The sequence below is a fragment of the Venturia canescens genome, chromosome 2 (genome assembly GCF_019457755.1).
Source record: "Venturia canescens isolate UGA chromosome 2, ASM1945775v1, whole genome shotgun sequence".
Taxonomy (NCBI): domain Eukaryota; kingdom Metazoa; phylum Arthropoda; class Insecta; order Hymenoptera; family Ichneumonidae; genus Venturia; species Venturia canescens.
In genome coordinates, this window is record NC_057422.1 from 34,211,657 (window position 1) to 34,283,745 (window position 72,089).

At 34.7% G+C, this 72,089-nt stretch overlaps 1 protein-coding gene and 2 pseudogenes across 1 annotated transcript; 2 read left to right on the forward strand and 1 right to left on the reverse strand.

The window, feature by feature from the left end:
- Positions 1 to 10,052: 10,052 nt before the first annotated feature.
- On the reverse strand, positions 10,053 to 13,849 carry LOC122406188 (kinesin-associated protein 3-like; annotated as a pseudogene).
- Positions 13,850 to 21,843: 7,994 nt separating this feature from the next.
- LOC122406355 (kinesin-associated protein 3-like) lies at positions 21,844 to 46,527 on the forward strand (annotated as a pseudogene).
- A 1,889-nt stretch (positions 46,528 to 48,416) lies between these two features.
- Positions 48,417 to 49,655, forward strand: LOC122406501 (probable ubiquitin carboxyl-terminal hydrolase FAF-X). Its single transcript, XM_043411977.1, has 3 exons — positions 48,417 to 48,520; positions 48,605 to 48,875; positions 49,338 to 49,655. The coding sequence occupies exons 2-3, from the start codon at positions 48,741 to 48,743 to the stop codon at positions 49,548 to 49,550; spliced, it is 348 nt and encodes a 115-aa protein (XP_043267912.1). The 5' UTR covers positions 48,417 to 48,520; positions 48,605 to 48,740; the 3' UTR covers positions 49,551 to 49,655.
- The last annotated feature ends 22,434 nt before the right edge of the window (positions 49,656 to 72,089 follow it).

Below are 72,089 nucleotides of genomic sequence, written 5' to 3' on the forward strand. Positions count from 1 at the left end.
TGCATTGCGCATTTTTTTATATTTTTTAGCACACACAGATCATAGTCTACATTTACGCGGCCGCTTTTATACCGGTTTAGTATACCACAAGTTTTAACAAAATAAATATTAACCACTTTTCACTAACCATTTTCATTTATTAATTAGAGTCCGCACACAACAGCACTTTGGGGATTATAACCTCACCTGTCAAAATGACGTTCAGTATGAAAACAAGTTTCAGGTGGTTTCGGATGTGCGTATCGATGTATTGATATCATATAACCTATTTACAAATGATATAAATGATAAACTTATTTTCAGTCAAACGAATTAATGAAATCTTAAAAAGTTTCGTCGACATGCATTTCATTTTTATTTTATTCTTTTTCACACACAGATCACAGACTACATTTACGCGACTGCTTTTATACCGGTTTAGTTTAGCATTCCACAGGTTTTAATACTATGCACTTCGTTAGATGACGAAAGTTTTTTTTATTTATCCCACACGCATTCCATAGTGTCAAAACTCTGTTTATACGATGATCGAAAACTGACACATGGTTTATATATATACATATAATATAATATTCACGGAGTCTGAGCGCGGTCGGGGTAAGACTCAATAGTTAGAAGGCCTAAAATGGCGAATAGGCATTCTGTATAACGCATATATAGATATACAGAATGCCTGTTCGCTATTTTAGGCCTTCTAACACTTGAGCCTTACCCACGGTCGGCCTAGCAGCTGGAGGAGCCGACATCGTTGAGCCAATCAGAATGCGTAGAGGCAACAACTCTACTACTACTAACTACGTCAAAACGCGTATACGTATACGTCGAACTCGTGATGTGTCAGTAACTTTTGCATAATCTTGAGCCCGTGCAAAGTTTTTTCTCAGCAATTACGCCACCGATCGTGATGATTTTGGGCGCAATCTAAAGAGAATTTCTTAATTAGCTGAAAGTTCAATTTTCAAAGCCTTAGATGACTCATAACTTCGGTAATTCAAAAAAATCACTTGCCAATTTTACCCCCACCACGGCGAATCGTTTTATTCAGAGAAAGTATACTCGGCGTGAGCCTCGGGCCAGCAGACGACAGGGCTGTCAATGTACTTGTCCCGAGACTCTACCGAGTCTCTTGAAACCTAGTCCTCCAAAACCCATGATCTATCGCCCTAGACATCCTCGAAAAATCCCGCGGCGTCGACCAGAATTTTATATTTTTTTATTTTTATTATTTATTATTTAATGTTATTCGTATTATTCAATTTTTTTGTTTTCTTATATTATTATCATTTTATATTATATATTGTATAATATAATATATATATTATATTATATATTAATTATAATAAAATATTTATTATAATAATATTTTATTATTAATTAATATTAATAAATAAAATATATATTATATAATTATATACATATTTTATGCGCAAACCAGGAGCTGGTATTGCCCCCGCTGTGCGCCCATTCTCTGTCTCTCTCGCTCGGCGACGCAGAAGGAGAGGGGGTAGCCGCGTTCAGCGCAGTGCGTGACGTAGAGTGTGACAAAAGTAAGAAATCGTGCAAAGGACGTAAGTCCAAATGTAAACAAGCGTAACTTACGCCCCTCTGTCTCTAAGAAAATGAAAATCCCGAAATGATGGATTTTAAATCACTAACGTTACATATCTCAGGATCTACTGGACGGATTTACTTGCAACAAAGACCAATGGAAAGAGAAAAATCGAAAAAAAATCGTCACAAATTTTCAAGTTCTTTTATGAAATGGTTTATTTTTGAGAACCATTTGAAAATTCTGTGACGTCATAAAACCGGCATATTCGCGTATATAAGAGTAGCGGCAGGGCTCGCGCTGGCTTTTCTTTTGCGCTGCAGTTTTTCCTTTTAATACTTGGCGTCGAGCCGCTACCGCGTCTCTTGATTTACGCCCTTATGGCCACCGACCGCGGACGCGTGTTTCTCGGCAATAATCTCGAGGCGCTCTTGCTCCGTCGGGAAACGAATCAGCTGTTGACAGATGGTGAGAGCGATCATTTGATCCTTCAGAATTTGTATTAAGAGGTTTTTAATTTCGGCCCAATTTAGACCTCCGATTGAATTTGTCTTAGCGATACTAATTGAGGTGATATTTTCCTCACGAATAACATCTCTTAACGACTCGAACGTGTCCCCTAGATCGTCCAAGGAAATATTCTCTCTCAGATGAAAAACAACTGGTAGTGCTATCATTGCACATCCCTTTTCCCTGGCAACTTTGGCCCTAAAAATATTAACCATCCATAAAAAAAACTTGAACCAAATTTTCTTTAAAAATTGTCAAAAAAATTATTTTATAAAAAAAAATACAGTACAATTCGAAAAAAATTTCACAAATCTAGAAAAAACATTATGTTTAAAAAAAAAATATTCTGTATCTATTTTTTAAAGTTCAAAAAAATCAAATAACAAGTAAAATATAAAAAACCGAAAAATCGCGTTTGAAATCATTATGCAAACCGATGCCTCATCCTTCTTATTTGATTCGAACAGCTAAATCAATTGAAAAAAATTCCATCTAATTTACGTGCAGCATTAAAATTTATTATATCAATTCGAGGCCAAGTATTTTCTAATGAATTGAAAAAAGTTACCACTTGAGTTACGTACAGCACTAAAATTTATGATATCAATCAGTGGACAAGTATTTTATTAGTAACTCCAAATTTTGACATTATTAAAATGTTCTAAGAAGCTTTTAAATCCAAAAAAAATCACATGAAAGCTAGTTATTCGTTACTCTATGGTGGCAAAGACTTATAAGAAAATCGATTTTTCTCAGACTTTCAGGATCCTTTGGTATTATTCACAAAATTCAACGTCGATTGGATCGATACAAATTATGTTTAAATATGTGTTAAAAGTACTTGTCCGGCCCATCACTTTCCGTTTAAATTGTTTATCCAAATAAAAATCAGGGCTTGTCTAGAACTGATGGTTCACAAGTCACAAGTATTCATGCAGAGGGAATTGAGAGAATTATCTTCACGTAATTTTTACTTAGTTGCACTAATTTAATAAAAAACGGAAACAAATTATTCCGCAATATACAAGGGATTTTATTATGCATCGATAAATGAAACAAATTGTACATAATATATATGTTCAAGCTTCCAAAATAACTCTCCAGTTTATATTCAATGATGTCAATTTTTACTTCCTACTTATTCTTCCAGCGAACGAATTCCATACGGACTAAGAACTAACCTCTACTATTATTAAAAGCATTAAACTAATAATGAATCGCATTTCAACAAATTTTTAACCAGATTCTGCCGTACAATTTCATTTTTTTATGATTGATTTTTTATTGAATGAATAGTGATGGGCCGGACAAGTACTTTTAACACATATTTAAACATAATTTGTATCGATCCAATCGACGTTGAATTTTGTGAATAATACCAAAGGATCCTGAAAGTCTGAGAAAAATCGATTTTCTTATAAGTCTTTGCCACCATAGAGTAACGAATAACTAGCTTTCATGTGATTTTTTTTGGATTTAAAAGCTTCTTAGAACATTTTAATAATGTCAAAATTTGGAGTTACTAATAAAATACTTGTCCACTGATTGATATCATAAATTTTAGTGCTGTACGTAACTCAAGTGGTAACTTTTTTCAATTCATTAGAAAATACTTGGCCTCGAATTGATATAATAAATTTTAATGCTGCACGTAAATTAGATGGAATTTTTTTCAATTGATTTAGCTGTTCGAATCAAATAAGAAGGATGAGGCATCGGTTTGCATAATGATTTCAAACGCGATTTTTCGGTTTTTTATATTTTACTTGTTATTTGATTTTTTTGAACTTTAAAAAATAGATACAGAATATTTTTTTTTTAAACATAATGTTTTTTCTAGATTTGTGAAATTTTTTTCGAATTGTACTGTATTTTTTTTTATAAAATAATTTTTTTGACAATTTTTAAAGAAAATTTGGTTCAAGTTTTTTTTATGGATGGAATTATCAGCAAACGAGGGACCATCAATGTACTTGTCCCAACCTTTTTTTTCCTAGGAGAAGTTTATGGTTTGATATCACGTATTTTTTCTCTAAAGTTCCTTATTTATGTTCAGTTGACTATAGGATTTTAGTTTAAATTTCTACTAATTATTTATGATTTTCGGCTATATACTAATAACGTTGGTTTTCACGAAAAAAGACCTATTTTTCGTCAAAATAGTACTGAAAATATTTCGTCACAGGTCTGTCCTTGGACTTTGAGGATTTTTTTCCATGTACTCTAATGTGTTTTATCAATTAGGAATCAAAGAGCACGGTCGAAAGCGGGTTGGAGGCTGCGATATGATTTTCGGCTTATATCGTTAGTTTCCACAAAAAAAAGACCTATTTTTCGTCAAAAATGTACTGCAAATATTTCGTCACAGGTCTGTTCTTGGACTTTGGCAATTTTTTTCCTTTAACTCTAATATGTTTTGTCAATTAGGAACCCAAGAGCACGGTGGAAAGCAGGTTGGAGGCCGAGATATGTTTTTCGGCTTGTAACTTTGGTTTCCACGAAAATAGACCTATTTTTCGTAAAAATTGTATTGGAACTATTTCGATAGAGGTTTGTTCTTGGACTTTGGTGATTTTTCTCCTTGTCTTCTAATATGTTTCGTCCATTGGGAACTCAAGAGCATGGAGCAATGCGTGTTGCGGCCCGAGATGTGATTTTCAGCTTCTAACGTTAGAAAAAAGAAAGGAAAAGAGGAAAGATAGATCAAACTCAAGACTCAACAAATCCAACAGAATTCGCCATTTTTAAATGTCGCTTTTGCATTCTGCATCTAGACATTTTCGTGTCTTCCAAAACGTACCCCCGACGAAATATATTTCCAAAGTTTGCAAGTGGCCGCTGCGATCCAATTATCTACAGTTTGATAGTTGCCGAAAAAAGGCACCTGGAAACATTTATTATGTTAGAACTCAAAGAAGCAAAAAAAACTGAGCGTACTTAATTCAACAGAGCAACGGAATTCAAAGACGTTTAAGGTACCTGCATTGGTTGTGGAGGTAAAAAATTTAATTTCAGGATAATTTAGAAATAAATTTAGAAATTCAGAAATTCAGCATAGAATTTAGAAAAAGGAAAATTAAGTTAATTAGTAAAGCTGAAGACTTTTGGGATGAATTTTTGAGATTATATGTTACGGTTGGAGTAAAAAATTTAAATGATGGGCACACATGCTGTGACACAAACATATGAAAGTTTGCAGGTATTCGCTCCATACCACAGTAATACATTTTCAATACTATTTGAAAAGAAACACCTTAAAACTTGCTGAACCAAGTTCCATTACATATTACCATAATCAAAGATAAGGGGTGATCCGTAGCATATATATCTATCCACAGAAATTTCAGAGTTCGCAGGTATCTGCTGCGGTTCAATGTATCTGCGCAATGAGCTTCGAAGACAGCAATTTCAAATCTATCCATAAATGAGCAACTGAAGACTTTTATAATCAATTTTTTACTTCATATATATGTTACGGTTAGAGTCAAAATGTAAAATGAATGGCACAGTATATAAATTGTATAGTTTGCAGATTTTCGCTGTATTTCAATGATCCGAATCTACAGCATTATAGTGAAAAGTTGTCAAAAGTCATGATATCCCATTAAAATGACATAGCGTACATTGCATTCAGAAATTCTGTAAGTTTCTGGGGATGTTGGTAGGCATTATATTTGATCACATCCAAAACTGAGCAACTGTAGACTTATCGGAATGAATTTTTTTTATAATAATTCCATATTTGTAGTTAGTTTCCAAATTTATCACTCGACAGACCTAATGGGAAAAGAATAACTACCCAGTATACCAAGACCAGAAATTTTTTTGAAAATCTGATTTACAAAATGTGCAATTCAAGATTATGGTTAGAAACCTCTCGAATCATGTTACCACAATCATCATGAAGAAGGAGTAGAAAATCATAGGACACATATTAGGGAACGAATTAATAATATGTACCGATCCTCTGCAAACTGATGGGGTGAAAACAAGGATCGGAGAGGGCAGAGCCAAACTGAATATCAAGCAAAATATGGGAATGTTTATATATAATGTTGACACAAGAAATAAATTAGAAAACATTTATTCAAGTAAAGTTTCTAATATCATTCTAACAGTTCCGTGTTTTTGTTCTATTTATTCGTATGTATAACCTATTTACACATGATATATAACCACGCCAGTGACGATATATTCGCACTGAACAATATTTTGTAATCTGGTTTAATTGAAGGATTATTTCAGTCAACACTTATTTCCAATCGAACGAAATAATGAAATCTTGAAAAGTTTCGTTGACATATGCATCGCGCATTTTTTATATTCTTTTTCACACACACATCACAGACTACATTTACGCGGCCGCTTTGATACCGGTTTAATATATCACAAATTTTAACAAAATAAATAGTTATATGCACTTCTTTAGATGACGAAAATTATTTTTTTATTTATCCCGCACGCACTTCGTATTGTCGAAACTCTGTTCATGCCATCAAAAACTGACACACGGTTTGTATATATATATGTATATCGATCGAATTTATGACTGCTGTTACCAGCTGTGCTGCGTCGTGTGCTACGTTATGAAGTTGACGTCAGATTTCCAATCATCAACAACTAATTTCAACAACCAATCACAACGTCTAAAAATGGATGTCGTCAGATCCAACCAATCAGAAACTCGATAGCATCAAAGTGCCTTTGATGGTGTTATACTATAATATACAGACAAATAAATTTTTGAATGTGTTGGTAACTTTTGCATAATCTTGAGCCCGTGCAAAGTTTTTTCTCAGCAATTACGCCACCAATAATGCTGATTTTGGGCTCATTCGATAGAGAATTTCTCAATTAGCTAAAAGTTCAATTTACAAAGTCGTACATAACTCATAGGCTTCGCAATTAAAGAAAATCACATGCCAATTTTACCCCCACCACCGCGAATCGTTTTATTCAGAGAAAGTATAGTCTCGGCGAGAGCCTCGGGCCAGCAGACGACAGGGCTGTCAATGTACTTGTCCCGAGACTCTACCGAGTCTCTTGATATTCTCATATTGAGGCATCTTTTTGAGAGAATCTAGTTCCTTGGCTCCGTCATCGAGGGGAAGCCCTTGTCTCGTAATAAAAATAATTTTCACTCCCTTTTGCATTGACAAATTATCGCGAACTTCTCGTATCGATAAAGCACCTTCGATTGAATAAGCTGGATCGTTTGAGGGCCCTCTACCGCGTTCCCCAGGGTCCAACAAAAGATCCGTTTCCTCTTCAGACTCGTTTTCGTCCGACAATGTAGTTTCCTCCAACAAATTATTTTCTTCCATATTCGCCTCGTAGCCCTCAAAGAAATCGTCGAATTCGAGGGGCGGGTTATCATTTAAGATATCGATTGGCAGATCTGGCTCAACGCTGATGTCTTCGGGTCTTTCACCGTATATGTTGACATCAACGCGATTACCAGGAGCATTAATTTCGACCCGTGATCCCTGTGGTTCAACTAAATTTTCACAAAATAATCGTCCGTCACTCGGAACGTTTAATTCGCCGGGGTGCCCAGGGTCGAAGGGCAAGCTTCCCAACATCGACTCGTCGATAGGGTCGTCTTGTGATCCTTCTTCACCTGGAGAAATTCCGGTCTTTCTTTTCCTTTTACGAGTTTGTGTTTCCTCGTTTATATTATTTGAGCCTTTTTGCTCTATATTTTTCATTTTAAAGTGGGCTGGCGGACTAAAAATATTTTCTGTGGAGTCGGATTCTGTCCGTGAATCGGGTGTATTTGGTACCGTCACTGGAACAGGAGCTGGAGTAGGATTAGGATTTTCGGTGCGTCTCCTGTATTGGCTAGGAGGACTAAAAATTCATTCGTTAGGCGTTGTATCGGATGATGGTTCTTCATCAGATTCGTCGGGATGATCGTCGTTGGATTGGCCAGGTAAGTTCAATTTTCTTTTCTTTTTTGGATTATGCGTTAGTATAGGGATGTTTTTACTTTCAGGTGGATTTCGCGAGAGAGCGTCAGCGTTATTGTTCGCGCTCCCAGGTTTATACTGGATTTTATATTTATAATTAGATAGACTCAAACGCCAGTGTACCAGACGAGTGGCGGGGTCTTTTACGGAATTCAGCCACACTAATGGCTGATGATCGGTAAGGAGATTGAACTTCCTGCCATAGATAAAGGGTCTGAAATGGTTCACGCAATAAATTATGGCGAGGCATTCTTTCTCTATGACGGAATAGTTTAACTCGTGTTTATTTAGTGTTCTAGATGCATACGCGATTGGCTTATCTTTGCCTATGTCGCCTTGAGAAAGAACGCCCCCAATCGCATAATTTGATGCGTCGGTTGTGATGTTAAACGGTTGTGTAAAGTCGGGATATTGTAGAACAGGTTCTTTACACAGGGCCTCCCTCAATATATCGAACGCTTGCTGTTGAGAGTCGGTCCATTTGAATGGGATGCCCTTTTTCAGCAAATTCGTGAGGGGTTTTGATATGCCCGAAAAATTTTCTATAAAACGCCGATAATACCCGGCTAACCCGAGAAACTGCTTGATTATTTTCTGATTTGTAGGAGCAGGGTAGTTCTGTAGGGCCTCGATCTTCTTCGGGTCTGGTTTTACTCCCTGGTCACTAATTACGTGTCCTAAATAACCTACTTCGCGGCGAAGGAACTCGCACTTCTCTGGTTGTAGGTGCATATTGGCTCTTCGTAACCGAGAAGCCAATTTGTCGAACTTAATTTTGTGCTCGTGTAAAGATTTGGCGTAAATCACGATATCGTCTAAGTAGACGAAGAGCTCGACCCCTTGAAGTCCCACTAGTACTCGGTCCATAAGCCTTTGGAAAGTAGCGGGTGCGTTTTTCAACCCGAAGGGCATGCGATTAAACTCATAATGACCGAAAGGGGTGGAAAACGCGGTTTTATGTTTATCCTTCGGATCTACTTTGATTTGGTGAAACCCGCTGGCAAGGTCGAATACGGAGAAATATTTCGCGCTTCCAAGCTGGTCCAAAATTTCGTTAATCTGGGGGAGAGGATAAGCATCTCCGATAGTCTTCTCGTTGAGATTGCGATAGTCGATAACCATTCTCCAACGTTTATTGCCCTGGGAGTCCGCTTTCTTCGGCACAATCCACAGGGGTGAGCTATACGGGGAGAGGGAAGGCGAGATGGTAGGGTCTAAATTGCCCGAAAATGGCGTCTTCGCGATTTCCGGTCGGCCGAAAGTCACTAGCCGAAAAAACTGCAGTCGGATAGTTCCAGATGTAAGTATAGATGTCACAGTATGTGTTTTCATCGATGATTCGAAAATTGCAGTCTCGGCGACAGGGGTTCTCATATGAATCCATAATACGCATATCCGAGACGATTTGTTTTCGTTCGTAGCTGCTGCATGTCATGTTTGACGTTTGAGGTAATAATGGTAAGTTAAAAGTGGGAGGACAACAACAACACAACAACAACAACAACAACAACAACAACAACAACAACAACAACAACAACAACAACAATAATAATAATAATAATAATTTTTTAATGAAAACAGAAGGATTCTTCGTCATTACTGGGCGGCAGCAAAAAGCGATGGCGAACCTGAGAGAAATGATGAGGAAGAGTGGCAATTGAAAGATGTTGTCCTTATCGAGGACGTCAAGACCGTTTCGATCGGTTGATGACTAGCAAATTCATTGGAAAAGGACACGAAACTTGAACAAAAAAATAAACAAACGTTTGGTAGTGTAAGATTTAAAGCAAGAATTTTGAAAAAATATTTATTTTTTATTCCTTTCTCATGTCAAATAATTGTGATAACAGGTTTTTTTTTTTATCATTTCAAGCAAATACACTATTTCTATGACAAATGATCTCACGGAAGTCGGAGATCAACGAAACATTCGTGTAAATAGGAGGCCTCACAATTAATTCTTCTGGATGAGAAAATCGAGGCGTCTTTTTTAAGCCTCGAGAAATGAAAAATACGCGCCTCGATGAAGCCTAGTACCTTATGAAACGAAAGCGTAACACTTTTGCTAATATCGATACAATTTAAGTATGTGTACGTGTTTTTGTCTTGTTGTTTTTTTGCTGTTCAAGCCATTCGTAATAGTGTGGACAACATTACTAATATGTGACTCGGTGAGTTCATATCAGTACGTGGGATGCTTCAGATTCGGTGAACTTGACTTTTGAGCTGTGATAAAGATCCTCTATGCCAGAACCCATGGACATTCCAAGTCACGACTGTATCTGTGGAACAAAAGTTCAAGTCATTTCCACGTAATCTTAGCAGTATTGCCATTCAAATTTGGTCTCATTGATCACTTACCGACTGACCGGGCGACAGGGATTTTCTGAAGAATCCGATGAATTCTTCACGTTCAACTCACCGTCGTCGGTGTTGAAAACTGTCGAATTACCTGTTTTTTTGAATTTTTATAATCAAATAATTGGAAAATTAGAGTGATAAATGTAATTTTGAATATGATGATTTCTAGACGTTTCTGAAGTCTATAGAAGCTTCGATATTATTGCAATTTTCCATTCAATTATTGTATTACAAAACAAAAACTATAGTCGAAAAAAGAAAGATTAACATCGTGATTTTGTTTTTGTTTCGAATCGTAAATCCGGATTTTACCTGAGGGAAAAAGCATCGTATGCCTTAGCTATTCGCCGCTTATAAAAGGTGGCAAACTGTCATCCTCGTCTACCACCAAAATGACTGACATTATCAACTGTAATCGATTCGACCATTTCAAGCCATTGTTGATTGTAGGAACGAAACTTTTCGACTTTGATACGAGCAGCCCAGTCTTTATCGCACATCTGAAAAAAACATTCAATTACTTTTTGTCGTTTTGTACACACAAATTATGGGCTTTCGAATAAACTTACGGCGATCACATCCAAACAAGCATCACAAACTTTACGTATCGCTGGATTCTTATCGTGCATCAGATCTATAAGATATCCTGGGGCTTCTGCAAAAGAATCTGAAATTTCGATTGAAACGAATTTATTCTTGAAGACAAATTTTCCCGAAAAATTCTATCGCAAAATAATAAATATGATCGAAGCATAAACCCTCTAATTACCATTACCAGTCTCGCGAATCAAATAATCCCTCGTCGAGTCGTGCTTCGATATCTGCTAGAATACGTAAATTATTTGCAAAACAATTTCGTCGTCCTCCTGTTTCGCTGTAACAATAACGATCCAGAACGTCATTAATTGTAAAAAAAAGAGAATGGAAAGATCAACGAAATAGTTGAAAATCTCGTCTACTTCATATTTTTATCAAAAGGTCAGAAGAAGTTAAATCCTTTACTTTTTTCATGTTGAAAATCAAGAATAAATAATAATCTTCAAACCTTTCAATAACTCTATGAGTGAGAGTTAAATATCCGCCTTGCACAATAATCGGGCGCAATCTTCATCACAAGTTGCAGTGCCAAGTAGAACAACGACTTCAAGAACAAGGTCATCCTGTACTTTTCCTACAAAAGAAAAAATAATGATACTTCGGTTCTTTATTTTGAAAGCGAGAAGTAAAAACGAACTTGGAATGAGGGCAAGGTCACGTCACTTTTAATTACCAGGAACAAAATTGTTTCTTATCCAGGGTATGAGATTGCAACGCTGCAATATTTAAAAATAATCCAAATCCGGCAAAGCCAAGTTTCCGAGGACGCCAACTATTTCCAAAACAAAATCTTGACTGATTCAATGCCATGGCAAAGTCACCCACGAATTCCTTATAAACAAATGAACAATGGTTAATAGAAGACAACTACAAAAGTTCAAGGGACAATGGTAAATCTCAAATCTTATTCACGAGGACATTGCGTAAACGTACCACGAAGTGTTCTTTCGTTGAATCGTATTGGGATATATTTCTTTTCATTTTCATGATCAAGGCATCTTAATTTCTGAACGCTTTGTGAATCAATCCTTGCAAACGATTATTATCGATCATCAGCTGAGCATTTCTGTTGTTTACAGCAAGATCCTCGATCTCAAGAATCATATCTGTTACCATCGACATGCAATCCGTATTTCCAAACATCGATTGCACTTTGTCGTCCATGCTCAAGTGGTACAAGAGTCCAAGGATCGTCGTTTTGTTCTTGATTTCACCTGTATAAAGTTAATTGGTAAAAGATGAGAAGTAAACAAACAATTTTTTGTTTTAACAATCAGTATGGAGATAAAATTCTGTTCTAACGTTAAAAAAGAATTTTTTGGATAATAATCCTATATTTTTTCCATTCAAGTCAGCTATAAACTTACTCTGGCCGAGCAGCTTCACCAATTCCGGGAATAAGCCAACTCTTATCATTCTTCCTTGAAGTTTCGCTTCGTAGTCAGGGGGCCTTCTGAATTCCAAATGTCGTCTGTCAGTTTAATTTTTCTTTCTGTGCTGTTGTCGCTGTTTGTTGAAGGAAACAGAACTAAACCAGTCGTTGTTTCAAACTGTCGTTGACGTTTTTCCATATCATCCTTCCATTCGTCGTAACGTTGCAACTCACACTCAATTATTTCCATGCAAAGAGATCCAATCTAAATAGAATAAAATTCCGTCAGAACATTCGAAGTTGTAATACGGATTATTACTTTAATTGAATGCTTGACTCACTCTATATTCCACTACAATATTGTGGAATTGACTGTACGTTGAAAAACAGAAAAAAATATAAATAATGTTTGTAGAAAGTTCAATGCTTCGTTTCCAGTCTTCTCTCAAGGCTCTTGCTAGAGCGCTCAACAAAGATTCTAAAGAAACAAAAGAAAATTGTTTAATATGTTAATGGTTTTCATTCATCGTTATGAGCTTGTTTCCATTTTATGAGCGTTGAATCTTTTGGGAATTTTGAAGTATTTTTAAAAATTTACCATTTTTTCTTAGTTCCAGAAGATTGTCAGGAACTCTTGCAAGTCTCAGAATCAATGCTGATCCTTTGATCTTTTGCGGTAAGACTCGTACAACAATTCTATGTAACTTTCAACATTGCTAATTACTGCTCGTTCCATAATCACTGTTGTCCGAATTCACAGTGTTGGACGATGTCGGACGTTCCGGTTGTGCATTGCCATCCACCGAGTTCCCTGAAGAATATTCAGATTATTGTTTACAACTCATTTTTGTGTGTTTATCTCTGTAGTCAAATATAATTTCCTCGAATCAGTTAGACGTCCTTAAGGGCTTGAAGATATGGTTAAGCCTCGGTTGATCAGGTACACCAATAAATTTGAGAAGACAATTTGAGACGAAAGGTTATATTAAATAATCAAGCACAAACCATCGGTGGTCGATTTACGTTTCTGAAGATAATAAATCAATTGTTCGACCCCGTTAAGTTTTGATTCGTGGATGAGAAAACATTTTTCCATGACTTCTTTGGCCAACAGAGACACGTTTGTGTCTGCATTGAGACTATTAAATCTGATGATTTTTTGACATTTCTAACAATGTTTGAGAGAAGGAACATGAGAAATGTTTGATAAAAATTTCGGAAAACTGTATTTCACGAAACTGTGTAAACTTACTTTTCTGTCACCCAGCATTCGGTGACCGAGTTCACCAAGGATAAACGCTTCTACGTCATAATTGACAACAACCGCTTTTTCCGTGGGATGCACGTCGAGATTTCCCGACCACACTTTCCTGGTTTGCAGGAAAATAAATAAATTTCAAAATTTTTTGCGGTGTACACAGAAAACTATTGAAACGTCAGATCGAACATCAGTTGGTGAACTCACCTTTTAAGAAACTTGGCCTCGTCCATATATTTGTGAAAAAAACGTTTATCGCAATCCGTGAAAAACTCGGGAGAGTATATTTTTACTTCAGTGTCGATGATAATTTTGACAATTTTTCTATTTCTGTTTATAAATTAATTAGTTGTAAAAACGTACGAGATCATTGCTGCTGTTCCTCCTCCGTATAACTATAACAACTAAACTTTTTTTAAAGTTTTTTCTTCTTTCAATTTTATGATCAATCAATTCATCACTAATGAGATGTACGCTTATCAACAACACATCATAAATTCGATATAAAAATAGTGATTGGCTGTAGTTTGAGAGTTACTTGTAATTTTGCGACAAAAAGTAGTGTGCCTCCCGCGCAGTAGCAGAAGACCGGCTTAAATTGATTCAACTTTTGTGAAGCATTTATTCATTCTCCTTTATTGATTTAACAAGTAGTATATCTGTGTATTGCTGCTTCTTAATTACAGGTTTTGGAAAAACTTTTAACTGCGAAAACAAATAAGGACTTGCTATCATTGGAACAACATTTTAGATGGGTCTGAAAGTATATAATTGGGGGGAAAAAAATTGAAATGGATGAGTTAATCAAACATATGATATACATGATGCATCGTGAATTATTTATTGTTTAAAGGGGGATAATATGGTATAAAATTCATTATTGAAAAAAGAAAATAAATGATAGTGTGAGTAGGCGTAATTGAACGGAAAATTTAGGAAATATTTCAATCAATTTTTCATTCAAAATCGTATACATTCCGATTTAATTCTAACTCGAGCCAAAAATTTGGTTAAACGTGGAAAAAAAATTTAAGTTGTCACGTCCGGAGGGGCGTGCAGGAAAGGTTCGGGTATTTGAACGTCGAGCGGCAAACGTTATGTCCCATAGACTTTTCCATTCAGCATGTATACGCAGAACGTTATTATATAGATATACTCGTTATGAGTGTCGTGGGCGCACGCCGATAGACCTCGAGAAGTCTTGCTTTATCTTGGTTACAACTGAGGAAAGGGAATTAAAGGTTGTGAATAAAGAGATCTAGGATTCCTTATACACTCTTTAATGAAAACAAAGGGTTAGTAGAATTACAAAAGTGGAATAAGATAGAGAGATTTAGGGTTCTCCATATATTCCGATATTAAAATGAAATGTTAGTAAAATACAATTGAAGGATACAAACTTGATGAGATATATTGTTAAGTGCTTTACCGGAGAGGTGTCTTTGATTACTTCGATTCGTTGTAGCTTACTTGACAATGTTGAGTTACACGGGTAAGCGGAAATTATTATAAGTCCGAGAAGCGGACGTGCAAAATTATTCTAAGTCCGAGAAGCGGACGTTCGAATTTATTCTAAGTCCCAATCTAAAAAATGGACTTTAACTTTTAGTAGAAAGACTCGACTCGCTCTCTTCTACAGAAGACCCGGAGTTCGGTCAGAGTTTAAGTGTAAGACGGCTAACCGAATGACAACCGAACTACTGCTAACAGTATAATTGTGACTCTAGGTACGGAACGGACTGCCCTGAAGATGAGAAATCTCGCCCTTTTATAGGAGCCAAAATCGGAAATTAGTGGGGGAAACGGAAGTGTTTTAAGCCTTTTGGATTCTCAGATCTAGTTTAGGGGAACTGGATGTGTCATCTTCGCAGTGTTGTTCGTGTAGTGTCGGGTGGGGCTTTAAGTTTATGGCCTAAGCGTCTTGGGTCCTAGGGTCGCTCGGTGGTTTGTTGTGTATACAGGGTTTCGAGTCTCGATACATGAGTGTGGTCGTCGTGTGTCGCGTACGGATGAATGACCTGACTATATATGGCAATGTGTAAGGCTCGAGTGGGAGTGCTTATAAGTTCGGTAGTTGATTAATCTGATATTAATTATAATTTAACAAAAATTTACGTCGGTTGTGACAAGTAAAAATAGCTCAAGGCTGATGGAACAATCATTGGGAAAAAATCGTTGTGACCCCTCTCAGCTTACAACGAAATGTGCGATAAAATATATTATTTTTATCTTTGGAATGTTTTCTTTACGAAAGTCGAGAACAGACCCATCAGTTCAGTACAGAAAAGAAAGTAGTGCTTTGATATTCATTCCGTTTTGAGGCTTGCGATGTACAGAGTTTGAGTTATACTCGATTTAACTCTAATGATAAAGAATTGATTTATTTGTACTTTGGAATCAGGTCATTATTAAATCCTCTATGCTGTACTGCTGCACCGTGTTGCACCGTGTTCATAGCGGATTACTGGGCGGTAACTGACTGAAAACCCCCACAGTTCTCTTATGAAACTTCGACGAACACCAGGAACATTTCGATTAAACAAAAAGCTGTAATGAAAAATAGAAAAAATTATTTCTGCAGTAGTTCGTAATTTGTCTTCAATTTATTTTCTTTCTGGGAATCCTTACTCCTTCTCTTTCCTGCTCATTTCTTTCAAGAAAACCCTACTGAGAAGAAGTGGACGGTTGAGGATCGAGGACTTCTTGAGTTGTTCCGTCTTGTAATTCTGTCATGAGAGGATTTATTAAGGAGCATGCAGGAAATGCATTTACTTTGGGAAACAAGGTTTCTGTTTAAATTTAAATAAATCCAAAAAAAAATGATCACACAAGGGAGTCGAACCCGGGATCTTCCATTTACCATGACCGAGCATTACTCACTACGCCATCATCAACCACTGATTCGATAGGAACAAAGGGTGTATATAGAGTGTGCATAAATTGTGGTGAACGAAAGGTATAAATTGTGATTAAATCTTTTTCTTCTATTAATTTACAGATAATTGGGAATAAATAAACAGCACTTAGTTTAATGTAGGATAAAAATTCCATCACAATTCTTCTTGGAATAATACACTCATTTCCGATTAAAATTTGTTTTTTTCTTCTCATTATCTCTACAACATTGTTGCAATTTTCCTTTTCAAAACAGATTTACTAAAAAATCGTCATCGTGCTGGTGGTGGTGTTCTCTGTTTTCTTGCTTTTTATATCGCGCTAATAATTTTTCTTTTTTTTTCAATTTATTTGTTGTTCAGTAACTTAAAAATTTCAAGAATGAAAGCAGTTGATGGCAATAATGTTTCTGACAACAAATTATTGAAACGTCCATACAAGACCCTCAGGACCATTTTTGATGGCTATACTTATCAAAAGAATAAATGTTATGTTACAGGTGATGGGCGTATAATAAGGTAATTTTCAGTTGAATTTTATTATTAAAAAAAATATGGTAAGCATATATAATTAATGATTTTTATATTTTTTTTTTCAAATAAGCTATCTTCGCTGCAAAAATCATGGGAAGGGTTGTCCGGGGAAAGGAACTCTGGATGAGAGTGAAAACAAATTTACTCTAACTTGTAATCACCAGAGAGATGTCTGCAATGATTTGTTTTGTTCGGAGAAGGCAACATTCCGCCAGGATTTATACAATAAATCAACCGGAGCGCCAGGAACTTTGAAGGAATTGTATGACCAGGGAGCTAAGGAGTAAGACTTTTTATGAAAACTTTCAATTTATTGACAAAAAATATCCAACATAAAAAAATAATTAATAACAATTTCCTGTATCGATAATATTCATGTTGAATTGATCAATTAACCCCATTAAATGGAGTAGCCGCTTCTCAGCGTCAGAGAAGAATAGTTCCATATCCTCATCTGTGAGATCAACCGCTTCTAGCTTTTGATGTTTTGCCACCGCCTTGGCTTTCCAGTCATTAACAGTCTGCAACAAAAAAAACAATGTAAAATATGTTATAACTACAAAGGAGTAAATTCACAATATTGATAACAAAATGTACTTACTTTTTTCCATTCGGCCCTGCTGCCTTCCGCATATCTGTTGAGCACATCGTCTAATTGCCCCCAGGAATTTTCCAACCGGAATACATTTACTGTCGCATCTTCTATTGAATCTTTGAGCATATCCGGGTTTTGCTCAATTGCAGCTACGACCAAATCCCAGATGTTGGTTATTTGTTTCTGGGCGTCTAACTGCACGGTTATCGCCCCATCCTGTTCATTATCGTTGACTGGAGCTGAAATTGAAAAAAGATATAAAAATGAAATTAATTTTTTTAATTGCTACTAGGGGATTGTTTAACAAACAATGAGTCTGGTCAATTTTTCATCTTACCTTGGACCCCATCGACTAAGTCGTACTTGTCGATAGAGATCTTTGTAAAGGCTTGTAAACAAGCGTGCTCCGAAACCCAGGAAAGAGCCACTGGCATCATGCAGCGAATGCACTGATACATTTTCTGAAAAATGGGAGAAAGATTTATTAAAAGAAATGTTTAATTACAGTAATTACATAAAAGAGTGATTATATACATGAATAATAACCTTCCTAAGTTTTACTTACTCCGATGATGATGATCCACCACGAGTCGTGTAAATGCAATTTTCTTCAATTTTGAGGTTAGGGTCGTCCAAATCTGAATGTTTGCTGTTGTGTGGTGTTGTCGTCGTCGTCGTCGTGGTTCAAGTAGATAAAGGCGCATGCGCTGCAAAATAATTCAAAAAATAAATTGAGCCGCATGCATGAATGAATAATATTGTTTTTTGTGGTTTCAGCGATTATTATTGTATTTTTGAAATTGAGAAAAAAGGAGAATTGTAGAAATGTAGGGAATATTATTTCCTTGAAGGAATAAATATTGGGATATTGTTTCAGTAACCAAATTGCGGCTCAGTTTTTGGATTTTCCAAAAATGAAATCGGTCATGAGTCAATGGCGAAAAGAAAAAAGTGAGACGGTTGTACCGAAGAAGATTTCTGAAATCGGTGAAACTCTAGAGAATGACGTATGGCAAACAGAGCTATCATATGAAATAACCGAGATAGATCCTGAATCTCATGCTGTTAATCAAACGAAGCACAATTTTCAGCCATACGAGATAAGAATCGTTAGCACGGAGAAATCTACTGTAGAAACACACGTAGTATTTGGGTGGCCAACGTTTGCGACGGCGTTTAAAGACAGTAACGTGGCCTTCATTGATGGGACCTTTAGCGTTGTTCCGAATGTTTCTGGGGTCACCCAACTACTTAACGTTATGGTAGAGTATAGAAATCAGGTAAACATTATATCTTTATTGTTGCTGTTTTGCACTGTTATATATATATAAGCCGATATACACGAAAATTGAAACTTTTCTTTCAGCACTTCCCCATTGCATTGGCACTGATGAGCAGAAAAACGGAGGAATCTTACGTGGCGGTGCTCCGATGCATAAAACAGTGTCTTGTTCCTTCATTCAATCCGAAAACGGTGATAACAGATTTCGAAACAGCGTTACAGAATGCAGTAATGACTGTATTTCCGGAGGTGAAGCAATTGGGTCGCCGTTTTCACTACAGCCAAGTAAGTCCTTAATCTTTATTTTCTTAGTCGAACTCCCTTATTACTCCGTTTTATTATATATTGCGTTTCATAATACGTTTCTACTCCGTTTCACTTCCACCGAACGATTCAGTCTCTATTGAATAATTATTGTAGCAAATGTTGAGATAAGTTGATGGATGTACACATCTAAATGATTTCAGGCGCTCATGAAACGATTTCACTCGCGATCCGTCATCTCTCGGGTTAAGCATGAATGCCCGCACCTCATCGAGGAGGCTTACGCTTTTGAGAGGGATCTTATGAATTTGTGTCTCCTTCCTGCACAATTTATTCCCGAAGGGTTTCGCGTAATAAGCGATGACTTATGCCGGGAATATCCAGAACTCGCGCTAATATTCACGGACGTCCGTGAATATTATGTGCGTTTCTGGATAAAAGGAAAAGGCCCAGGGTTGTTTTCCCAATTCAAAAATTCCATAAGAACAAATAATCCCTTGGAACGGTGGCACAAAAAATTTAAATGCGTGGCTGCGACCAGGCCGCAATTCGATAAATTCATGAGTAAAAATTCATTTACTTTTAATTGTTTATTACTATGAAAGTAAAAAAAAAGAGATAGCCCAAAACTTGAACTTTATCAGCCATTACTCGAGTTGAACAATTTTAGAAGCCACGAAGAACCTCATGCAGTCGGCCCACCTCGACTACTTGACGGTGCTACAAGGTATGCGTCCTCACCGCAAGAGAAGTCGCACGACGGAGTGCGCGGAGAATCATCTGAATCGAGCGTGGGAAGAAATAGGAAATTTATCGGAGTACGATGTTGAAGAACGGAAGTGGAGAATTCGATTGTTTTTAAGAACCGTCTCTCTTTCTGCTTTGGAAGCCGCCGAATTAGGTGAGCTTCATTGATTAATAGAAAATTTACACGTCATTTCAAAATAATTTTTCGCTGTACAAGTACGAAAGGACGAAAATGTTACTACAGTTCTTTGAAGAGAGCTAAAATCACCTTGTTTCCCAAAGTAAAAGCATTTCCTGCATGCTCCTTAATAAACCCGGGTTCGATTCCCTTGTGTGATCATTTTTTTTTTGGATTTATTTAAATTTAAACAGAAACCTTGTTTCCCAAAGTAAATGCATTTCCTGCATGCTCCTTAATAAATCCTCTCATGACAGAATTACAAGACGGAACAACTCAAAAAGTCCTCGATCCTCAACCGTCCACTTCTTCTCAGTAGGGTTTTCTTGAAAGAAATGAGCAGGAAAGAGAAGGAGTAAGGATTCCCAGAAAGAAAATAAATTGAAGACAAATTACGAACTACTGCAGAAATAATTTTTTCTATTTTTCATTACAGCTTTTTGTTTAATCGAAATGTTCCTGGTGTTCGTCGAAGTTTCATAAGAGAACTGTGGAGGTTTTCAGTCAGTTACCGCCCAGTAATCCGCTATGAACACGGTGCAACATGGTGCAGCAGTACAGCATAGAGGATTTAATAATGACCTGATTCCAAAGTACAAATAAATCAATTCTTTATCATTAGAGTTAAATCGAGTATAACTCAAACTCTGTACATCGCAAGCCTCAAAACGGAATGAATATCAAAGCACTACTTTCTTTTCTGTACTGAACTGATGGGTCTGTTCTCGACTTTCGTAAAGAAAACATTCCAAAGATAAAAATAATATATTTTATCGCACATTTCGTTGTAAGCTGAGAGGGGTCACAACGATTTTTTCCCAATGATTGTTCCATCAGCCTTGAGCTATTTTTACTTAAATTTTTTTTCCACGTTTAACCAAATTTTTGGCTCGAGTTAGAATTAAATCGGAATGTATACGATTTTGAATGAAAAATTGATTGAAATATTTCCTTAATTTTCCGTTCAATTACGCCTACACACACTATCATTTATTTTCTTTTTTCAATAATGAATTTTATACCATGTTATCCCCCTTTAAACAATAAATAATTCACGATGCATCATGTATATCATATGTTTGATTAACTCATCCATTTCAATTTTTTCCCCCCAATTATATACTTTCAGACCCATCTAAAATGTTGTTCCAACGATAGCAAGTCCTTATTTGTTTTCGCAGTTAAAAGTTTTTCCAAAACCTGTAATTAAGAAGCAGCAATACACAGATATACTACTTGTTAAATCAATAAAGGAGAATGAATAAATGCTTCACCAAAGTTGAATCAATTTAAACCGGTCTTCTGCTACTGCGCGGGAGGCACACTACTTTTTGTCGCAAAATTACAAGTAACTCTCAAACTACAGCCAATCACTATTTTTATATCGAATTTATGATGTGTTGTTGATAAGCGTACATCTCATTAGTGATGAATTGATTGATCATAAAATTGAAAGAAGAAAAAACTTTTAAAAAAGTTTAGTTGTTCGATACTACTTCGATCACCGTGGCATTAGACAATTGATGTCAAAGTGAAACTAGAAAATATACTGAGTTCACGGATGTCTCATGATATACGGAGGAGGAACAGCAGCAATGATCTCGTACGTTTTTACAACTAATTAATTTATAAACAGAAATAGAAAAATTGTCAAAATTATCATCGACACTGAAGAAAAAATATACTCTCCCGAGTTTTTCACGGATTGCGATAAACGTTTTTTTCACAAATATATGGACGAGGCCAAGTTTCTTAAAAGGTGAGTTCACCAACTGATGTTCGATCTGACGTTTCAATAGTTTTCTGTGTACACCGCAAAAAATTTTGAAATTTATTTATTTTCCTGCAAACCAGGAAAGTGTGGTCGGGAAATCTCGACGTGCATCCTACGGAAAAAGCGGTTGTTGTCAATTATGACGTAGAAGCGTTTATCCTTGGTGAACTCGGTCACCGAATGCTGGGTGACAGAAAAGTAAGTTTACACAATTTCGTGAAATACAGTTTTCCGAAATTTTTATCAAACATTTCTCATGTTCCTTCTCTCAAATATTGTTAGAAATGTCAAAAAATCATCAGATTTAAAAGTCTCAATGCAGACACAAACGTGTCTCTGTTGGCCAAAGAAGTCATGGAAAAATGTTTTCTCATCCACGAATCAAAACTTAACGGGGTCGAACAATTGATTTATTATCTTCAGAAACGTAAATCGACCACCGATGGTTTGTGCTTGATTATTTAATATAACCTTTCGTCTCAAATTGTCTTCTCAAATTTATTGGTGTACCTGATCAACCGAGGCTTAACCATATCTTCAAGCCCTTAAGGACGTCTAACTGATTCGAGGAAATTCTATTTGACTACAGAGATAAACACACAAAAATGAGTTGTAAACAATAAACTGAATATTCTTCAGGGAACTCGGTGGATGGCAATGCACAACCGGAACGTCCGACATCGTCCAACACTGTGAATTCGGACAACAGTGATTATGGAACGAGCAGTAATTAGCAATGTTGAAAGTTACATAGAATTGTTGTACGAGTCTATACCGCAAAAGATCAAAGGATCAGCATTGATTCTGAGACTTGCAAGAGTTCCTGACAATCTTCTGGAACTAAGAAAAAATGGTAAATTTTTAAAAATACTTCAAAATTCCCAAAAGATTCAACGCTCATAAAATGGAAACAAGCTCATAACATTTGAATGAAAACCATTAACATATTAAACAATTTTCTTTTGTTTCTTATAGAATCTTTGTTGAGCGCTCTAGCAAGAGCCTTGAGAGAAGACTGGAAACGAAGCATTGAACTTTCTACAAACATTATTTATATTTTTTTCTGTTTTTCAACGTACAGTCAGTTCCACAATATTGTAGTGGAATATAGAGTGAGTCAAGCATTCAATTAAAGTAATAATCCGTATTACAACTTCGAATGTTCTGACGGAATTTTATTCTATTTAGATTGGATCTCTTTGCATGGAAATAATTGAGTGTGAGTTGCAACGTTACGACGAATGGAAGGATGATATGGAAAAACGTCAACGACAGTTTGAAACAACGACTGGTTTAGTTCTGTTTCCTTCAACAAACAGCGACAACAGCACAGAAAGAAAAATTAAACTGACAGACGACATTTGGAATTCAGAAGGCCCCCTGACTACGAAGCGAAACTTCAAGGAAGAATGATAAGAGTTGGCTTATTCCCGGAATTGGTGAAGCTGCTCGGCCAGAGTAAGTTTATAGCTGACTTGAATGGAAAAAATATAGGATTATTATCCAAAAAATTCTTTTTTAACGTTAGAACAGAATTTTATCTCCATACTGATTGTTGAAACAAAAAATTGTTTGTTTACTTCTCATCTTTTACCAATTAACTTTATACAGGTGAAATCAAGAACAAAACGACGATCCTTGGACTCTTGTACCACTTGAGCATGGACGACAAAGTGCAATCGATGTTTGGAAATACGGATTGCATGCCGATGGTAACAGATATGATTCTTGAGATCGAGGATCTTGCTGTAAACAACAGAAATGCTCAGCTGATGATCGATAATAATCGTTTGCAAGGATTGATTCACAAAGCGTTCAGAAATTAAGATGCCTTGATCATGAAAATGAAAAGAAATATATCCCAATACGATTCAACGAAAGAACACTTCGTGGTACGTTTACGCAATGTCCTCGTGAATAAGATTTGAGATTTACCATTGTCCCTTGAACTTTTGTAGTTGTCTTCTATTAACCATTGTTCATTTGTTTATAAGGAATTCGTGGGTGACTTTGCCATGGCATTGAATCAGTCAAGATTTTGTTTTGGAAATAGTTGGCGTCCTCGGAAACTTGGCTTTGCCGGATTTGGATTATTTTTAAATATTGCAGCGTTGCAATCTCATACCCTGGATAAGAAACAATTTTGTTCCTGGTAATTAAAAGTGACGTGACCTTGCCCTCATTCCAAGTCCGTTTTTACTTCTCGCTTTCAAAATAAAGAACCGAAGTATCATTATTTTTTCTTTTGTAGGAAAAGTACAGGATGACCTTGTTCTTGAAGTCGTTGTTCTACTTGGCACTGCAACTTGTGATGAAGATTGCGCCCGATTATTGTGCAAGGCGGATATTTAACTCTCACTCATAGAGTTATTGAAAGGTTCGAAGATTATTATTTATTCTTGATTTTCAACATGAAAAAAGTAAAGGAATTTTTGATAATAAGTTATTTTTTTTGTAATTCTTTTCTAATAGAGAGTATCGTGGAAAACATTAAATTCCAAAGTGGGCAAATCTGTTGGATTTTTCGTGTTTTGAATTTGATCTATCTTTCATTTGAATTTTGAAGAAAAGCGATAAATAAAATCTTTTCTATTAAGGAAATCTTTACATCAGTTATTTCTTGGTATGAAGACTTGGGAAAAATCGCCAAAGGCCAAGGACAGACAGGTGACGAAATACTTTCAGTACAATTTTGACGAAAAATAGATCTTTTGTCGCGGAAACCAACATTATAAGCCGACAATCATATTACAGCCCACGAGACGCATTTCTTCACTCTCTCGGGTCCCTCTTACAAAAAACATATTAGAAGATAAGGGGGAAAATCACCAACGTGGAAGAACAAATCAATGCCGAAATATTTCCAGTACAATGTTGACGAGAAATTTGTTGTTTTTCGTGGAAGCCAACGTTATAAGCCGAAAATCATATCTCGGCCCCCAACCCGCTTTCTACCATTCTCTTGGGTTCCCAATAAGCATAGCAAATTAGAGTAGAAGAAAAAAAATAGCCCAACTCCATGGACAGACCTGTGACGGAATATTCTCTGTACAATGTTGACGAGAAATTTGTTGTTATTCGTGGAAACCAACGTTATAGGCCGAAAATAATATCTCGTCCCGCAACACACTTTTCTCCATGCTCTTGGGTTCTAAATAGATGAAACATATTAGACTACAAGGAAAAAAATCGCCAAAGTCCAAAGACAGACCTGTGACGAAATATTTCCAGTATAATTTTAACGAAAAATAGATCAAGAGACTCGGTAGAGTCTCGGGACAAGTACATTGACAGCCCTGTCGTCTGCTGGCCCGAGGCTCTCGCCGAGTCTATACTTTCTCTGAATAAAACGATTCGCGGTGGTGGGGGTAAAATTGGCATGTGATTTTATTGAATTACGAAGCTCAGGAGCCATTTAGCAACTTGAAAATTGAAGTTTAAGCCAATTGAGTAATTCTCTTTCGATTCCGCCCTAAATCAGCATGATCGGTGTTGTAATTGCTGAGAAAAAACTTTGCACGGGCTCAAGATTATGCAAAAGTTACCAACACATTCAAGAATTTATGCGTCTGTATTTATAAACACCATCAAAGGCACTTTGATGCTCTCGAGTTTCTGATTCGTTGGATCTGACGACATCCATTTTTAGACGTTGTGATTGGTTGTTGAAATTAGTTGTTGATGATTGGAAATCTGACGTCAACTTCAGAACGTAGCACACGGCGCAGCACAGCTGGTAACAGCAGTCATAAATTCGACCGATATACATATATATATATATTTACGTTTTTTGCAGTTTTCCTCGTTGTTGCTGATAAGAAGTTACGGACTTGTGGCTTGGTTCATCGTGTTTTTCAGAAACGAGTTTGCTTAATGTATTTTGGTAAAAAATATGGTCCATTTTGAAATTTGCTCTGACTCGATAATTCAGGAGTCAATGGGGTTGGAGAAGAAATTTATGAGGGCGTTGATGGAATTCTTGATAATTTAGAAAATGGCGCTGAATTTGTAACCGCATAACAGACTATTCGAAAGTATTGATGATTTTTAATCGAACAAAGTAAAATTTAAGTTGGAAATAAAATATGCGCGCGCATGTTTGTTTGGCTGTATAGTACTTAAAACAACTTTAATGTATAATAAAATGATTTTTCAAAAAAACTAATTCTGCGTAAGTTGGATTTTCAATATCGCGTTATCTGGAATTTTTATTAGCCGTAATTTGATATATTTTTCTCTTTCAATGAGGCAGGGAATTTTTTAAAAAATTTCCAAGGTAGGGAAACTAAAAATCTATTTTATTAATTAAAAATTTTTCCGAATACACTGATATGTAATAATTATAATGCAGGAAATTCTATATTCACTTGTGGACAGACTTATGTCGGTCTTTCTCGTGTTACTACCTTAGACGGACTACATTTAATCAATTTCGATCCCCATTCTGTAAAAGCAGATGAGTTAGCTATAAGAGAATACAATCGTCTCAAACAGAAGTTTCGTACAGATCTTGTCCTCATAAAGTTTGCCAAATAATGGGCTCCCAAAATTCCAGATTTTGTTTGGGCTATATCCAAAAATGTTATGGAGTGTCAATCAGCGGCAAGTGAATGGAAAAATATGAGCTCCTGGTCTATTAACGGATTAACCAATACGGATGGTGTTTCGTGTTATGCTAATTCTATTATACAATGTATTTTCAATTGCAAACCTCTTAGGGAAGAATTTTTCAAAACTTCGGAGGAGAAAGAAAATCCTATACCTCTTTTACTTCGGTCTTATGTGGAAAGAAATAAATCAGTGAGTTCATGCGTTGTAAGAGAATATGTAGGAGAATCGTTTATTCAAAAAAAAACAGCACGACGTTTCTGAATTTTTCATGGGAATCTGCAAAAAATCTGATTTACTTCGAAATGCTGTAGAACATAAATTGATTATTAAAGTTCGATATGTAAAGCTTGTCAATATACGACCACAGATGAACAAGCAAATAATATACTAGTTTTGAGCTTTCCGCGTGTTAAAAAAGCTTTTACTTTACAGGAATTAATCGAACATAGTTTGTCTCAGTGGAATCCGATTGAAGGACATCAGTGCAATGCTTGTGGCGGAATGGGAACACTCTTAACAAAAACTTCGCTATCAACTGTTCAAGGCGTTTTGATTCTTCAACTTTTAATATTATTTATAGATGAAAAAACTATGAAACTTTCAAAGATTGATTTTAGTATTAAAGGTATTCCATCCGCTGTAGTTACTGTTTGCGGCGAAAAATATAAAGTCAATAGTGCTGTTTTCCATCATGATCGAACAGTATTTGAAGGGCATTATACGAACATGTTAAGATCTGGTACGTCATGGGTTTTTGCTGATGATGCTAAGGTCGAAAAAAGAAGTTGGCCGAGAAACGCCAAGAATAGTTATGTGTATTTCTTGGAACGAACAAAAAAATGAATTAACGATAATAGTTGTGTCGTAACATGTCCTGTGAATTTTTTTCAAGTTCACAGTGCACAAAAAGTAGTCAAATCAAACCGTGAAAACAGCATGAGTGCTGTAAAAAAATTGGAGACAAGTACATTTATGTTTTATGTAACCTCGACTGAGTGAAACCCGACGTGTTACTCGTGTAGTCCAAAAAATAAATGCACGATGATTTACAAAAAGTTGTTCGATCTATTCTCTGGAAACTTGCTTCAATAATGAGCAATTAATTACTAAAGGTTATAAAAAAAAACTATTTCAAACGTAATGAATAAAAAAAATGAATCTGTTAAATCTCGGTAATGTATGAAAAACATTAGGTTCAAAGGAACAAAAGGTTGTCAAATAAATGCAAAAGGGACGAGTACATCGGATGACGAATAAACAAAATTTTTAACATAATGGTATGTAAAAAAAATTACGAAACCAACTGTGTTTGAATAAAACAATTAAGAAAAGCTTTCACAAATCATGAAAAAACATTATATTAAAAAAAATAAAAATCTGGAATTATTTTGTAAAGGAAAAAAAAATTCAAATAGAACGTGAAAAATTCATTCTTACGGGAAGTATCCGGAACTTGAGAAAGTTCTAAAACTTGCTTCAAATGAGCAATTCATTACTAAAGGTTATAAAAAAACCATTTCAAACGTAATAAATAAAAAAAATGAATCTGCTAAATCCTGGTAATGTATGAAAAACGTTTGGTGTTCAAATGAACAAAACGTTGTCAAATAAATGCAAGTGACGAGTACATCGGATGACGAATGAAAAAAATTAAAAACATAATGGTATGTAAAAAAAATTATGAAACCAACTGTAAATAATTTCAACAACACAATTAAGAAAAGCTTTTACAAATCGTGAAAAAAACATTATATTTAGAAGAAATACAAATCCGTAATTATATTGTGAAGGAAAAAAAAATTCAAATAGAACGTGAGAAATTCATTCCTACGGGAAGCATCCGGAACTTGAAAAAGTTCTAGTGAATCAAAAAGTTACCAAAAAATCGCATCAAAGGTAAAAGTCATTTGTTACTCTATGGTGACAGATACTTAGAAGAAAATCGATTCTTCTCAGACTTTCAGGATCCCTTGGTATTCACAATATTCGATGTCGATTTCGTGTCGGTACAAATTATGTTTAAATATGTGCTAAAAGTACTTGTCCGGCCATCACTTTTCATTCAAATTGCTCATTCAAATAAAAATCAAACTAGACCTTAATTAATGTATTATTTTTATGGAACTAGTATTAACGCTGCCGTTACACGCCCACTTGAATTCGAATATCATCTCATATATGCTCGGCGGCAACTATTTCTTCGCAACAATTCACTCATGTTTTTATGTTGATTTTAACAAAGTGCAATTGTGTATGTGATAATAAAAAAAAAACGAGATTATACAGACGAATCCTCTCGAAAATTTCAATATAAACTGGAGAGTTAATTTGGAAGCTTGACAATTTTTATCGTCCGAAGGGTATTTTTTCATCAATACACAATAATATCTCTTGTATATTACAGAAAAATTGAATGCAATTAAGTATATGATCCATCAGATCTAAAAGAGCCCTGATTTTTATTTGAATGAGCAATTTGAATGAAAAGTGATGGGCCGGACAAGTACTTTTAGCACATATTTAAACATAATTTATTCATAGAGTAACAAATGACTTTTACCTTTGATGCGATTTTTTGGTAACTTTTTGATTCACTAGAACTTTTTCAAGTTCCGGATGCTTCCCGTAGGAATGAATTTCTCACGTTTTATTTGAATTTTTTTTTCCTTCACAATATAATTACGGATTTGTATTTCTTCTAAATATAATGTTTTTTTCACGATTTGTAAAAGCTTTTCTTAATTGTGTTGTTGAAATTATTTACAGTTGGTTTCATAATTTTTTTTACATACCATTATGTTTTTAATTTTTTTCATTCGTCATCCGATGTACTCGTCACTTGCATTTATTTGACAACGTTTTGTTCATTTGAACACCAAACGTTTTTCATACATTACCAGGATTTAGCAGATTCATTTTTTTTATTCATTACGTTTGAAATGGTTTTTTTATAACCTTTAGTAATGAATTGCTCATTTGAAGCAAGTTTTAGAACTTTCTCAAGTTCCGGATACTTCCCGTAAGAATGAATTTTTCACGTTCTATTTGAATTTTTTTTTCCTTTACAAAATAATTCCAGATTTTTATTTTTTTTAATATAATGTTTTTTCATGATTTGTGAAAGCTTTTCTTAATTGTTTTATTCAAACACAGTTGGTTTCGTAATTTTTTTTACATACCATTATGTTAAAAATTTTGTTTATTCGTCATCCGATGTACTCGTCCCTTTTGCATTTATTTGACAACCTTTTGTTCCTTTGAACCAAATGTTTTTCATACATTACCGAGATTTAACAGATTCATTTTTTTTATTCATTACGTTTGAAATAGTTTTTTTTTATAACCTTTAGTAATTAATTGCTCATTATTGAAGCAAGTTTCCAGAGAATAGATCGAACAACTTTTTGTAAATCATCGTGCATTTATTTTTTGGACTACACGAGTAACACGTCGGGTTTCACTCAGTCGAGGTTACATAAAACATAAATGTACTTGTCTCCAATTTTTTTACAGCACTCATGCTGTTTTCACGGTTTGATTTGACTACTTTTTGTGCACTGTGAACTTGAAAAAAATTCACAGGACATGTTACGACACAACTATTATCGTTAATTCATTTTTTTGTTCGTTCCAAGAAATACACATAACTATTCTTGGCGTTTCTCGGCCAACTTCTTTTTTCGACCTTAGCATCATCAGCAAAAACCCATGACGTACCAGATCTTAACATGTTCGTATAATGCCCTTCAAATACTGTTCGATCATGATGGAAAACAGCACTATTGACTTTATATTTTTCGCCGCAAACAGTAACTACAGCGGATGGAATACCTTTAATACTAAAATCAATCTTTGAAAGTTTCATAGTTTTTTCATCTATAAATAATATTAAAAGTTGAAGAATCAAAACGCCTTGAACAGTTGATAGCGAAGTTTTTGTTAAGAGTGTTCCCATTCCGCCACAAGCATTGCACTGATGTCCTTCAATCGGATTCCACTGAGACAAACTATGTTCGATTAATTCCTGTAAAGTAAAAGCTTTTTTAACACGCGGAAAGCTCAAAACTAGTATATTATTTGCTTGTTCATCTGTGGTCGTATATTGACAAGCTTTACATATCGAACTTTAATAATCAATTTATGTTCTACAGCATTTCGAAGTAAATCAGATTTTTTGCAGATTCCCATGAAAAATTCAGAAACGTCGTGCTGTTTTTTTTTGAATAAACGATTCTCCTACATATTCTCTTACAACGCATGAACTCACTGATTTATTTCTTTCCACATAAGACCGAAGTAAAAGAGGTATAGGATTTTCTTTCTCCTCCGAAGTTTTGAAAAATTCTTCCCTAAGAGGTTTGCAATTGAAAATACATTGTATAATAGAATTAGCATAACACGAAACACCATCCGTATTGGTTAATCCGTTAATAGACCAGGAGCTCATATTTTTCCATTCACTTGCCGCTGATTGACACTCCATAACATTTTTGGATATAGCCCAAACAAAATCTGGAATTTTGGGAGCCCATTATTTGGCAAACTTTATGAGGACAAGATCTGTACGAAACTTCTGTTTGAGACGATTGTATTCTCTTATAGCTAACTCATCTGCTTTTACAGAATGGGGATCGAAATTGATTAAATGTAGTCCGTCTAAGGTAGTAACACGAGAAAGACCGACATAAGTCTGTCCACAAGTGAATATAGAATTTCCTGCATTATAATTATTACATATCAGTGTATTCGGAAAAATTTTTAATTAATAAAATAGATTTTTAGTTTCCCTACCTTGGAAATTTTTTAAAAAATTCCCTGCCTCATTGAAAGAGAAAAATATATCAAATTACGGCTAATAAAAATTCCAGATAACGCGATATTGAAAATCCAACTTACGCAGAATTAGTTTTTTTGAAAAATCATTTTATTATACATTAAAGTTGTTTTAAGTACTATACAGCCAAACAAACATGCGCGCGCATATTTTATTTCCAACTTAAATTTTACTTTGTTCGATTAAAAATCATCAATACTTTCGAATAGTCTGTTATGCGGTTACAAATTCAGCGCCATTTTCTAAATTATCAAGAATTCCATCAACGCCCTCATAAATTTCTTCTCCAACCCCATTGACTCCTGAATTATCGAGTCAGAGCAAATTTCAAAATGGACCATATTTTTTACCAAAATACATTAAGCAAACTCGTTTCTGAAAAACACGATGAACCAAGCCACAAGTCCGTAACTTCTTATCAGCAACAACGAGGAAAACTGCAAAAAACGTAAATATATATATATGTATATCGGTCGAATTTATGACTGCTGTTACCAGCTGTGCTGCGCCGTGTGCTACGTTCTGAAGTTGACGTCAGATTTCCAATCATCAACAACTAATTTCAACAACCAATCACAACGTCTAAAAATGGATGTCGTCAGATCCAACGAATCAGAAACTCGAGAGCATCAAAGTGCCTTTGATGGTGTTTATAAATACAGACGCATAAATTCTTGAATGTGTTGGTAACTTTTGCATAATCTTGAGCCCGTGCAAAGTTTTTTCTCAGCAATTACAACACCGATCATGCTGATTTAGGGCGGAATCGAAAGAGAATTACTCAATTGGCTTAAACTTCAATTTTCAAGTTGCTAAATGGCTCCTGAGCTTCGTAATTCAATAAAATCACATGCCAATTTTACCCCCACCACCGCGAATCGTTTTATTCAGAGAAAGTATAGACTCGGCGAGAGCCTCGGGCCAGCAGACGACAGGGCTGTCAATGTACTTGTCCCGAGACTCTACCGAGTCTCTTGATCTATTTTTCGTTAAAATTATACTGGAAATATTTCGTCACAGGTCTGTCTTTGGACTTTGGCGATTTTTTTCCTTGTAGTCTAATATGTTTCATCTATTTAGAACCCAAGAGCATGGAGAAAAGTGTGTTGCGGGCCGAGATATTATTTTCGGCCTATAACGTTGGTTTCCACGAATAACAACAAATTTCTCGTCAACATTGTACAGAGAATATTCCGTCACAGGTCTGTCCATGGAGTTGGGCTATTTTTTTTCTTCTACTCTAATTTGCTATGCTTATTGGGAACCCAAGAGAATGGTAGAAAGCGGGTTGGGGGCCGAGATATGATTTTCGGCTTATAACGTTGGCTTCCACGAAAAACAACAAATTTCTCGTCAACATTGTACTGGAAATATTTCGGCATTGATTTGTTCTTCCACGTTGGTGATTTTCCCCCTTATCTTCTAATATGTTTTTTGTAAGAGGGACCCGAGAGAGTGAAGAAATGCGTCTCGTGGGCTGTAATATGATTGTCGGCTTATAATGTTGGTTTCCGCGACAAAAGATCTATTTTTCGTCAAAATTGTACTGAAAGTATTTCGTCACCTGTCTGTCCTTGGCCTTTGGCGATTTTTCCCAAGTCTTCATACCAAGAAATAACTGATGTAAAGATTTCCTTAATAGAAAAGATTTTATTTATCGCTTTTCTTCAAAATTCAAATGAAAGATAGATCAAATTCAAAACACGAAAAATCCAACAGATTTGCCCACTTTAAATGTCGCTTTTGCATTCTGAATCTAGAGATTTCATTTCATCCAAAACGTGCCCTCAATGAAATATATTTCCAAAGTTTGCAAGTGGCCGCAGAGGTATAATTATCCACAGTTTGATAGTTGCTGAAAAAAGTACCCGAAAACTTTTAACATTTATTATGCCAGAACTCAAAGCAGCAAAAAAACTAAGCGAACTTAATTCAACAAAGCAACAGAATTCAAAGACGTTTAAGGTACCTGCATTGGTTTTGGAGGAAAACCATTTCAGGACAATTCAGAAATTAATTTAGAAATTCGAAAACTCACAATGAGATAGAAAAAGGAAAATTGAAGTATCTAGAAAAGCGAAAGACTTTTGTGATGAATTTTCTAGATTACATGATACGGTTGGAGGAAATGATTTGAATGATTGGCACACATGCTGCAACACAGAAATATCAAAGTTTGGAAGTATTCGCTGTATATCAGTCATACAAACTTCAATACTATTTGAAAAGGAACACTTAAATACTTGCCGAACCAAGTTCCATTACATATTACCATAATCAAAGATAAGGGGTGATCCGTCGCATATATATTTATCCACAGAAATTTCAGAGTTCGCAGGTATCTGCTGCGGTTCAATGTATCTGCGCAATGAGCTTCGAAGACAGCAATTTCAAATCTATCCATAAATGAGCGACTGAAGACTTTTATAATCAATTTTTTACTTCATATAGATGTTAAATTCCATCAATAAAAAAAACTTTAAAAAAATTTTCTTTTTAAATTGTCAAAAAAATTATTTTATAAAAAAAAATACAGAACAATTCGAAAAAATTTTCACAAATCTTGAAAAATCATTATCTGTAAAAAAAAATTAATCTGTATCTATTTTTTAAAGTGTCAAAAGAATCAAATAACAAGTAAAAAATAAAAAACCGAAAAATCGCGCTTGAAATCATTTTGGAAACCAATGCCTCATTCTTCTTATTTGATTCGAACAGCTAAATCAATTGAAAAAAATTCCATCTAATTTACGTGCAGCATTAAAATTTATTATATCAATTCGAGGCCAAGTATTTTCTAATTAATTGAAAAAAGTTACCACTTGAGTTACGTGCAGCACTAAAATTTATGATATCAATCGAAGGACAAGTAATTTATGAGTAACTCCAAATTTCAACATTATGGAATTGTTCTAAGAAGCTTTTAAATCCAAAAAAATCACATGCAAGCTAGTCATTTCTTACTCTATGGTGGCAAAGACTTATAAGAAAATCGATTCTTTTCAGACTTTCAGGAGCTTCTGATATTATTCACAATATTCGACGTCGATTGGATCGATACAAATTATGTTTAAATATGAGTTAAAAGTACTTGTCCGGCCCATCACTATTCATTCAAATAAAAATCAATCATAAAAAAACGAAATTGTACGGCAGAATCCGGTTAAAAATTTATTGACATGCGATTTATTATTAGTTTAATGTTCTTAATAAAAGTATAGGTTAGTTATTATACCGAATGAAATTCGTTCGCTGGAAAAAGTGAGAAGTAAAAATTGCCGTCATTCCAATACCAACTGGGGAGTTACTTTTGGAAGCTTGAACATATTTAATGTGCAAAATGTTTTTTATTTATCGATGCACAATAACATCCCTTGTATAGTACAGGACAATTCGTTTCCATTCTTATTCAATTAGTGCAATTAAGGGAATATTACTTGCAGATAACTCTCTAAATTCGCTCTGCATAAATATTTGTGCTCGATGAGTTCTAGAGAAGCCCTGATTTTTATTTGAATAAACAATTTTAATGGAAAGTGACGGGCCGGACAAGTACTTTTAACTCATAATTAAACATAATTTGTATCGATCCAATCGACGTCGAATATTGTGAATAATATCAGAAGCTCCTGAAAGTCTGAAAAGAATCGATTTTCTTATAAGTCTTTGCCACCATAGAGTAAGAAATGACTAGCTTGCATGTAATTTTTTTGGATTTAAAAGCTTCTTAGAACAATTCCATAATGTTGAAATTTGGAGTTACTCATAAATTACTTGTCCTTCGATTGATATCATAAATTTTAGTGCTGCACGTAACTCAAGTGGTAACTTTTTTCAATTAATTAGAAAATACTTGGCCTCGAATTGATATAATAAATTTTAATGCTGCACGTAAATTAGATGGAATTTTTTTCAATTGATTTAGCTGTTCGAATCAAATAAGAAGAATGAGGCATTGGTTTCCAAAATGATTTCAAGCGCGATTTTTCGGTTTTTTATTTTTTACTTGTTATTTGATTCTTTTGACACTTAAAAAAATAGATACAGATTAATTTTTTTTTACAGATAATGATTTTTCAAGATTTGTGAAAATTTTTTCGAATTGTTCTGTATTTTTTTTTATAAAATAATTTTTTTGACAATTTAAAAAGAAAATTTTTTTAAAGTTTTTTTTATTGATGGAATTATCAGCAAACGAGGGACCATCAATGTACTTGTCCCAACCTTTTTTTTCCTAGGGGAAGTTTATGGTTTGATATCACGTCTTTTTTCTCAAAAGTTCCTTATTTATGTTCAGTTGACTATAGGATTTTAGTTTTAATTTCTATGAATTATTCATGATTTTCGTCGTATAATGTTGGTTTTCACGAAAAAAGACCTATTTTTCGTCCAAATTGTACTGGACATATTTCGTCACAGGTCTGTCCTCGGACTTTGGCGATTTTTTTCCTTGTACTCTAATATATTTTGTTAATGGGGAACCAAAGAGCACGGTCGAAAGCGGGTTGGAGGCCGGGATATGATTTTCAGCTTATAACGTTGGTTTCCACGAAAAAAGACCTATTTTTCGTAAAAATTGTACTGGAAATTTTTCGTCACAGGTCTATTCTTGAACTTTGGCGATTTTTTCTCTTGTACGCTAGTTTATTTTGTCAATGGGGAACACAAGAGCACGGTCGAAAGCGGGTTGGAGGCCGGGATACGGTTTTCGGCTTATAACGTTGGGTTCCACTAAAAAAGACTTATTTGTCGTAAAAATTGGACTGGAAATATTTCGTCACAGGTTTGTTCTTGGCCTTTGGGGATTTTTTTCCTTGTACCCTAATATGTTTTGTCAATTAGGAACCAAAGAGCACGATGGAAAGCGGGTTGGAGGTCGAGATATAATTTTCGGCTTATAACGTTGGTTTCTATGAAAAAAGACCTATTTTTCATCCAAATTGTACTGAAAATATTTCGTCACAGGTCTCTCCTTGGACTTTGGCGATTTTTTTCCTTGTACACTAATATGTTTTGTCAATTAGGAACCAAAGAGCACGGTGAAAAGCAGGTTATAGGTCGTGATATGATTTTCGGCTTATAACGTTGGTTTCTACGAAATAAGACCTAAATTTCGTCAAAATTGTACTGGAAATATTTCGATAGAGGTTTGTTCTTGGACTTTGGTGATTTTTCTCCTTGTCTTCTAATATGTTTTGTCCATTGGAAACTCAAGAGCATGCAGCAATGCTTGTTGCGGGCTGAGATATGATTTTCGGCTTATAACGTTAGTGAAAAGAAAGGAAAAGAGGAAAGATAGATCAAATTCAAGACACAACGAATCCAACAGAATTGGCCATTTTTAAATGTCGTTTTTGCATTCTGAATCTAGACATTTTCGTGTCATCCAAAACATGCCCTCGATGAAATATATTTCCAAAGTTTGCAAGTGGCCGCGGAGATCCAATTATCTACAGTTTGATAGTTGCAGAAAAAAGGCACCCGGAAACATTTAAAACGCTATAGCTCCGGTAAAGAGTCTCTGGCAGCAACTCGTCATGTCATGTTGTTATAAATGTACTTGTCTCAGAGTCGCTGCCGCGACTCTAGATATGTCAGAATTCAAAGAAGTAAAAAAAACTGAGCGTACTTAGACGATTAAGGTACCTGCATTGGTTGTGGAGGAAAACATTTCATTTCAGGATAATTTAGAAATAAATTTAGAAATTAAGAAATTTAGCATGGAATTTAGAAAAAGGAAAATTAAGTTAAATAGTAAAGCTGAAAACTATTGTGATGAATTTTTGAAATTACATGTTACGGTTGGAGTAAAAAATTAAAATGATTGGCACACATGCTGCGACACAAAAATATCAAAGTTTGAAGTTATTCGCTCTATACCGCAGTAATACAAACTTCAATACTATTTGAAAAGAAACACTTTAAAACTTGCTGAACAAAGTTCCATTCCATATTACTATAATCAAAGATAGGGGATGATACTAGCACACATACTTATCCACAGAAATTTCAAAGTTCGCAGGTATCTGCGCAATTAGTTTGGAACACAACAATTTCAAATCCATCCATAAATGAGCAACTAAAGACTTTTCCAATGAATTTTTCACTTCATATTTATGTTACGGTGAGAGTCAAAAAGTAAAATGAATGGCACAGTATATAAATTTTATAGTTTGCAGATTTTTGCTGTATGTCAGTGATCCAAATATATAGTATTATAGTGAAAGGGTGTTAGAAGTCATGATGTTACATTAAAATGACATAGCGCCCATAACATTCAGAAATTCTCTAGGTTTCCATGATGCAGTTTGCAGAATAGGAATACTCAACATACACGTTATTTCATAAGTATTGTTGTCAAAATTTGTGTTTGCCTACCGCATTTCGAAGATTTAACTTTTCATATTATCAGCAAAAAAAGCATCCAAAGACTTTTTGGAACAAGTTTCATAATTTATTACTCGACAGGCCAGGTGGAAAAAGTATAACTACACTTATATCAACACCAGAAACTGTTTTGAGAATCTAATATAGAAAATGTGCGAATAATGATCATAGTCGGAAACCACTTGAATCAGGTTACCACAATCAGCATAAAGAAATGGTAGAAAATTAAAGGACACATATTAGGCAACCAATTAATAGTATGTATCTATCCGCTGCAAACTGATGGAGTCAAAACAAGGATCGGAAAGAGCAGAGCCAGACTCAATAGGAAGCAAAATATGGGAATATTCAAAAATAATGATGACACAAAAAATAAATTAGAAAACATTTATTCGATAGGAGTTTCTCATATTATATATACTAACAGTTCCGTGTGTTCTTGTTTTATATCAACCATAATATTTGAGATCACAAAAAGAAAATTTGACGTTATAGGTTGACGAACATTTTTTCTTACAACTTCCAGACCTATTTTTGATAAACTGATTTGCCTTATTTATATTATTCACTAACTATGCGAACGTTTGTTACATATGTCCCGCACTTCGTAACGTCAAACCCCGGCCGGTTCGTTGTTACCACACAGCTATCAAAGGGAATTCGTATATATAACCTACATAATTACACATGATATATAATGACGCAACTGACGATATATTTACACTGAACAATATTCCGCGCAATCTGGTTTAATTGAAAGATTATCTCAGTTGACACTTATTTCCAATCGAATGAAATAATGAAATCTTGAAAAGTTTCGTTGACATATGCATCGCGCATTTTTTAGATTTTTTATTTGCACACATAGATCACAGTCTACATTTACGCGGCCGCTTTTATACCGGTTTAGTATACCACAAGTTTTAACTAAATAAATATTAACCACTTTTCACTAACCATGTTCATTTATTAATTAGAGTCCGCACACAACAGCACTTTGGGGATCATAACCTCACCTGTCAAAATGACGTTCAGTATGAAAACAAGTCTCGGGTGGTTTCGGAGGTGCGTATCGATGTATTGATATCATATAACCTATTTACAATGATATAAATGATAAACTTATTTTCAGTCAAACGAATTAATGAAATCTTAAAAAGATTCGTCGACATGCACCGCGTATTTTTTTATTTTATTCTTTTTTACACACGTCGGATCACAGACTACATTAACGCGACTGCTTTTATACCGGTTTCGTTTAGCATTCCACAGGTTTTAGTACTATGCACTTCGTTAGATGACCAAAGTTTTCTTTATTTATCCCACACGTATTCCATAATGTCAAAACTCCGTTTGTTTATACGATGATCGAAAACTGACACATGGTTTATATATATATATATATATAATCATCGACTAATTCGTAGCGTTAAACTTGGATACTGACTTACCTTGAGAAACACTTGAATCAATGGTTGTGTCTTGGCAAGAGCAACACGAAAAATGACCAAGCAGTTTGGACGGAATTCTCACAGCGAAAATCCAGAAATATTTTTTTTTTTAACTGAAATAGAATACAATTAATCACATAATGATGACTTCGTTTCTCATTCAATTTGATAGAAAACTACAAAAAAATGCATATAAATATACCTGAATCGAAATTTCATTCTCTGTAGTATCGCACCTTCCAGAACTGAAAAGTTCTAACATATTCCCAACGAGTCTGACCCAAGAATCTCATTCCCAGTATCCACTCATTTGAAGCCCTTGGCTCAAGGAATACCTCCATAACAATCACTTGAGATCACGAAATCTGGACAATCAAGACTTTGAGCCATATATTTTCATGGAACGCTTGAGTCTGTAAAACCGTGTTGACCAACCAAACTGAGGTCATGGAAAAATCACACCGTGTCCATTTGAATCAAAAGAGTTTTATCAGGAAACACCGCTTCCACTGTAATAAAAAAAAATTTTTATTGCAATTTCATCTTCATCTATACTATTAAACTGAACGAGTTTATAGGGCTTGTGGTTTATATTCTGATTGAGGATCAAATTTTGATACCTTTATCTCAGATTTGCTGGTCCGTAACAAGTTCTGACACTTTAGGAACCTGTACGCTTGGACCATTGCGACAATCTTCAAAACCAAAAATGAAAAGGAACAGCAACAGACCGCTTCCACATTTCATTAGCACTGGAGATAAAAGATTCTGTAATCAGAAAATTACTATTATATTGAAAAATTATTCTACTTACTCAAAAGCATTGTCACCGGAGCCTGCAAGTATACTCACCCGCACTTGATCTTTCTTCATTTTCTTTGCAGATCAACGTTGATCCAAACCTCAAGAAATCTCTATCCGAAAGGAACCAAAATTTTATCTCGGTCTTCTGACTGGCAGTCTTCTAGTATGAAACTTTAACGCTGTTGATTGCAATTTCATCTTCATCTCTACTATTAACTTGTGGTTTAAATTCTGATTGAGGATCAAATTTTGATATCTTTATCTCAGACAACAAAATTTTTGCTGGTCCGTAACAAATTCTGACACTTTAGGAACCCGTGGACTTGGACCATTGCGACAGTCTTCACAACCAAAAATGAAAAGGAACAGCAACAGACCGCTTCCACATTTCATTAGCACTGGAGATAAAAGATTCTGTAATCAGAAAATTACTATTATATTGAAAAATTATTATAAAAGCATTGTCACCGGAGCCTGCAAGTATACTCACCCGCACTCTATCTTTCTTCATTTTCTTTGCGAATCCAAGAATTTTTGTTGATCCAAAAATTCAGAATACGGACCAACTCAAGAAATCTCTATCCGGAAGGAACCAAAATTTTATTTCGGTCTTCTGACTGGCAGTCTTCTGCGTATGAAACTTTAACTGTTGAAAACACAATCTTGGATTTCGACCTCTATTTCGCTTTTTTTCATCTTTACTTTTTTCACCATTTTCACTAAACATTGTCCTGCTTTTAAATAGTCGGTGAATAGTCGGTGAAAACTGTTACATTCGGGATCTTTCTTTTACATCACGGAAATATATAGATATATACTTGTACTACAGAGAACTGTCAAACGCGATCTTTATAACCTCATTCATTTAACAACACACCATACGTCATATCACGAAATATATATAAGTATATACTTGTATTATGGCACCAGAAAAAAAATATATAGGTATATAAAATGTATTATGGCACCAGATTTGTCACTAAAAAAAAACAAATAAACATCAAAAATGTGTGCGAAAATCCGACCCATTTTTTGATGCTATTAAAAAATAAATAATTAATATCTCTTCAACGCGTTAAGCTACAGAGTTCGAAGAGGTCGCGATCGAAAGAAAAAAAAAATAAAAAATACGTTAACTTATAATATTCTCTGGAATACTATAGTTAATTAATTATTAAAGAAACAAATTTTGAAAATTTTCGAAAACAATTGGAAACGCTATCGCTCCGGTAAAGAGTCTCTGGCAGCAACTCGTCATGTCATGTTGTTGTTATAAATGTACTTGTCTCAGAGTCGCTGCCGCGACTCTAGATTCCGGCAATGGTTTTTCCTTACACGATTATGAAACAAAAAAGTAAACGTAAAACTTGAAATGAACGTACCTTATGTGAAGTAAAGTGAAGATGAAGTGAAAAAGTACAACAATGAGTGAAAGTAAAAAGTTCAGTTGAAAAAGTAAAGTCGAATAAACAGAAAAACCAATAAACTATTATAAAGGAGGTAAGACGTGACAGAATAAAAACGGGAAGTCCCTGCTGCATTCTGACCTTGCTGACATTTGTTACCGACCGATGGTAACTTCCTCGAATTTATCAGATTCATGGATGATACAAGTTCTAGTTTGACCTGATTTTAGCTTGTTCATAAATAGGAAAAGACAATAATAATTGTTTATCCATTGGTTGAATCATTCGACTACGACATCTTTCCAAAGTTGGCCCTCCTATTGCGACTTTTTCGATTTTTCAACGCAAACTATGATGGAACATACGTTCTAACAGAAATATTTTTAATCGTCAAACGTTTTCGCGTCTATTGGACTCGATTTGGGGTTAATGTTTATAAAATTTTCAATTTTTATTCTTAACGTTAATGTAATCAAACAAACACTTCTGTTGACCCTGGCGGATCACAGCGACCGAAGCCTCGGTCTTTTTGGACGTCTAATATGCCGAAAAAAAGACCCAATTGGGTCGTTTTGGAATCAGCAACGTAAACCGGAAATGTCAATTTGAGAGTGAAAAGCGACCGAATTTTGGTCGTTTCGACCAATATTCTTTCGTTTTCTCACATGATTTGAAACCAAGATTTGAGTCATTGCGACCCAAATTTGCATTGCTGTCAATGAATCCCCCTTCCGAAAACAAATTATTTGGGTGTTTGTGACCGGTTTTTCGGTTATTTCATAGGGGTAGTAAAAGACCAATATTTGGTCTTTACGACCAAGATTATGGCAGTTAGCCGCTGCGGGCAGTTGAATGAGAAAGATCAATACTTGGGTTTTTGAGACTTAATTTATGGAAATTTATTGTGGAAGGATTTGGATAGAAAAGACCAATATTTAGGTCTTGACGACCGAGATTATGGCCGTTTTATTCTGGAAGGATTTGGATAGAAAAGACCAATATTTGGGTCTTGACGACCGAGATTATGGCCGTTTTATTGTGGAAGGATTTGGATAGAAAAGACCAATATTTGGGTCTTGACAACCGAGATTATGGCCGTTTGTCACTAGAGGAGCTGAATGAAAAAGATCAATACTTGGAATTTTGAGACCAAGGTTATGGTCGTTTATTGCTGAAAAAAGTAGGATAGAAAATACCAATATTTGGATCTCCACGACGAAGTTTGTGATCATTTACTGCTGAAGAAAGTTGGATAGAAAATACCAATATTTCGGTTTGAACGACCAAATTTGTGGTCATTTATTGCTAGAGAAAGTTGGATGAAAAAACCAATATTTGAATTTTTTTGACTACGAATTTGGTCGCTTTTGGCAAGCAAAAAATGCTTTACATTTAACCTATGTATAACCCCAAATGTTCTTTTCGAGCAGCAATTCCATATGTTTGAATTATTAACGCAAATTATGCCTCGATGTTTTCCATGTTGGTGAATAAAAATGAAAACTCAAAAACTTTCAACAAGTGAATGAGTCTAATCAAGAGACTCGGTAGAGTCTCGGGACAAGTACATTGAAAGCTCTGTCGTCTGCTGGCCCGAGGCTCTTGCCGAGACTATTTTTTCTCTGATAAAACGATTCGACGTGGTGGGGGTAAAATTCGCATGATTTTCTTTAATTACGAAGCTCATGAGTTATGTACGGCTTTGAAAATTGAACTTTCAGCTAATTAGGAAGTTCTCTATCGAATATGAGCCCAAAATCAGCATGAGCGGTGGCGTAATTGCTGAGAAAAAATTTTGCACAGGGTCAACATTATGCAAAAAGTACCAACACAATCACATTTTTGACGTGTATGTATTGAGACGATCCAGGCGGGTCGATAAAATAGTTATCGGACGTACCGATAAAGTAGAGCGCGGTGCGACAATCAATCAATCGAGGCGCCAGCGCCTGGGCTCGCGTATCGACCCACCTCGCATCGATCACACACGTTAACTATCCCGTTAAAATCTACTTAAATAAATTCAATCGTCTGACATGAAAACAACTGAAACTTAAGAAAGAATGAAGGAAAAATTAGGAAGGTGGAAATCTCACAGTAAAAGCACTTACAAATTGAAGAAATTTTACAATATCAAACAACTCGGGTAAATTCAAATTTAAATGTACTTCGCGCGCTTCAGGCAACAAGCGCACATTCGCCAATCAAGAGATCCGACCAATGCGAAACTGTCAAGAACAACGAATTAAGAAATCATTCACTGATAATTGGCGCAACGAAGTGTCGCGTTTGCGCGTCGCTGAAACTCCGAAAAAAGGCATGGATCCGAGCCAATCAACCAATAGCAAAGAACATACGACACAAAATTTAACCAATCGGGAAATTTAAGAAGGTTTGAGATGAACTTGATTGGTGAATGGGCGTAATTGTCGCAATGCGACAAAATTATTATGATAGTTGGTCGTTGTTTCGCGTGAGTATAAAGAGCCCATGGAAACTGGTCTCAGGAGCCAGTCTAGTCCTCATCACGCTAGACCCGCTTTCACTAGCCGATCTCGAGACTCGCAACTCGGATCCGCATTACGCAAACTCGCCGACTCTGGCCTAGGAAACCAGAGCCCGCTTTACGCAAAAAAGAGAAATATCGCTCAGGAAGCACCCTTAATCATATACCACCGACTCATGCTGACAGGGTGGGCCCCATTCGATTTCGTTTGGGTTCAGGATTGTCAGTGTGGGGCACCGATCTAGTCAGGAGGGCGGGGATGGTTCGATTTCGTTCCGTCTGAAGATTTCTGGCTAGATTACCTATTCCTTGTCTGCCAAGAGGGAGGTGATCGTTCGGCTTCGTTCGATCAAAAGATTCTTGGTGGATTCCTCTCACTCATGCCAGGAGGGCGGGGACAGTTCGATTTCGTTCTGTCTGAAGATTCCTGGGTGGGTTCTAATCCTAAAAATATCTTTTTGGCTTCCTGAGTGCAAGTAGAGTCCATTTAAAATTATTGAACAAACAATTTTTTTTTACGAATTTAAATTAAATTGCGAAAAACTAAATTTCATTTGCGAAACACCTAATCATTTGCGAAAACACTAAATTTCATTTGCGAAACACTTAATCATTTGCGAAAATACTAAATTGCATTTGTGAAACACTTAATCATTCGCGAAACACTTAATCATTTGCGAAAACACTAAAATTTGTTTGCGAAAACACTAAAATTCATTTTGCGAAACATCACATTTTATTTGCGAACAATAAGTCATTGTGCGAAACACTGAATTATCTTGCGAAATATAAATTATTGTTCAAGTCACTATGCGGAAGACTGAAAAACTCTGATATTCATTTGCGAAGCCCTATTGCGACACATCTGATAATGGGCAGACTTAGAATCATTTGCGGTCAAAGAAATCAATAGAAAATTATTTTGCGAATCTAAGAACTATTTTAGAGATCATTTAGAATCTGTTGGCGAGACGTTAATTGTCTAGAGCACCGAATTGAGTCTATGACGAACCTTGTGCGAATTAAATTGTTTTGCGACATTTGAACCAAAAGTAGTTGCGATCTAGAGATCAGTTCTTTCTTTTTGTTGAAATTATCATACGAGACGAACTAGAAGTCAGTTCTTTCTTTTTTGTCAAATTATTATGCGAGTCAGAAACTAATCACGAACCGTCCATTTGGAAAGTTGCTGAGATTTTGTACTTAAAAAATCACCAAACACAACAAAAATTGAATAAAAGCTTTATTTTGTTTATTTCCACATTACTTTGATTTAACTCTTGTTTTTCTTTCATACCTGCTCCTTTTATTCATAAGAAGCTCGAATTCACGCGTAACGGGGTGTTCTGTCACCATCGTACCGTTACAGTATATAACACCATCAAAGGCCTCATGTCCTCGCGGCTAACTTCACGACGGTGTCGCAGACTTACTCCACGTGAGAGCACCGTCGCCGCGCCGCTATATATATACCGAACCGCGGAAAATTTGACAGCTCGAGTGTTGTTTCACGTCACTTGAAATTGTGAAACATTTAAATTTGTGAAACATTGAAATTGTTTGTGAAAGTGAACGGGAAAAAGTGATTTATTCTGATGCAGCTAGTTGGGATGTTATAGTAAGTATGCCTTTAGGTTTAAATTTATGGTCTGGATTTTACATAACCTCAAATGTCTCACTTTTTATTCTCGAGCTTGATTTATATTTATTTTCTATCGTATAATTAAAGACAAACATATCGTATAAATAATTGGTCTGGATTCTACTTAACCTCATATATCTCATTTTTATTCTCGAGCTTGATTTATCTATCGTATAATTGAAGATAAACATAATAAAGAGAAATCATGAATCATAATTTTATTTCTACTTCGTAGAGTTCATCATAAAATACATTATCTTATCGATTCATCGCAGTTGTTGACACTGTTCTGGAACTTGGCCCATTATTCAGATGAGGTGCCTATGGAAATGGTGGATCAAGCGTTGAATGATCATGTCAAAATTCTTTACTATTCGTGCTCTCAGGAACGAGACGCTCAGAAAACCGTTTGGCTTGATAAGTGCGTCGAAGAATCCAAAACTGGGGACACGTCGGCTTTGTCAGCGCTAAAGCAGATTCGCGAAATCTGTTACCTTTACGAGCCCAACCCGAATATTGGTAATAATCAACGTAGTCATCATGTATATTATAGGTGAGTTGAAACGAATCATCGCTAATCAGTGTCTAGGCTATGATTAAAAAATACTGATTTTATACGCTTATAAAAGTGTAGAAAGTTTCCTGAGCTTTAGCACACTCAATTTAAAGAAAGAGAATTTTCTAAAGTGATTTCAGGACATTCCCTTTCAATAGTTTGCGCTAAAAAAATGATCAAAAACCTCAACTATGTCTAAAAATCGGGTAAACAGATCCTAGCTTTCAGGGTTGTAACAAGATTTTGACTGTTGCCAAATTTTTGATACGTAGACTCACTAAAATTCGAGTTTTTCTATCATCTCGCACTCTAAATTGCTTCTGATAAGCTGGTTTTGCATGACGATGACAGTTGTTATTGTCGAGCTCATGACCAATTGAATTTTTGACAGGATGGACAATTGTGGCTCTGTGCGGAGCAAGCGAAGCAAATATGGCTATGTTTAGCCGAACATTGTGGCTCTGTGCGGAGCAAGCAAAGCAAATATGGCTATGTTTAGCCGAACATTGTGGCTCTGTGTGGAGCAAGCGAAGCAAATATCTCTATGTATAGCGGAACAAGCGGTCTTCGTATCGGATCATGAGGCTTGCTTCAGGTGGTTTTCAAAGTTGATGGGAGAAGAGCTGGATTTGGATCCTGTGATAAACAAAGATTTCTTTGAGAACAATATACTACATTGCGATCTCACTTTATTGACGGAAAGTGGTATCAAGTGTTTCGAGAGATTTTTTAAAGCTGTCAACTTCAAAGAAAGCAAGCTCAAGCTCAAGAGTTCCTGATGGATGACGTTGATTTGTTTGGTACAGATTACCTTTGGAGAGTGAGTACTTAAAAATACCCCAAAAATCTTTTTTTTCGCCAATCTAATTATATTTTGCTTAAATACAACTAATAAATAAATATTCATTAGGTTGTGACAAACAGTCCTGAGGAAATGCCAGTCGAGATATGGAATTTCTTAAAGAAGTGAATACCAACTTAGGACCACATTTGCAATCGTCCGTGCTCGATTTTCACGAGACTTTTATAGCCGAATGTATGGATTGTTTGAAGGCACACTACAACATCGTTTCCGTACTGAACACCGAATACAATCAAGAAAAAGTGGAGGAAAAAGATGTCCAAATGGCGAATACAATACGTTCGGAAGCTCTAAAAATGTGTCGTGGCATGAAAATCCTACAGGAATATATAAACGAGTGCGACAACGGATTTCTTGGAAAACGTAGAGTTCTACCTCTTCACAGGTTAATGATGATTAAATAAACATTGAAAATATTGCCACTCGTATGACCAAAAAATGGAGAATAAAGCAAAATATCAAATGATACGGTTTTTTTTTACAGTTCTATCGATTGTTCACTAATTTACTTCGTTTATTTCACTTTACAGAGCCGCACGTGGCAAAAATTTGTCTCTTATTATACGTTTTTTATACGTTTTGCAACTCCCGCACGGACCGTTGAAGATATCGACATTTTTACGCATAGCAATGATACATTGGGCTCTTTAAGGCGTCAGATCCTGCGTCGTATCAAAGTGGGCGGTACGAACGTTAAGCTCGATTTGCTAATCAACGGTGAATCACTCGAACAGCCGGATGATAGGAAACTCTTGTCTCAAATACCGTTGAGAGATAAAATAAGTGATATCAAGGAAATGCTGCTTTGAGGTTTTAAGCTTTGGCAATCTTGTAATGAATGCTGCATTGAGAATTGAACAATATTTTGGATTGATCGTTATTTGATGCTTGCACCAAGGAAAAAAAATCATTCAGAAGTACACGAATTCCGGCACATTGCCAAATATGAGAAAATTATCCATTTTTGATCATTCAATTGATAATCTTGTAGTCATTCCGAATAATAGTAATTTCACGAATCTGATAAAATGCAACATTGCCAGATTTCCGTAAAAAAAATTATTATTCTGATTTATTCGATTCTGATTTATAAATTTCCAACAATTAATTCAGTAACGGTTTTTATATTATGGTATCAATCATTTACTGGTTTATAAATAAGAAACAAGTCTTTTGATTATCTTTTCTCATAAAACACTATAGAAATAATATACGATAAGCCGTCGAGGTAAATCGATACATTTTCGACATAATTTTTAAGTGGAATTTTCATAAAAGTGGATACAACGTTTATGTCGGGTATATTGAATCTGCATGTTGTAAAATTAATTGAGTTTAATAGATTTTTCGGCGGCTCTTTATCAATTCAATCAGATTTACGGAATTGTCAATTTGACTCTTGTGAGATTTAATGTGACCATTTGCTCAAACTTTTCTCTAGGTCGTGTCTGCAAAGTTGAGTCAAGTAAACAGTAATATGCCAAGTTCGCCGGACAGTAGCTCTGACAGTTCAACATTCACCTCATCATACGTGCGACCGGCCGAATTTAGCAGCTGAGAATCGTTCGCCCGACGTGGTTAGTAACTTTTATTATTCTTTTATTTTTCGAATGATTTCATGAAATAAATAGCAACGACTGTACTCCTCGTGATTTTTTCAGGTGATTGTCTCAACGCAGCCAATATGCTCTGTTCTTCTTTCAATTGGCCGATTCGGAGTGTGCTCTCAAGCTGGAACAGCTGCCCGACGGTGCACGTAATCTTTTGCAATTAGTACCACCCGATGTACTTACGGTAATGCGACTAGACTGGGTTTTCGAGGTATACGAAAGCGAGGAGACCACGCCAAATCCACCATGCGAAGAGCTCAATACATCCGCTGAAAGTCTCTTTTTCGCTGGAGTCCTAGCCAAGTTTTTTGTATATTTAGAGGTTCGTTCAACTTTTTTTTTAATACTTGTGCCCCAAAGAAAAGAAATTTCATCAAAATAAAAACAAACAAATTCAATTTTCGCGATTATCGAATTACTCAATTTTTTATTGTCGTTTCAATTTGATTGTTTTCTTGTGTCCCGTTTTCGTTCCAAACATTACGTTCGAGTTCAGTACAATTTTCATATTAATTTTTTTAACTAAGAAATACATTTTTTTAAGGTATTTTCGAGATTTCTTCCGTGTTTAGATAATGTACAGAATAAAATTCAATTGTTTCTAAATTTTTAATGATGGTGTTTGTGAAAATGAATTGGCCGGTCCGTGCTCCGTCAGTTGATGAAATGTTTGGTATGATAGAGTTTTCAGAGATTTTTTACCATCGCCAATTGCATAGATAATAGATTTTGATCGGAGAATATCCAAAAGATCCCTCAAAAACAGTAATATTAAAATTTATAGGTATCGTACACGCTCCTGGTGCCAGCACTGGATCCAATGTCAGAGAGGGCGTACGACTTTCAGTACAACTTTATAAAGAACGAGGAGGCTGTCGTTGTTCTGGATATGTTAACGGAGGGCAAATTTTGTATGATGAATATCGACGAATCGACGAAAAGATCAGCGTATCACGATATTAAAGCTTTGCAAATTGTTACTAACGATTGTTGGTAACTTGATGGCATGTGTAATCGACGACGCTAAACAGCCAGTTTACCAGCCGTGCACGTGTACTTTCATTTCATCGCCAGCTTTTTATTTGAGAAAGAATTTAAAAAAATCATCGCCAGCTTATTTGAGAAATTAATAAAAAGAATCAAATTTACATAACGAAGCTCGATGATCGGATGATGCATTATTTTATTGATTTAGGAAGTGAAATGTTTTGGTCCTATAAGTTGATGGAGAAAATTCATGAAGCTTAGCCTCCATTTTTTTAGTTCCATGCTAGCAAGGTTTAATATGGGTCAAATCGACCCAAAATCGTTTGACGGTATTTGTTTGATGATAGTTAACATTAAAAATGAAATTGAAAAATTCGTCAAAGTTAACGCTTTTTCTTTCCATGCTAGCAAAAGGTTCAATTAGGGTCCAATCGACGCAGAATCGTTTGACGATAACGAATATTTCCGATAGAATGTTTGATTAAAAAAGGAAAGATTCAATTCATTTTTCATCAATCGGCTGTATATAATTATAAATAAATATTCTGAACACGTAGGAATGTATAATTCATCAATCTCATTATTTTCGAGGGGTTGTCATCTGTCGGTAACAAGTTTTCAATCAATGTCACGATGACCCCTTTCCCTTTTCCCCTTTTTCAATGTGTCACGTATTTCCTCTTTTATCTTTTCTTTTAGTGTTAAGGTAATCTATCAGTTGCAGAACAACGTGGTTGAGTGCGAGTGAGATAGCTGAAAAATGGTTACACGTTTTTCTCTGACATCCTTGATATTTCGCGAAAAATAAAAGTTACACGTTATTCTCTGACGAAAGGGGGATGGTGTGTAACTCATATTTTCCTCGAAATATCGAGCCTCGCAAAAAAAAAACGTGTACTAGGATTTTTATCGACCGTACCAACTGATAGATCACCTTAAGGCCATCTACCAGTTTCTTGAGTACGAGAAAGATAGCTGAAAAATTGTTATATGGTATACTCCGACATCCTTGATAATTCGAAAAGAATAAAAAAGTTTCACATTGTTTTCGGACAAAAGGAGAACAGCGTGTAACTCATATTTTCCTTCAATTCTTAAGCCTCTCTGAATATACCGTGTACCAGGATCTTTACCGACCGTACAACTGATAGTTGGCCTTAAAAACAAATAATTCGATGATCTGCAGTGTTCTCGAAATAAGGTGAGTCTCGTATCTTCCATCAATTTATCTCAATGTCAATTTGGCCCCCCAAAATTAAATTTTCAAATTTTTTCTAATCCTAATCCAAATTTTTCCCTTTTCCGAATCATTTGTAGAATTTTGTGAGAAATATGAATGGTTTGTGAGATCAGTTCATTGTTGAAAAATTAAAAATTAAAAAAGTGTAACTTAGCTCCTCCCATTTTAGTTTTAAAGCTTTATGAGTCTAATTGTACGTAAGGCGATGCGGAATTGTTTGTAGAATACAAATGATACAATCTAAATAGTGAATTTGGGGGGAACAAGTCCACGCCAATTATCATTAGACGAGGAAGTTACCATCGGTCGGTAACAACTAGTGAGTACACTTGGGGACGCGGCCGGAGTTCCTCTTTTTCTCTGTATAACGCATTTCCTCTCTTATTATCGTAACCTATCTTAATCCTCTCTTAAATTATCTTATCTTTAACTCTATTGTTCCTTTACTTTGGCAACTTTACTATTGACTTTCACTCATTGTACTTTTTTTTGCTTAACTTTTACTTTTGCGTTTACTTCATGCTTCACGTTTATCTTGTCAGTTGAATTCTAATAAGATAAAACCATTGCCAGAATAACGCTCGCTTTCCCCAACGTTAATCAAAGTTTAAACTTAGTTTATCCTATGTCATAATAACCGTTTAAAACAAATTAAACTCAGTTTAAAATACGACGGAGAAAACGGCACTAAATCATTTTAGTGGTAAAAAGCCTACAAAGGCTTAGTAAAAAACGAGTTTCCATATGAACGATTCTTTAAAAAACGCAGTTCTATCCTCGAAAATTCTAATTTTTTTTGATTTTTTGCGGTATGGATACTGTCTTCTGTCGAATCGGTATTGATACCGATACATTGCAGATAAAAAGGTACCAAACGATACGGTATCACGATCGCCAGGGTAATACCTGGATTATTACCTACTCTTCCCACCATGTGCGCTTCGATACTTTTGTCTAACCCCTCCAGCCTAATGCACACAGCGAATGAATTTTTATGCCATGGTCAATAATATATTTATTGTAACATGAAGTGTTCATAGCTCGTGTGAACATTTTCTTCGTTTTCGTGGTACATTATTGCCCGTTTTCTCCAACGGTAATCTTAGTTTAAGGGTGAATGATACAAAAGTCGAAATAATTAGAAATTGATCAAATTTGGTGATAATGTTCTTCAACATCAAGTGCGAAAACACAAATTTTTTCAAAATTTTCTTCTGTTTAGTTATCGAGTAATTACGCATTAAAGCAGATTTCTTATGCCTGGAATGTATACCTATATATATGGAAACGCTATGCTTATACACGTGAACTTTAGTGATCAATTACTCGATAACTGTACAGAAGAAAAATCTTAAAAAATTTGTATTGTCAAATTTGGCACTAAAGAATATGTTCACCAAATTTTATAAAATTCTGATCATTTTGAATTTTTTTATGTTATTAGCATGGTTTAGCATGGCAACATTGTATCGCCTGTGCAATATATCCTTAAGCTCGTTTCATCCTATGTCGAAACTATATGAAAAAAATTGAACTGAGTTTAAATCACGTCGGACATAACGGCCATATGAGTGCTTTCTAATTAGAGCGGAGTTAGTTTATATATTTCGTGAAATAATTCAGAAAGTTACTGTCGGTCGGTAACAAGTAGTTAGTAAAGAGGCCTACGGCGGGAATTCCCCGTTTTCACTCGGTCACGTATGTCCTCTATTAGTTATGTTTACTAATTTCTCGTTTAATTATTAACGTTACTTTTTACTTATACGTACTGTCCCTCTTTTGCTCGACCTCTACCGTACTTCACGTTAATTACTTACGTAAATTCCGTTTATGTTACGATTCGTGTTTATCTTGTTTTTCTTTCTTAATAATGCTAAAAAGAAAAAACCATGGTTGAAATGAGTTTGTTTGTGGTTAGGAAGCTACATTAGGCTTCAGTAATAAACAAGTTCTCACATATCCTTAAAGAGCATATTCATTTTTGAAACTTGAATTCTAATAATCCCGACGAATCACAAATCTTCAAACTTATTTCTCCAACGTTTAATCTAAGTTCGAACTCGGTTCATTCATCCAATGTCGAAACTATATGAAAAAATTGGATTGAGTTTGAAGCGCGTTGGAGAAAATAGCCGTTAGACTGTTATCAAGAGACTCGGTAGAGTCTCGGAACAAGTACATTGACAGCCCTGTCGTCTGCTGGCCTGAGGCTCTCGCCGAGACTATACTTTCTCTGAATTTTTTTTATCTCATGGGAAATTTCATTCATACGCGTTATGAAAATTCATATCTTTTCTATGATTTCAAAACAAGCCGCGGAGGGGCGCTCCGTTCACAACGATTCTCTAATAAATCTATGAATAAGTTTTCGCTTATTCATAGATTTAAATAGAAAAATAATTATTATTTATTTCATCTTCCGGTCAATTGAAAAACTTTTCAATATCGATTGAAATAGTCAAATAAGCAATCTTCGCAACCTCATTTATGATTTCGACACGAACCACCTGAGGGCGGTGTGGTTGATTACGATGGCTACTCAAACTTGACCCTTCTATTGCGACTTTTTCAATTTTTTAACTTATTTAGTGTTAATATTATCAAACTAATACGTTAATTGAACTAATAACACCGTCAAACAGTTGGCGTTGAAAAAAAATTAAAAGTCGGAATAGAGCACCGAAATTGAACTGTCTAGCTACTCAACGATAGTGCAGAGGGCGCTTGTACCCAATCATAATTCCACCGAGACCACAGCACGAAAAACGGCAAAACATATTTTCTTCTAGATTGTTCATGAATACCAGAAAATTGATTGGTTTCTGCGCAATGTGTGGAAATTTATTTATCACTCAATTGAAAAAAAAAATTTTTGATCTCAAGTCAGTTCTTTAACCCGATGCCAGTTGTACATTCTTGATAGGTAGCGGCCTATCGGAAAAAGTCTGAACTAAAATATGAAGAGTCCCTCAATAGAAGTTTTTATGCTATGGCTAATTTGTTTATTATAACATCCAGTGTTAATAACTCATGTACGTATTTTCCTCATTTTCGGGAATAATAATTCCTTATTTTCATTATTTGGAACTCATCGATTTATACATAGACGCCAATCAGAAGTGAAAAGTGGTTTCGTCCCTATCAGTTTCGATTCATCGTGAGACTATTTATTTGATAATGTGCACGGTTTTGAATAGATAATTCGTGAGTATTTATGTGAATTGTTTTTCTATTCTAATACTTTTTTCTAAATCGAACGAAGTCCGAATTCATAATTTGGTACGAAAAAATACAAGTACAAGTGATTTCTATCATCAAGTGATTAACTAAATTTTATAGACAATCACGTAGAGTTGCACTCAAATGTAAGAGAATTTTTTTTTTCTGACAATTCTAAAGCAGTAAGTTTTCAGTGGTTCCGAAAATTCCACTACCTATCTTTGTTACGTGAAATCTTTCGGTGATTTGAACATTTTCTTCGATTTTCATGTGGCTTGATATGAAAAAATTCATAGACACCGTTCGTTTATTCATAGTGATATCATAAACATGTTCCTTTATTCATAGTGTATCAAGAGACTCGGCAGAGTCTCGGGACAAGTACATTGACAGCCCTGTCGTCTGCTGGCCCGAGGCTCTCGCCGAGACTATATTATCTCTGAATAAAACGATTCGCGGTGGTGGGGGTAAAATCGACATGTCATTTTCTTGAATTGCGAAGCTCAGGAGTTATGTCGCAATTTGAAAATTGAACTTTCAGCTAATTAAGAAATTCTCTTTCGATTGCGCCCAAAATCAGCATGATCGGTGGCGTAATTGCTGAGAAAAAACTTTGCACGGGCTCAAGATTATGCAAAAAGTACCAACACATTTACGCAGTTGACGTATCCGTATATGGGTGCAGACCGATACATACAAGGGCTTCTTGATGCCCATCATAACCAATCACCGGTGAGAATCTATCCGTCTCGACCAATCGCCGATGAGAAAGTTTCTGATAGTCCTCAATGTTTTCTTGTATACCGTCTGTTATCGTCTGTTATGTTATTATAAAGTAATTGCGATCGTAGCCCCGTGGATCAACGGTGCAAGATTTGCAAATTTCGTTTAAATAAATAAAATATTATTGGAAATAGCAGTGGATATAATCAATTTTATTTTTTTCATAAAAGAAGTTTCAATAAGTTTCGAGCCCAATTCACGACAATAATATCTATAGTAAATAAAACCTCAAAAGTGGATTAATTGATCTCATACAGTGTACTGAGAGTGAGTAAAATGTTGAGAAGTGAAAACGTGAACAATGTGTGTCGTGAAAATTAAGAATTATCTGTTCTACTTCGATATCGTAATATATACATAGATAGCAAATTTGTGAGATTTCGCGTCATGTTGACGTTTGAGGTTATGACCGCCGGAGTGCTGTAGAAAAATAAAAGTGGTTATTGAAAAGTGGAAGGAATCGATATTATTAATGACGTGACTAATTAGTGTTGAATAATAATAATAATAACAATGAGAAAAAAAACGTTCGTTCATTATAACCTCTAAAACGTTCTTTCCAAACAGAAATTCTATGTTGTGTAATTACATTAAAGAGGTGGATGGTTGTGTGTAAACGAATTCAAATAAATTTCAAAAAACTTTGGTCAAGTAATTCAATGTATTGTTGTAATAATTTCTTTCATTTAGTTTGGCTGTGTTCACCGGTCCCTTTTTTCCACCTCCTGAGCTTACAGTGTATATTGTCATACCAATTTCTATTTGTTCTCCAGACAATACGAGAGATATTCGTATTTCTATTTTTTTATATTAATTTCAACAAGATAATTTGAAATATTTATAACAAAAAGCCTTCATGATTGCTTGTTCATACACCCAAGTTTTGAAAAATCTTTGGGCCATGTAAATGCATAGATATATTCACTTGAGTTGTTACATGATAAATTTGGAAATTTATTTCAATAAGTCATTGGGTGCTTAATTTTCATGATATCAAAATTTGTATCTTCGAAATGCAATGAACACCTCTAAAGTTCGACAAAGTGATGAAGCGACATGTATATTGAATATTTCCAGACCATGTGTGCGATTGGCATTGTGGGTTGAAAAATTCATGTCTGTAAGTCTACACCTGATCATTTTTGGATGTGATCAAATATTTTGTCTGCGGATAACCATGGAGACATACAAAATTACAGCATTTTGCTTGCTTTAACATGCATCGTATCTGTCACTTTTTTTTTGAATGTGTCATAATAAGTTTCAAAAATGTGGTTCACGTAATTTTGAAGTGTTTTTCCCTATAGCACCAAAGTCTGTATAACTGGTACGTAGCAAGTACCTATGAACTTTGATCTTTCTGTGAAATAGCAGGTATGCCAATCTTTTAACTTTTTGGTTCCGACTGGAATATATTAACGAAGATATTCATTACTAAAGTCTTCACCTACTTATTTCTGAATAGATCTGAAATTACTGTCTTCAGAAACTAATGCACAAATACATGAAACAATTTTGATTTCTGTTCTCTTTCAATTGCGCTGTCTTTTTTCTTTTTAACTATGGCTCTGCTCTTTCCGATCCTTGTTTTGACTCCATCGGTTTGCAGCGGATCGATGCATATTATTAATTGGTTGCCTAATATGTGTCCTATGATTTTCTACTATTTCTTCATGCTGATTGTGGTAACGTGATTCAAGAGGTTTCCAATTATGATCATCAATCGCACATTTTGTACAACAGATTGTCAAAACAGTTTCTGGTCTTGATATAAGTGTAGTTATTCTTTTTCCACCTGGTCTGTCGAGTAATAAATTTTGAAACTTGTTCCAAAAAGTCTTTGGATGCTTTTTTTGCTGATAATATGAAAAGTTGAATCTTCGGAATGCGGTAGGCAAACACAAATATTGACAACAATACTTATGAAATGACGTGTATGTTGAGTATTCCTATTCTGCAAACTGCAAATGTGGAATTATTGGTGAAAACATTCATTACGATAAGTGTACAGTTGCTCAGTTTTCGATGCGATTAAGTATAATGCCTGCCAACATCATGGAAACCTACAGAATTTCTGAATGTTATGTGCGCTATGTCATTTCAATGTAACATCATGACTTCTAACAACTTTCCACTCTAATACTATAGATTTGGATCATTGAAATACAGCAAAAATCTGCAAACTATAAAATTTATATACTGTGCCATTCATTTTATTTTTTGACTCGCACCGTAACATAAATATGAAGTGAAAAATTCATTACAAAAGTCTTCAGTTGCTCATTTATGGATGGATTTGAAATTGCTGTCTTCCAAACTCATTGCGCAGATACATTGAATTGCAGCAGATACCTGCGAACTTGGAAATTTCTGTGGATAAGTATATGTGCTAAGTATCACCCCCTCTGTATGGCAATATGTAATGGAACTTTGTTCAGCAAGTTTTAAAGTATTTCTTTTCAAATAGTATTGAAGTTTGTATTACTGCGGTATGGAGCGAATACCTTCAAACTTTGATATTTTTGTGTCGCAGCATGTGTGCCAATTATTTAAATTTCTTACTCCAACCGTAACATGTAATTTCAAAAATTCATCACAAAAGTTTTCAACTTTACTAATTATCTTAATTTTCCTTTTTCTAAATTCTATGCTAAATTTCTGAATTTCCTAATTTATTTCTAAATTATCCTGAAATGAAATTGTTTTCCTCCACAAGCAATGCAGGTACCTTAAACGTCTTTGAATTCCGTTGCTCTGTTGAATCAAGTACGCTCAGTTTTTTTTACTTCTTTGAATTCTGACATAATAAATGTTTCCGGGTGCCTTTTTTCTGCAACTATCACACTGTAGATATAATTGGATCTCCGCGGCCACTTGCAAACTTTGGAAATATATTTCATCGGGGGCATATTTTGGATGACACGAAAATGTCTAGATTCAGAATGCAAAAACGACATTTAAAAATGGCCAATTCTGTTGTATTCGTTGTGTCTTGAATTTGATCTATCTTTTCTCTTTTCCTTTCGTTTCACTAACGTTATAAGCCGGAAATCATATCTCAGCCCGCAACACGCATTCCTACATGCTCTTGAGTTTCCAATGGACAAAACATATTAGAAGACAAGGGGAAAAATCGCCAAAGTCGAAGAACAGATCTGTGACGAAATATTTTCAGTACAATTTTGACGGAATTTAGGTCTTTTTTCGTGGAAACCAACGTGATAAGCCGAAAATCATATCACGACCTACAACCTGCTTTTCACCGTGCTCTTTGGTTCCTAATTGACAAAACATATTAGAGTACAAGGAAAAAAATCGCCAAAGTCCAAGGAGAGACCTGTGACGAAATATTTTCAGTACAATTTGGATGAAAAATACGTCTTTTTTCGTAGAAACCAATGTTATAAACCGAAAATCATATCTCGGCCTCCAACCCGCTTTCCATCGTGCTCTTTGGTTCCTAATTGACAAAACATATTAAGTTACAAGGAAAAAAATCGCCAAAGTCCAAGAACAAACCTGTGACGAAATATTTCCAGTTCAATTTTTACGAAAAAAAAGTCTTTTTTAGTGGAACCCAAACGTTATAAGCCGAAAATCATATCCCGGCCTCCAACCCGCTTGCGGCCGTGCTCTTGGGTTCCTAATTGACAAAACATATTAGAGTACAAGGGAAAAAATCGCCGAAGTCCGAGGACAGACCTGTGACGAAATATGTCCAGTACAATTTTGACGAAAAATAGGTCTTTTTTCGTGAAAACCAACGTTATAAGACGAAAATCATAAATAATTCATAGAAATTTAAACTAAAATCCCATAGTCAACTGAACATAAATAAGGAACTTTTGAGAAAAAAGACGTGATATCAAACCATAAACTTCCCCTAGGAAAAAAAAGGTTGGGACAAGTACATTGATGGTCCCTCGTTTGCTGATAATTCCATCCATGAAAAAAACTTTAAAACAAAATTTTTATAAAAAATGGGCAAAAAAATTATTTTATAAAAAAAATACAGAACAATTCGAAAAAAATTTCACAAATCTTGAAAAAGCATTATCTTTAAAAAAAACTAAACTGTATCTATTTTTTAAAGTGTTAAAAGAATCAAATAACAAGTAAAAAATAAAAACCGAAAAATCGCGCTTGAAATCATTTTGGAAACCGATGCCTCATTCTTCTTATTTGATTCGAAGGGCTAAATCAATTTAAAAAAAATTCCATCTAATTTACGTACAGCATTAAAAACTATTATATCAATTCGAGGCCAAGTATTTTCTAATAAATTGAAAAAAGTTACCATTTGAGTTACGTGCAGCACTAAAATTTATGATATCAATCGAAGGACAAGTAATTTATGAGTAACTCCAAATTTCAACATTATGGAACTTTTTTAAGAAGCTTTTAAATCCAAAAAAATCACATGCAAGCTAGTCATTTCTTACTCTATGGTGGCAGAGACAATCGATTTTTTTCAGACTTTCAGGAGCTACTGATATTATTCACAATATTCGACGTCGATTGGATCGATAGAAATTATGTTTAAATATGAGTTAAAAGTACTTGTCCGGCCCATCACTTTTCATTTAAATCAAATAAAAATCAATCATAAAAAAACGAAACTGTACGGGCGAATCCGGTTAAAAATTTATTGAAATGCGATTTAGGTTAGTTATGCCGAATGAAATTCGTTCGCTGGAAGAAGTGAGAAGTAAAAACTGCCGTCATAGCAATACAAACTGGGGAGTTCATTTGGAAGCTTCAACATATTTAATGTGCTAAATGTTTTTTATTTATCGATGCACAATAACATCTTTTGTATATTACAGGATAATTTGTTTCCATTCTTATTAAATTAGTGCAATTAAGAGAAAATTACTTGAAGATAACTCTTTAAATTCCCTCTGCATGAATATTTGTGCTCCAACAATTCTAAAAAAGCCCTGATTTTTATTTAAATATAATAAGTTTAATGGAAAGTGATGGGCCGGACAAGTACTTTTAACTCATATTTAAACATAATTTCTATCGATCCAATCGACGTCGAATATTGTGAATAATATCAGTAGCTCCTGAAAGTCTGAAAAAAATCGATTGTCTCTGCCACCATAGAGTAAGAAATGACTAGCTTGCATGTGATTTTTTTGGATTTAAAAGCTTCTTAAAAAAGTTCCATAATGTTGAAATTTGGAGTTACTCATAAATTACTTGTCCTTCGATTGATATCATAAATTTTAGTGCTGCACGTAACTCAAATGGTAACTTTTTTCAATTTATTAGAAAAAACTTGGCCTCGAATTGATATAATAGTTTTTAATGCTGTACGTAAATTAGATGGAATTTTTTTAAATTGATTTAGCCCTTCGAATCAAATAAGAAGAATGAGGCATCGGTTTCCAAAATGATTTCAAGCGCGATTTTTCGGTTTTTATTTTTTACTTGTTATTTGATTCTTTTAACACTTTAAAAAATAGATACAGTTTAGTTTTTTTTAAAGATAATGCTTTTTCAAGATTTGTGAAATTTTTTTCGAATTGTTCTGTATTTTTTTTATAAAATAATTTTTTTGCCCATTTTTTATAAAAATTTTGTTTTAAAGTTTTTTTCATGGTACCATAAAACATAAAAAAATATGAAAAGTGTTTCGTTATATTGCAAAATGAATTAAAAAAAGCATCTTGCTGGTACTGTTCAAGGAGATAGTAAAATTTATTTGTGCACAAACTAATTTATGTAGAGTTACTCTATTTTTTGTAATATTCGAGGTTGTTCGTTTATCTCTGAATATGTGGGAAAATAATATTACTCATTTGTAGGTAATCTGACTTCATCTGTATCCCAGCGGTAACAAATCTTCGGAGAGGAAATATCAGAGGTGTTCAAACCATCTGTCAACTTTCAATGTAATTTATTTCTTCACCAATCAAAGGTAATGATAAGAATCCTTATTTATATATTCTCTTTAGACCGGATTCTAAAAATGGAATATCCAACCAAATTTTTATAATATTCATGATATAAAACTTTTACTGGTTTGATGGACAGAATATCAGAACTTTTCCTGGTCCAATGGACAGAATATAACAATTCTGTCTTCAATGAATTAGTAGTCATGCAACTTACATTATTGAAACGCTTCATCACATCGATCCAATACTGTTTATAGTATTCAGGATATAGTATTCAGGATATAAGCTTTTTCTGGTATAATGGACAAAATACTATAACTTTTACAAGTTCAACGAACAGAAAATCCAAACTTTTACTTGTTCAGTGGACGAAATATTAATATTAAAAAACTTCTGTCTTCAATGAATCAACAGTCATGCAATTTACATTGAAACGCTTCTTCACACTCATATCGATAACAATTTTTATAGCAAAAGAATGAAAAAGTGTAAACCTGCTCCGTCATCGATGAGTTCATAATAACAAAAAAGGTTACAGCGGAATGCTTCATCGCTGTTGTCCCATACATTGAGTGCTCATTCACTTTCTTTTAGAGACCAATCGCAAAACTCATTTATAAATGAACTGAAAATTCTTTATATCTTCTGAATCTGATTATAAAAATGGAACATATATAGTATCAGTATATAAAACTTTTCTGGTTTAATGGACAAAATATTAGAACTTTTACAAGTTCAATGGACAGAATTATAACACTTCTGTCTTCAATGAATTAGTAGTCATGCAATTTACATTAACGCATCATCACACCGATCCAATACAATTTTTGTTTATTCAGTCTTTGCTAATGAACAGGGTTCTCACATTAATCTTCGAACATATTTCTATATATGAAGAAGAGTTAAATATTTGTTGTTATTTTTATGAAGAAAAGTTAAATATTTGTTGTTCTTTTTTAATATCGATCACAACTTTCATAGCAAAAGTATAAAAAAAGTATAAAATCTGCTCCATCCCATTGAGTCTATGATCAAAAAAAAGATTACAGCGGAATACTTCATAGCTTTTGTCTCATGCATTGAATGCTCATTCACTTTCTTTTAGAGACAGATGACAAAACTCATTTATAAATGATATACGTTTTCTTCTGAATCTGATTTTAAGAATGGAACATTCGACCAAAGACGATTTATAGTATTTCGTGATATTTCTGGTTATCTTCAATGAGTTAAAAGTCATGTGATTTTCATTGAAACTCCATCACTTCTATTCATGACATTTGTTTTTTCCGTCTTTATTAATGCGCAGAGTCATTATATAAATTAAATTAATTTCTACATGAAGGAGAGTCAAACTCTTTTTAGCAAAAGTAGTTAAATCTCAAAAATTCCCCTAGGGAAAAACAGGTTGGGACAAGTACATTGATGGTCCTTTTTTTCCTGATTTATCACGAACGATCTAAAAAAAATATAGAAACCCCTCTCCATCGCCGATAGATTAATGATCAAAAAATTTGCAGCGGAATGCTTCATAACTACTGTAACATATATATACCAAGTGCTCATTCCCTTTATATTAATGGTGGGTGACAAAACTTATTGATAAATAAACTAAGATACATTGACAAATTCATAGATTGCATTCATCGAATACGGATTTCAATTCCAATACATAAAAAAATTCGTATTAAATTCAAACCTCGACAATTTTTCTTAATAAAATGAATCTGGACGAAAAAGATCGAAATCAAAAACGGAATCATATCCTGAATTTTTCAAGAGACTCGGTAGAGTCTCGGGACAAGTACATTGACAGCCCTGTCGTCTGCTGGCCCGAGGCTCTCGCCGAGTCTATACTTTCTCTGAATAAAACGATTCGCGGTGGTGGGGGTAAAATTGGCATGTGATTTTATTGAATTACGAAGCTCAGGAGCCATTTTGCAACTTGAAAATTGAAGTTTAAGCCAATTGAGTAATTCTCTTTCAATTCCGCCCTAAATCAGCATGATCGGTGTTGTAATTGCTGAGAAAAAACTTTGCACGGGCTCAAGATTATGCAAAAGTTACCAACACATTCAAGAATTTATGCGTCTGTATTTATAAACACCATCAAAGGCACTTTGATGCTCTCGAGTTTCTGATTCGTTGGATCTGACGACATCCATGTTTAGACGTTGTGATTGGTTGTTGAAATTAGTTGTTGATGATTGGAAATCTGACGTCAACTTTAGAACGTAGCACACGGCGCAGCACAGCTGGTAACAGCAGTCATAAATTCGACCGATATACATATATATATGTACAAACCATGTGTCAGTTTTTGATCGTATGAACAGAGTTTCGACATTACGAAGTGCGTGCGGGATCAATAAAAAAATAATTTTCGTCATCTAAAGAAGTGCATATTACTATTTATTTTGTTATTTGTGATATATTAAACCGGTATCTAAGCGGCCGCGTAAATGTAGTCGGTGATGTGTGTGTGAAAAAGAATATAAAAAATGCGCGATGCATGTATGTCAACGAAACTTTTCAAGATTTCATTATTTCGTTCGATTGGAAATAAGTGTTAACTGAAATAATGCTTCAAATAAACCAGAGTACGAGAAATATTGTCCAGTGCGAATATATTGTCAGTGGCGTGGTTATATATCATGTGTACATAGGTTATATATACGAATAAATAGAACAAAAATACACGCAACTGTTAGAATGATATTAGAAACTTTAATTGAATAAATGTTTTCTAATTTATTTCTTGTGTCGTCATTATTTTTAAACATCCCTATATTTTGCTTGATATTCAGTTTGGCTCTGCCCTCTCCGATCCTTGTTTTCACCCGCTCAGTTTGCAGCGGATCGATTCATATTATTAATTCGTTCCCTAATATGTGTTCTATGATTTTCTACTCCTTCATGATGATTGTGGTAACATGATTCGAGAGGTTTCTAACCATGATCTTGAATTGCACATTTTGTAAATCAGATTTTTAAAAAAAAATCTGGTCTTGGTATAGTGTGTAGTTATTCTTTTCCCATTAGGTCTGTCGAGTGATAAATTTGGAAACTTTTCCAGAAAGCCTTTGGATGCTTTTTTTGCTGATAATATGAAAAGTCGTATCTTAGGAATGCGGTATGCAAACACAAATTTTGATAACAAAACTTATAGAATGACGTGTATGTTGAGTATTTCCACTTTGCAAACTACAAATATGGAATTATTATAAAAAAAATTCATTCCGATAAGTCTACTGTTGCTCAGTTTTGGATGCGATCAAATATGATGCCTACCAACATCCCCAGAAACTTACAGAATTGCTAAATGCAATGTGCGCTATGTCATTTTAATGTAACATCATGACTTTTGACAACTTTTCATTATAATGCTGTAGATTCGGATCATTAAAATACTGCAAAAATCTGCATTCTATACAATTTAAATACTGTGCCATTCATTTTACATTTTGACTCTAACTGTTCAAGAGACTCGGTAGAGTCTCGGGACAAGTACATTGACAGCCCTGTCGTCTGCTGGCCCGAGACTCTCGCCGAGACTATACTTTCTCTGAATAAAACGATTCGCGGTGGTGGGGGTAAAATTGGCATGTGATTTTCTTTAATAGCGAAGCTCATGAGTTATGTACGGCTTTGAAAATTGAACTTTAAGCTAATTAAGAAGTTCTCTGTCGAATGAGCCCAAAATCAGCATTCTCGGTGGCGTATTTGCTGAGAAAAAACTTTGCACGGGCTCAAGATTATGCAAAAGTTACTGACACATCACGAGTTCGACGTATACGTATACGCGTTTTGACGTAATTAGTGGTAGTAGAGTTGTGCCTCTACGCATTCTGATTGGCTCAACGATGTCGGCTCCTCCAGCTGCTAGGCCGACCGCGAGTGGGGCTCAAGAGTTAGAAGGCCTAAAATAGCGAACAGGCATTCTGTATATCTATATATGCGTTATACAGAATGCCAGTTCGCCATTTTAGGCCTTCTAACTTTTGAGTCTTACCCCGACCGCGCTCAGACTCCGTGATTTATATATATATATATATATATATATATATATTTACGTTTTTTGCAGTTTTCCTCGTTGTTGCTGATAAGAAGTTACGGACTTGTGGCTTGGTTCATCGTGTTTTTCAGAAACGAGTTTGCTTAATGTATTTTGGTAAAGAATATGGTCCATTTTAAAATTTGCTCTGACTCGTTAATTCAGGAGTCAATGGGGTTGGAGAAGAAATTTATGAGGGCGTTGATGGAATTCTTGATAATTTAGAAAATGGCGCTGAATTTGTAACCGCATAACAGACTATTCGAAAGTATTGATGATTTTTAATCGAACAAAGTAAAATTTAAGTTGGAAATAAAATATGCGCGCGCATGTTTGTTTGGCTGTATAGTACTTAAAACAACTTTAATGTATAATAAAATGATTTTTCAAAAAAACTAATTCTGCGTAAGTTGGATTTTCAATATCGCGTTATCTGGAATTTTTATTAGCCGTAATTTGATATATTTTTCTCTTTCAATGAGGCAGGGAATTTTTTTAAAAATTTCCAAGGTAGGGAAACTAAAAATCTATTTTATTAATTAAAAATTTTTCCGAATACACTGATATGTAATAATTATAATGCAGGAAATTCTATATTCACTTGTGGACAGACTTATGTCGGTCTTTCTCGTGTTACTACCTTAGACGGACTACATTTAATCAATTTCGATCCCCATTCTGTAAAAGCAGATGAGTTAGCTATAAGGGAATACAATCGTCTCAGACAGAAGTTTCGTACAGATCTTGTCCTCATAAAGTTTGCCAAATAATGGGCTCCCAAAATTCCAGATTTTGTTTGGGCTATATCCAAAAATGTTATGGAGTATCAATCAGCGGCAAGTGAATGGAAAAATATGAGCTCCTGGTCTATTAACGGATTAACCAATACGGATGGTGTTTCGTGTTATGCTAATTCTATTATACAATGTATTTTCAATTGCAAACCTCTTAGGGAAGAATTTTTCAGAACTTCGGAGGAGAAAGAAAATCCTATACCTCTTTTACTTCGGTCTTATGAGGAAAGAAATAAATCAGTGAGTTCATGCGTTGTAAGAGAATATGTAGGAGAATCGTTTATTCAAAAAAAACAGCACCACGTTTCTGAATTTTTCATGGGAATCTGCAAAAAATCTGATTTACTTCGAAATGCTGTAGAACATAAATTGATTATTAAAGTTCGATGTAAAGCTTGTCAATATACGACCACAGATGAACAAGCAAATAATATACTAGTTGTGAGCTTTCCGCGTGTTAAAAAAGCTTTTACTTTACAGGAATTAATCGAACATAGTTTGTCTCAGTGGAATCCGATTGAAGGTCATTAGTGCAATGCTTGTGGCGGAATGGGAACACTCTTAACAAAAACTTCGCTATCAACTGTTCAAGGCGTTTTGATTCTTCAACTTTTAATATTATCTATAGATGAAAAAACTATGAAACCTTCAAAGATTGATTTTAGTATTAAAGGTATTCCATCCGCTGTAGTTACTGTTTGCGGGGAAAAATATAAAGTCAATAGTGCTATTTTCCATCATGATCGAACAGTATTTGAAGGGCATTATACGAACATGTTAAGATCTGGTACGTCATGGGTTTTTGCTGATGATGCTAAAGTCGAAAAAAGAAGTTGGCCGAGAAACGCCAAGAATAGTTATGTGTATTTCTTGGAACGAGCAAAAAAATGAATTAACGATAATAGTTGTGTCGTAACATGTCCTGTGAATTTTTTTCAAGTTCACAGTGCACAAAAAGTAGTCAAATCAAACCGTGAAAACAGCATGAGTGCTGTCAAAAAATTGGAGACAAGTACATTTATGTTTTATGTAACCTCGACTGATGAGTGAAACCCGTCGTGTTACTCGTGTAGTCCAAAAAATAAATGCTCGATGATTTATAAGAAGTTGTTCGATCTATTCTCTGGAAACTTGCTTCAATAATGAGCAATTCATTACTAAAGGTTATAAAAAAAAACTATTTCAAACGTAATGAATAAAAAAAATGAATCTGTTAAATCTTGGTAATGTATGAAAAACATTTGGTTCAAAGGAACAAAAGGTTGTCAAATAAATGCAAAAGGGACGAGAACATCGGATGACGAATAAACAAAATTTTTAACATAATGGTATGTAAAAAAAATTACGAAACCAACTGTGTTTGTATAAAACAATTAAGAAAAGCTTTCACAAATCATGAAAAAACATTATATTAAAAAAAATAAAAATCTGGAATCATTTTGTAAAGGAAAAAAAAATCAAATAGAACGTGAAAAATTCATTCTTACGGGAAGTATCCGGAACTTGAGAAAGTTCTAAAACTTGCTTCAAATGAGCAATTCATTACCAAAGGTTATAAAAAAAACCATTTCAAACGTAATGAATAAAAAAAATGAATCTGCTAAATCCTGGTAATGTATGAAAAACGTTTGGTGTTCAAATGAACAAAACGTTGTCAAATAAATGCAAGTGACGAGTACATCGGATGGCGAATGAAAAAAATTAAAAACATAATGATATGTAAAAAAAATTATGAAACCAACTGTAAATAATTTCAACAACACAATTAAGAAAAGCTTTCACAAATCGTGAAAAAATATTATATTTAGAAGAAATACAAATCCGTAATTATATTGTAAAGGAAAAAAAAATTTAAATAGAACGTGAGAAATTCATTCCTACGGGAAGCATCCGGAACTTGAAAAAGTTCTAGTGAATCAAAAAGTTACCAAAAAATCGCATCAAAGGTAAAAGTCATTTGTTACTCTATGGTGACAGATACTTAGAAGAAAATCGATTCTTCTCAGACTTTCAGGATCCCTTGGTATTCACAATATTCGATGTCGATTTCGTGTCAGTACAAGTTATGTTTAAATATGTGCTAAAAGTACTTGTCCGGCCCATCACTTTTCATTCAAATTGCTCATTCAAATAAAAATCAGGGCTCTTTTAGATCTGATGGATCATATGTATGCCTACAGAGGGAATTGAGAAAATTATCTCCAAGAGATTTTAACTTAATTGCATTCAATTTTTCTGTAATATACAATAGATATTATTGTGTATTGATGAAAAAATACCCTTCGGACGATAAAAATTGTCAAGCTTCCAAATTAACTCTCCAGTTTATATTGAAATGACGGCAATTTTTACTTCACATTTCCTTCTTCAACCGAATTTTATTTGTTATAGCAACTAACCTATTCAATTACTGAAGATATTCAACTGATAATAAATCACATTTTAATAAATTTTCGAGAGGATTCGTCTGTATAATCTCGTTTTTTTTTATTATCACATACACAATTGCACTTTGTTAAAATCAACATAAAAACATGAGTGAATTTTTGCGAAGAAATAGTTGCCGCCGAGCATATATGAGATGATGTTCGAATTCAGGTGGGCGTGTAACGGCAGCGTTAATACTAGTTCCATAAAAATAATACAGTAATTAAGGTCTAGTTTGATTCTTATTTGAATGAGCAATTTGAATGAAAAGTGATGGGCCGGACAAGTACTTTTAGCACATATTTAAACATAATTTGTACCGACACGAAATCGACATCGAATATTGTGAATACCAAGGGATCCTGAAAGTCTGAGAAGAATCGATTTTCTTCTAAGTATCTGTCACCATAGAGTAACAAATGACTTTTACCTTTGATGCGATTTTTTGGTAACTTTTTGATTCACTAGAACTTTTTCAAGTTCCGGATGCTTCCCGTAGGAATGAATTTCTCACGTTCTATTTAAAATTTTTTTCCTTTACAATATAATTACGGATTTGTATTTCTTCTAAATATAATATTTTTTCACGATTTGTGAAAGCTTTTCTTAATTGTGTTGTTGAAATTATTTACAGTTGGTTTCATAATTTTTTTTACATATCATTATGTTTTTAATTTTTTTCATTCGCCATCCGATGTACTCGTCACTTGCATTTATTTGACAACGTTTTGTTCATTTGAACACCAAACGTTTTTCATACATTACCAGGATTTAGCAGATTCATTTTTTTTATTCATTACGTTTGAAATGGTTTTTTTTATAACCTTTGGTAATGAATTGCTCATTTGAAGCAAGTTTTAGAACTTTCTCAAGTTCCGGATACTTCCCGTAAGAATGAATTTTTCACGTTCTATTTGATTTTTTTTCCTTTACAAAATAATTCCAGATTTTTATTTTTTTTAATATAATGTTTTTTCATGATTTGTGAAAGCTTTTCTTAATTGTTTTATTCAAACACAGTTGGTTTCGTAATTTTTTTTACATACCATTATGTTAAAAATTTTGTTTATTCGTCATCCGATGTACTCGTCCCTTTTGCATTTATTTGACAACCTTTTGTTCCTTTGAACCAAATGTTTTTCATACATTACCAAGATTTAACAGATTCATTTTTTTTATTCATTACGTTTGAAATAGTTTTTTTTTATAACCTTTAGTAATGAATCAAGAGACTCGGTAGAGTCTCGGGACAAGTACATTGACAGCCCTGTCGTCTGCTGGCCCGAGGCTCTCGCCGAGACTATACTTTCTCTGAATAAAACGATTCGCGGTAGTGGGGGTAAAATTGGCATGTGATTTTCTTTAATAGCGAAGCTCATGAGTTATGTACGCCTTTGAAAATTGAACTTTACGCTAATTAAGAAGTTCTCTGTCGAATGAGCCCAAAATCAGCATTCTCGGTGGCGTATTTGCTGAGAAAAAACTTTGCACGGGCTCAAGATTATGCAAAAGTTACCGACACATCACGAGTTCGACGTATACGTATACGCGTTTTGACGTAGTTAGTGGTAGTAGAGTTGTGCCTCTACGCATTCTGATTGGCTCAACGATGTCGGCTCCTCCAACTGCTAGGCCGACCGCGAGTGGGGCTCAAGAGTTAGAAGGCCTAAAATAGCGAACAGGCATTCTGTATATCTATATATGCGTTATACAGAATGCCTGTTCGCCATTTTAGGCCTTCTAACTTTTGAGTCTTACCCCGACCGCGCTCAGACGCCGTGAATATTATATATATATATATATATATATATAAACCATGTGTCAGTTTTCGATCATCGTATAAACAAATGGAGTTTTGACATTATGGAATGCGTGTGGGATAAATAAAGAAAACTTCGGTCATCTAACGAAGTGCATAGTACCACTTCGTTAGATGAGATAGTTTAGCATTCCACAGGTTTTCGACAGGCAACCTGTGGAATGCTAAACTAAACCGGTATAAAAGCAGTCGTGTAAATGTAGTCTGTGATCCGACGTGTGTAAAAAAGAATAAAATAAAAAAATACGCGGTGCATGTCGACGAAACTTTTTAAGATTTCATTAATTCGTTTGACTGAAAATAAGTTTATCATTTATATCATTTGTAAATCGGTTATATGATATCAATACATCGATACGCACATCCGAAACCACCCGAGACTTGTTTTCATACTGAACGTCATTTTGACAGGTGAGGTTATGATCCCCAAAGTGCTATTGTGCTATTGTGTGCGGACTCTAATTAATAAATGAAAATGGTTAGTGAAAAGTGGTTAATATTTATTTTGTTAAAACTTGTGGTATACTAAACCGGTATAAAAGCGGCCGCGTAAATATAGACTGTGATCTGATGTGTGTGCAAATAAAAAATATAAAAAATGCGCGATGCATATGTCTACGAAACTTTTCAAGATTTCATTATTTCATTCGATTGGAAATAAGTGTCAACTGAGATAATCTTTCAATTAAACCAGAGTACGCGGAATATTGTTCAGTGTAAATATATCGTCAGTTGCGTGATTATATATCATGTGTAATTATGTAGGTTATATATACGAGTTCCCTTTGATAGCTGTGTGGTAACGAACCGGCCGGGGTTTGACGTTATGAAGTGCGGGACATATGTAACATACGTTCGCATAGTTAATGAATAATATAAATAAGGCAAATCAGTTTATCAAAAATATATCTGGAAGTTGTAAGAAAAAATGTTCGTCAACTTATAACGTCAAATTTTCTTTTTGCGATCTGCAATATTATGGTTGATAATTAATAAAACAAAAACACACGGAACTGTTAGTATATATAATGTGAGAAACTCCAATCGAATAAATGTTTTCTAATTTATTTTTTGTGTCATCATTATTTTTGAATATTCCCATATTTTGCTTCCTATTGAGTCTGGCTCTGCCCTTTCCGATCCTTGTTTGACTCCATCGGTTTGTAGCGGATCGATACATATTATTAATTGGTTGCTTAATATGTGTCCTATGATTTTCTACTATTTCTTCATGCTGATTGTGGTAACGTGATTCAAGAGGTTTCCAATTATGATCATCAATCGCACATTTTGTACATCAGATTCTGAAAACAGTTTCTGGTCTTGATATAAATGTAGTTATTCTTTTTCCACCTGGTCTGTCGAGTAATAAATTTTGAAACTTGTTCCAAAAAGTCTTTGGATGCTTTTTTTGCTGATAATATGAAAAGTTGAATCTTTGGAATGCGGTAGGCAAACACAAATTTTCACAACAATACTTATGAAATAACGTGTATGTTGAGTATTCCTATTTTGCAAACTGCAAATGTGGAATTATTGGTGAAAACATTCATTACGATAAGTCTACAGTTGCTCAGTTTTGGATGCGATTGAGTATAATGCCTGCCAACATCATGGAAACCTACAGAATTTCTGAATGTTATGTGCGCTATGTCATTTTAATGTAACATCATGACTTCTAACACACTTTCACTGTAATACTATATGTTTGGATCACTGAAATACAGCAAAAATCTGAAAACTATAAAATTTATATACTGTGCCATTCATTTTACTTTTTGACTCTCACCGTAACATAAATATGAAGTGAAAAATTCATTAGAAAAGTCTTCAGTTGCTCATTTATAGATAGATTTGAAATTGCTGTCTTCCAAACATTGAATCGCAGCAGATACCTGCGAACTTTGAAATTTCTGTGGATAAGTATATGTGCTAGTATCATCCCCTATCTTTGATTATAGTAATATGGAATGGAACTTTGTTCAGCAAGGTTTAAAGTGTTTCTTTTCAAATAGTATTGAAGTTTGTATTACTGCGGTATGGAGCGAATAACTTCAAACTTTGATATTTTTGTGTCGCAACATGTGTGCCAATCATTTTAATTCTTTACTCCAACCGTAACATGTAATTTCAAAAATTCATCACAATAGTTTTCAGCTTTACTATTTAACTTAATTTTCCTTTTTCTAAATTCCATGCTAAATTTCTTAATTTCTAAATTTATTTCTAAATTATCCTGAAATGAAATGTTTTCCTCCACAACCAATGCAGGTACCTTAATCGTCTTTGATTTCCGTTGCTCTGTAG

What these genes read in the sequence shown, in the direction of transcription:
- LOC122406501 (XM_043411977.1), top strand. Translation starts at nt 48,741, where the DNA reads ATGCGACTAGACTGGGTTTTCGAGGTATACGAAAGCGAGGAGACCACG. An exon ending in AGTTTTTTGTATATTTAGAG is followed by an intron (nt 48,876 to 49,337) that starts GTTCGTTCAACT and finishes TAAAATTTATAG; the next exon opens with GTATCGTACACGCTCCTGGT.